Here is a 71,059-nt window from a genome sequence, read left to right on the forward strand (position 1 = left end):
TCCAGATACTGCAGTGCAAGCAGGGCAGCACCTCCCACCTTCCTGTGCCGTGTGCCCAGACCCACGGGGTCTGCCAGGTCCTGGGGGGAGGTGAGACCTTTGCCCCTGCATGGCTGATGGTTCAAGACTCCCTGGGCACAGAGGGAAGTGGGGGGACCCTTTGAGGCAGCAAGATGTCCTCAGGTGGAGGTGTTGTGAACGGGCTGATCCCAAGCAGGTAGATGGGATCTGTGATGAGAGCTGTGCTGTGCCTGGGAAGAGCCGGTGTTGGCCATGGCAGCCAGCAGCAGTCCAAAATAATCAAAGGAAGGTTTCATCATGGTTCAGAATGTACCAAGGCAGCCCTCAGAAAACATTTTTTAATCCAGTCTTATGAGTCTGGACTGTGGCTAGTCTGGACTTTTCTGAAGACCCTGCAACCTTTGCCTCCTTGTTCTGTGGAGACCTGGCTTGCTGAGGTGTTGGAACATGGAGAGGGAGAGCTGTGAGCCATGACTCATCTCCCAAGGCTTTGGGGTCTCCAGCATGGATGTGTCTGTGTGAACTGAGAGTTCTGGAGGTCCCTCTGTGGTGGTGGAGCTCTGAAAGGAGTGTCCATGACAGTCTGAGTCCCTCCTGAATCTATGGTGTTGTCCCTTGACCTCTGATGACTGGAAAGGGAGTCAGGGATGAAGCTAAGCTGTGGACATCCACCTTGAAGTGGTGGTGTTGGGGGGTTCACTGATTTTGTTGTTGGCAGGACTGAAAGCACTGCAATATGTGTCTGTGTACCTCACAGGTACCAACATCCTCTGCTGAGAACGGTTTAAGGCATTGTGGACCATGGCACCAGTTGGGAAGAGATCAGAGAATCATAGAATGGTTTGAGTTGGAAGGGATCTTAGAGATCATCCAGTTCTACCCCTGCCTGCACTATGAGCAGGGACAACTTCCACCAGACCAGGTTGCTCCAAGCCCTATCCAACCTGGCCCTGAGCACTTCCAGGGACGGGGCAGCCACAGCTTGTCTGGGCCGATCCCTGTGAGTGGCCAACTTAGCCTTTCCCAGAACCCCCCAATTTAATGAACTTTCACAGTACTCCTCCTAGGGAGGGCAGGGACTTGTGCACGGAGTGGCAGCAGCCTAACATGGAGAGTTGGGATCTGGCCTGCAAAGGGGTGCACGTTTTTGGGTGACGGAGAGCAAGGAGGAATGCAGCAGGTAGGAGACAGCATGTACAGACAGGAGTGCGGGTGGGTGTTTCTCCAGCACACACATCGTGTTCAGCAGTCCCCTGGCCCTCCTGCTTGAGAAGAGAGGCAGCAATTAGGCTGATTGAAGGCCCAGTTGCTTCTTGCACAAGGAGGAGGCAGTGCCCCTTGCAGCTGCGGTTCAAAGCCTGCAGGAGATAAGGATCTGCCGTGCCAAGCACTTGGGAAGTGCTGGGGGAATCCAAGGACACCTCTGGCCACGCCACCCTGCTTCACTTCTACCGTCTTCCCAGCTGGCATCTGGCTTAAAAGCCTTCCTGAGCCTACAGCAGCACAAAGGGAGTTTCCTCCCCACTCTTCCATGCAACCCCATGTAATTACTTGGGAGCTCACACAATTTTGTGTCAGCTTTCCTTGCTTACCAGCCTGTTTGTGCAAGCTCCACTTCCTCAGCCTCCATGAAGACTCTGGTCTTTGTCTCCCTTGGTCATGGGGAGCAGAGTTAAAAACCCAACTGATTTCATGAGATCCGGTGAGGTGTGTGTAGCGTGTTCTCTGGGTGTATTTCAGGGTGTCCAATCAAGGTTAGGCTTTATTGGATATAAAATCATGGAATGGTTTGGGTTGGAAGAGACCTTCCAGATCATAGAGTTCCAAATGCCCCACCATGGCCAGGGAAACCTTCCCCAAGATCAGGCTGTTCCAAGCCCCATCCAAGCTGGCCTTAAACACTTCCAGGGATGGGGCAGCCACAGCTTCTCTGGGCAACTTGTGCCAAGGCCTCATCACCCTCACAGGCAAGAATTTCTTCTTTGTACCTAATCTAAACCCACCCTCTTTCAGTCTGAAGCCATTCCCTGTTGTCCTGTCACTTCAAGGCCTTGCAAATTCTCTCTCCAGTTCTCTTGTAGCACTGGAAGGTGCTCTAAGCTCTTCCTGAAGCCCTCTCTTCTCTAGCCAGAACAAACTCCCCCATACACTTCCACCCTTGGCCAGAGTTCAGCTCTGCCTTTGCCTCCCACATCCTGATAATTCCCATTAGCAGCACCAGGCACACAGGGATGTACAAAACAGTGAACGCTTTTTATTTCGCTGCTGGAGTGTAACCACTGTAATTTCATAAAACTCAAAAAACAAAAAAAAAAAAGTGATTACCGAAGGCATACATTTTTTTTTCCTTTTTACACAAGACATTAAGTAAACAGACAAATTTCTTTTTAAAAAGGTTATAAAGTGTCAAGATCCTATACCTCATCTGCATATTCAAAGTGATGCCATCTGATACAAAAAGCATTGGGTACAATAATTTAGCTATGGCTCAGACCAAAAAAAAAAAAACAAAAACCAAAAATCCCCAAAACAAACAAAAAAAACCAAACAAAAAATAACCAAAAAAAAAAAAAAAGTCATCTGGGCTTAATCTACACACTACTATGGTTGCCCAGGGGGTTAAAAAGGAAAATATGCAGTTCTTTGTTGCACAGAAAGGAACAGCAGGGAAGTGGAGAGTTCATTGGGAGATCATAGTCTGAAGGGAAGCAGCGGAACGCCCCCTCCCCGGGAATGTCTGCAAGAGGCCGGCCCAGGACTCCCCCTCTGTGCCAAGAAACCAGCCACATTTGTCTCCCACCAGACAGAATCCCATCCAAACCCACCCGCCAAGCTGCACCTACCCAGCGTGCTGGCAGCAAATAAGATACAAGACCTTGGAAACTGCATGGAAGTCACGAATCTCCCTGTGCGCTTTCCCACTGGGACTAATAAAAACCAAACAAACCCAATGAAAAAAATAAAAAAGGAAACTACTCGTTCTATTGTGGGTAAAGCCAGACTCTGCTTTCTCGGGAAATCTGTTCTCCATAAACCTCTGAAGCTCCCAGCCCAAGCACCACAATGTCAGCCTTACTGCAAGACTCATAATAAAAATTTACAAATGCTATGTCTTTAAATGTGTGTCACCAGAACTTTCTTAAATTAAGAGCTGGACATTTGTGATGGCCACATTTCCTGCCTTCCCACCATCCCACCCCTCCATGTGCTCCGACTGGCAAACAAACAACAGAAGGGATATCTGAGGGCCTAGGTGTGCTGTGTGCTGCTGGTAAGAGGACACAGCTACAGGTTCCTGCTCAGATTTATTCCCTCACACGAGGCTCAGACGTGACTGACTCCTGGGTAAAGGTTACAGGCTCTTGGTTTGATGGGTGGGGCACCTCTGCTTTGCCACCCCTTGGGTCTCCAAAGTTCTTGCACCAATTTGGAGCCTTGTCCCTGCAAATTGTGGTGGCTTATCATGGAGGGTGAGGGGGTGGATAGGGGTGAGAAATTATTAAAACCCAGTTTGAGCCTTTGCTTTGGAAGAAAAGGGCAGGATGAGGTGCCTGGTTTGTAGCCAAAGCCATGGGGGTGTCTGTTCCCTGTGACATCTGCCAGGACTCACAGAAACAACTGGAGCAGTGATGGCATTGGCAAATACATCAGATTTTTAAGGCTCTCCTTTCAGCATCTTGGCATTTGTACAATTAGTGATTAGTGTACAAGGAGAGAACCCAAGACCAGCCCAAACCATGAGCCCTTGGCTGCTTAGGCCTCGCTCTGGTGTTGTCTACTGAGCTTCAACCTTCCCCCTTACCTGTCTCAAGACTTTTGAGCTCTTCTTTGAGATTTCTAAGCCAAATCCCCCTTGGAAGACCCCTCAATTTCCCCAGCCTCTTGCTTCTGTAACCTTCTCTAGGCTGAAACATCGAGGAGCTGGTACCTCAGAGGAAGGAGCTCAAGTCCATATAAAAAAAATCCCAAATATTTGGCAGTCCAACCCAGAGAAACTTTTGAATTCAGCCCTTCATGCAAAACAGCAGCTCTTGGGCTGCCAAGGTAGCCTTTCCATGGAAGCAGCACATTTTAGAGTTAATGGGGCGATATCCATGAAAGAAAAAAAAGAAAAAATATCTAGGACAATTAAATCAGCATTTTTGTTTTGTTTTTTTTTCAGTGACTCATAAACTGAGGATCAAGATGCCACTCTGCCAGCCAGATGCCCTCAGGATTTGGCCGCATGGCCTGATCAAGAACTGCTTTTATGCCAGAAGCTCCCTAATTTTAAGGTGATTGTGTTGATGCTACATAAAGCGAAGCCTGTCCCCTTCATGTTCCCCCCAAGCCAGCCCCACAAGCTGAGGCCTAAGTGAAGTCATGCTCAAGAGTGGCCAAAGGAGGCTGAAATCAAATCCCTCTGTCCCCAGCCTGAGTCTACTCAAAGGCATCGTGACTGAATCCCAGGACCTCTTGCCCTGGGCAATGTTCCAGGTGATGCTGCCATGAGCATGGGTGAGGAAAACTCATCCTGCCAGGACAGAAATGTCTCCAAGCCCATAAAGCAACAGTTCCCACAAGGAAGGGCATGGGATCAGGAGGTTTCCTGGCTAGCAGGGATTGGGGCTGTCATCACCATGATATCAAGCCACCTCCTACATCCCTGGGGAAGAAGCAGCACCTATTTTAGCAGCAGGACAGACCCAAGCAGGAAGGGGATGGTGACCCACCCAGCAAGGTGCTCTAATACAGGGTCAGGCCTTTTTATCAGCCCAGTCAACACAGACCCTTTGACCATTGCTGCCTTCTCCATAATTCATGGGAACCAACAGCCTGGGATAGAGCGGAAACTCAAGGGACTGAGGGCTGTCCCACAATGCTGGACAGGCTGCAAGTGTGTGGTATAACAACTCCAGGGCCACATGTGGAGGGTCCCCACCTCACTCAGCACCACAGCTTATCCCAAAGGATGACCTTCCCTGCCCTGCCGTGGGGTTGGCCCCTATCAGGTGGTGCTGGAAAGAGCTCCAAACACCTCCGCTGCTCACCCATGTGGTGGTACAAAGCAGGCCCCAGCCTTTTGCAGGTACTGAAGTTGTCTAACCAGCTTTCCTCACCACCTGTCCCAAGAGATGAATGCCCTGAAGCGAATGTCTCTGGATACCTACATTTTGGAAGGCACACAAACCTTTGGAGAGACCCAACTCAGGGCCAACGGGACACTGAGAGCATCTCAAGCTGCTCAGCCTAAATCCCAAGAGACTGATGATCAGCCCTCCTTATCCCAACAACTGTGATCCTCTGCAGCTGAGGTGTGAGCAGCAGTGAGCCCAAAGGACACCTGGAGCATCCCCTGGGCCAAATGTATGTCCTGATAGTGATAGTGGATGGCAGCCAGCTGAGACACAGTTCTGGGTACCAGTCTGGGGCACCATGGGTCACCTCCTGGGCTCTGCTGGGCAGTGACAGGAGAAAGAAAGGCCAGAGGATGTGCAGAAGACAAACAGGATATTTTTTAAGATTTTTTTTCCTTTAATTAGCAAATTTCTTGTTATCCTCATTAAAAGAAAAAAACCACCCCCACACCCCCTACGTGCCCACTGCTCCAGCTGCTGCAAGCGTTCAAAGGCAGAAAGTTGAGAGATGTTTAATGTCCCAGCTCAGGGGCAGCTCTGAGCCCACCCCACCTGGGTGTGTGCCAGGGGTGCCAGGCGCCTCGGTACAGACATGGAAAAGGCAGGTGCAAAATTAGGTGATGTGCTCTTGCCAGGAACACCCAAAATCCCCTAGGAGAGCTGCAGCCCAGCCCCTTGGCCAGCAACCACCAGTGGTGGTGGAGAACATGGATGCGCCTTGAGAGGCACACTGTGTCCCCAGGGCACTGCAGCCACAATTGGGGTTTGTGCCACAGCTCAGGGGTGGGGACAGGACAGCAGAGAACCCACCACCCTGGGCACTGAATTTGGAAGCTATAAATAAGAGCACCCCACACTTTGGGGGACCCAGTGCTGATCCAGCATCCCAGCAAAGCTGAGTGCCTCAAAGCCCTGCTGTGGCCCCTGAGGTTCCCAGTGGCTCTGCCTTCACTGGAGCAAGTCCCCAGCGAGCCCCATCTGCAGCATCCTGGCTGGCACTGAGGCAACAGGGAGGTGGTGAGGTGACAGAGGGACCAGGAGAAAGGGAATGGTGCTGGGGGTCTTAGCTCAGCCCTTCTTCCCCGGGTCACAAGGGTCACTGAGCTAAGAGCCCCTGTCACCTCTCCCTGCTATCACCACCTTCCCCCCCTCCCTGAGGCCACTGTGCCATCCCCACCTCCATCCCTCCTGCTGCAGCCCTTATTTATGGGGAAGAGGTGGGGAAAGGTTTTTCTGCTCTGGCCCTTCTGCACCCCATCCCTTCTCAGCTGGCAGAGCCCTGCCTGCATCACCCCAAACCAAGCACCCTTTGCCCACACCTCTCAGTGCAATGGGAGGGGAAAGGGGGGAGGAGGATGGTGATGAAGAACGGTCACACGAGCTCACTGCCTGCTAACACCAGGAGTCTAAGGCCAGTGCTGCCTTCCCTCCTCGGGGCTGCAGCTCGAGAGAGCAGCCTTTTTTGGGGATCCAGCAAGATGAGTGTGCTGTGAGTGCTGGAACACACTGGAGATGCTCCATGTCTCCAACCCTGGCAGAGGGGCGGCGCGTGGGGAGCACAGGGCTGGGCCAGAAGGTGAGGGAGTGGGATGTGTGCGAGTGCCCGGGGGTCTGTGCACGGATTTTGGCAAGAGGTCATTGAGGTTACATGATGCAGCATTTGTTCTTGTGGTTATGAGGGTCCTTAAATCGGAGTCTCTGCTTTGGTCGGTATTTTTCCAAGTATGTCAGCTGCTTGCTGTTGATGGCTCCTCTGCGCTTCCTGTGGGGACAGAGAAATGCCAGAACAGTCAGAGGTGTGGCACGAGATCCCCCCTACCCCAAACCACTCTTGTTGGGGTGCTGAGCCCCCCTGCCTGGAGCAGAAAGGCATTTTGGAGGCTGAAGCCAGGTGAACCCTCCAGGGACGGAGACAGGCACTGACCCCAGCAGCTTTCCTTGCTCATCCACCCTTTGAGTCCCAGGACATGGAGAGCTGGGGAGGAAACATGTGGGGCAGAGGTGGGGTGACTGCCAAAAGCCCCTCAGAGATGCTGCCAGCTGCTGCCCCAGCCTCCTGCAAAGGCACAGGCTGCTCCATACCAAGACCTTGTTTTCCCACTCCCCAAAGGAGAGAAAAGCAACCCCAGTGTCACCAAAAAAACCAAACCCTGGGACATGCCAGATCTCTCCATTCCCTCAGAGAGGGACTTTCTGCCCTAAAACCACAACACTGCTCCACTTACTGTCGGATGAACTGGATGGCATCTTCATACTTCATCCCACTCTCAATCAAGGCCAGCGCGACAAGGACGGGTGCGCTGAAAGGCAAAAGCAGTGGCTGTCACTCCCCAGTCACAGAGGCTGATATCCATCATTTGAAGTCCAAGGAGAAGCTCAGGTAGCAGATCCCCCCCATCAGCACCTACTCCCACTAAGGTTTCACAAAACCCTGCTCAAAGAGGGACTGGGAAAAGGAAGGAGAGTACTGGCATGGCTGTCCTTCTCCTGCCGTGGTGGGGAGGTGGCAGCTGCGACAAAACCCTGCTCAGAGGGGTGCTGGGCAAGAGAAAGAGGAGAGCTGGCATGGTTTTCTCTCTCCTGCATTCATGAGGAGTGGCAGCTGAGGTGCTGGGTTCGGACTCACCGCCCCAGGCCGGCCACGCAGTGCACGGCCACGCAGCAACCGGGGTCCTCGCAGAACTTGGTCTTCAGCAAATTGAGCCAATCTTCCACAATCTTGCTGGGAGGAGGTGCTCCATCATCAAATGGCCAATCCTGCAAGGTTGGGAAGAGAGAAACACTGTCAAGTTTCTGGGGAAAACCTTTCAGGGGTTGATTTTTACTTGGGGTGGTGGTGTCTGGGGCCTCAGCTGCAGGGAGGTAGAAGAGTGCCAGAACTGGGCTCACAGCATAGCTCTGTGGGGATACAGGCGATTTTGTGGCCTCATCCAGCATACAGGAATTCCCTGGCTGCTTTGGCTCAGGGTTTGAAGCCACACAAATCTAGGTCTGGAGTCCTTCTGCCTCCTATGGACAGGTTGAGCCTGCAGGAGCACCAGTAGGATCTGCAACATGGTCCCCATGACCTCCTGCTTCTGCAGACCAGGATGGCCACCCCATGCTCCATCCCCATCCAGATGACCTCACTGAGCTTTGGGGTGATGCAGTTCCTATCCTGCCCCCTGCCAGCTCCTAATTCAGAATTTGGGAGCACACTGTAGGGGATTTGAGCAAAGGTGGCTTGAAGATGGTTGAAATCTCAGAGCTAGATGTGGTGCTGAAATTCAACTTCCTGCAACACATGGAGGGGAAGACCAAAAGAATGGTCTGGGGACCCACTAACAAGGGAGGGAGATCACTCCAAATGGGGCCATTTAAATATTATCCTTTAGGAAAGGCTACTAAGGGATAAAACAAAAAAAATCCCATCTCCTTCTGAGCTTCATCCTCAAGTTGCAGGGGTTCAAAACTGGAGCATGGTGAGGAAGTTGGTCAAATGGATTCTGCATTTGATACCCCTCAGCCCTGGGCTCAGTTATGAGGAGTAAGTGTCCCAAAATGGAGATTTCTTTCCCAAAATAGATTTGTCAGGAGGAGCGTGGGCACTGGCTGTGCAGTACTGGAAGAGAGAGACAGGAAGGGCAGCATCACTTGGAGAGGATATGGCTTGGTGAGCCCCGAAGGGTGCGAGGCACCGGGCCCTAATCCTAGATTTTGAGGAGTGAGTCACTAAGCTGCTGTGCTGAAGTCACCCTTGGTGTGAGATGGCAAAATAAGTTGCTTCACTTCAGTGTTTGAACAGGTGGTGAGATTTCTGTTGGGATTTGATAGCAAAGGAGCACGCTGGGCTTCAGGGTATTTGCAGTGTTTGAGCCAGCCTCCCTGGCTGGCCTCTGCCTGTCCTGCAAGGCCATCTCCTCCTGCAAGGCCACGTCCTCCCTGCAGCCATGAGCGCAGGTCAGGGGCTCACACCAGGGATGACACAGCACCCTACAGAATCATCCTGTGATGGAATGGCTCGGGATGGAAGGCACCTTCAAATATCATCTAGTCCAACTCTCTGCCATGGCAGGGGCACCTTCCACTATCCCAGATTGCTGCAACTTGGCCATGAACACTTCCAGAGATGGGGCAGCCTCAAGTTCTCTGGGCAACCTGTGCCAGTGCCTCACCACTCTCATGATGATAATCTTTTTCCTTATGTCTCATCTAAATCTGCCCTCTGGCAGTTTCAAGACATTCCCCCTTGGTCTATCACTACATGCCTGTGTAAATAGTCCAGCTCTCATGCAGCCCTTTTAGAGACTGGAAGGGGCTTTAAGGTCTCCCCAGAGCCTTCACTTCTCCATATACAGACCTGTATATGGTCTATATATAGAAGCATAGAATTGTTTAGGTTGGAAAAGCCGTCTAAGATTGTCAAGTCCACCTGTTAACCCAGCACTGGCAAGGCCACCACTAAATCATCTCTCCAAGTGCCACATCTACAGCTCTTTTAAACCCGTCCAGGGATGGTGACTCCACCACTTCTCTGGGCAGGCTGTTTCAATGCTTGACAACCCTTTCAGTGAAGAAATTTTTCCTAATATCCAACCTAAATCTCCCATGGGGCAACTGAAGGTCATTCCCTCCTATCTTGTTGCTTGTTACCTGTGAGAAGAGACCAACCCTCACCTGGCTACAACTTTTTTTAAGGGAGTTGTAGAGAGGAAAAGATCTTCCCCAAGCCTTCTTTTCTCCAGGCTAAAAACCCTCAGCTGCTCCTCATCAGACTTGTGCACCAATATACATTTATATCCCAAATATATATATATGAGGATACAGATAAATATATGAGGATACAGATAAAAATATACCAAATTGTGTATATAAAATAAAAATATATACCATGATATCTCAAAAATATATAGATTTGATATAATTACAGAGATATTTCTGTATCTGCAGAGATACATCTATCTATAGAAAACCAGGTTTTAGATATCTCTTGATTTACATTATATAGTTTCTATATGGTTATAGAAATATTGATATAGAAACTATTTAGTTTCTATACAATGTCTTGTATAGTTTCTCTAACTCTCTATAAAAAACATATCCTAGATATGTATCTCTCCACATAAGAGAGATATAAGAGATGTAAAGAGGTATGTTTATAGATATAGAAACTCAGACTGAAGGTTCCAGATAGAAATAGGGTAAAATGCAGAATTTGGTGTGTGAGCAGATATGATCTCCAACATACAGATTCTGTATATGTAGGATACAGTGATCTTTCCAAGATATATCCAGTAGAGACACAGATTGCATCTATATCTAGAGACATCTGCATCTGGAGGATCTCTATCTACAGAGCCATGGGATTATCCACCTATATCCCTGAGGATCTAAGATAGAGCCTCCTCTCTCTAGGATATACATTATACAGAGCTATATAAAGAGGTCCTACACAGAGGACCACCCCAGGAGACACAAGGCATTTCCAAACCCTTCCCTAAATAATGAGCAGAGCCTCACCTCCCAGCTGGAGCTGAACTCCCTGGCAGGGCTATCACGTCTGACATCATCTCCAATTACCTATCAGCCAAGATACAGCCCATGCTGCATGCTCTGCCTTTCCCAGCTTGCTGCCTGCTCCCTTTCATCCCCCCCAGCTGCACCAGCCAGCTGCTGGAAGAGCAAGAAACCCTCACACCACCCCCCCAGATAAGATAACGCCGGGGGTAATGGGAACCACGCGCATCTTCCCCGTGGGATCAGGCGCTCTCATCCCTGGATGCTTCAGATCCTGAGCAACAGGCAGGGAAGGCAGCTGCCGACTCAGCCGGGTGAGTCACAGTTTCGGCTGCGTGGGCAGCACGTCTCTTTTTAAAGCACCAGCCTCAGCTCAGCTCAGCTGGGCTTCCAGCTCTGCTCCTGCCTCAGCGTGATGATGTGCTGGGCTACTGGGGTGTTTAACAGCCCCAAGGGATGAGATTTTTAAGGGTGGTGTTGGGGCAGCCCCCCAGTGCCCATCCTGCTGCCCACCTACCATGACAGTGATGCCGTCCTTCTCCAGGGGGGTCTTGTCATAGGTCACTTCACACACTCGCACGACTGTGGTGGCACCATATTTCTTCAGGTCCTGCGGAGGGAAGGAGAAGGAGGGGTCTGAACAGACCCTGCCAGATGCACCCCAGTTAACCCCAAAACATCCAAGCCCTGCTATGACCATGTAGAGCAGTATGGACCCTAAAACAGTGCTGTGCCCCTTCTCTGAACCCTTGACCCGTGGTCCATCCAGCCTGCCAGGCACAAGGAAACATGAAATCCGAGGACACCAAAGCCACGTGGCCTTGTAGGATTTTTAACCAGCATCTTCATAACTCCTCAGAGTCACGAGTACCAATGGGGCCATTTATTTTTAAGCCCTGACAGCCTCATCAGCAGGGATTTTATACCTCAGGCAAAGAAACATCCCTGACATGGGTGCCAGTCCTCTGAAGGAGAAATTATTTGTGCCTGGTCACGCTCCTGATGCAGAAATGCATGGAGGCAGCTGTGGGGGAGTCGTAGCATGCCCCACCAGCCGAGCTCAGCATCTCACAGATGGCTCAGGGGCTCCTTCTCCACCTCGCTGCCGTATCATCACTCCAACACGCTGCAGGCTCAGGCGTGGGACTTGGGATGCTTCCAGCATGGCTCATTGCCCGGTGTGAGGATTGCCCCCGGATTATGCGCCCGGTGTGCCGGCCTCGCCAGGCACCGTGAGATCATCCCCAGTGATCCACCTCCTTTGTTCCCCATGTGCGCTCACCAGACCGTCGTGAGCCCCACACGCTCAGCAGCCTGGCCAAAAGTGTAAGAGACTGGAGGAAAGGGGAATTTTTCTCCCTTCTCACTGGCGTGGTTCCCATCGCCCTCTGCAGCGTGCAGAGTATGGGGTCCCCAAATCACAGCCACCTTCCTGTCACCCTGAGGCATTGGCACTCACACAGCAGCTACCAGTGCTGGCTCTTCAACACCAAGCTTTCCAGCACTACCCAACACACTCTGGGCATTGGAAATACGCTGGGATATTTGGGATCAAAAGCCATTATTGAGGTGCTGGGAGGAACAGGGCAGGTTGTGTGCACCCATGTGCATCACTCCAAAACCCTGTGACATGATGTGCTAGTGGATCTGGCAGGGGATGCAAAGGGAATGGCGAAACTCTGCTCCATCTCTACCGTGCCCAAACATCACACTTGGGGTCCTGAAAAACATCCCATCCCAAAAAAGCTGGCAATGATCGGACCCACTGCCCACCAGGTGCTGTGGTATCAAAGGGGATGTCTTGCCCTCTCATCAACATCAGCTTTTAGCCCCTAAAGATGCAACTGGACGCTGGTCCCCACCTTCCAGTCTCCCCTCCTTACCTCCAAGAAGGTGCTGAGTGTGGCATTGGTGGGGTTGTGGGTGATGAGGAACCTCATGTTTTTGTAGCAGACCTCCACGGGTGCAGGGCGGTTCATCCGGGCCATGGTGGGGACAGTGGGAAGGTGAGGTGGTGCTGACAGTGGCAGGGGAAAAACCCAAGAAAAGTGTGGTGTGGAGGGGCAAAAAAAAAACCCAAAAACCCAAACAAAACCCCAACAACCCCTTTGCGGTTCAAAAATAAAAATAAAACAAGATCGAGAACTCAATATACAGACGTTGTGCAAATAATCCCAACTCCTGGGAGCGCACCGGCTTCCTTGACACACCACAAGCCTCCCAGGGGGAAAAAAAGCCAGATGGGGAAAAAAAATATAATATTAAAGAAATAATAATAATAATAATTAAAAAAAAATCCCTTTGCTGTAGTGTTGGCGTCCTCTGCGTGTGTGCGACGGCGAGCGGCTGCTGCCTCCGGTGCCGTGCGCTCCCGGGCGCTCTAGAAAGGCCTCTGCATATGGGGGGTGGTGGTGGCGGGAGGGTGGCCCCCGTCACGTTACCCCATCGGGGTATGTGGAGTACTTGGGGGTGGCACGGGGGGCCGGGAGCCTACGGGGCGGCGTCAGCGGCGTCCGGCAGCGGTGCCTCGCTGGGGCGATCCATGCACGGGAGCCTTGAATGGTTGAGTCGGAGGGTCGGGGTGCTGGGCAGGACGAGGAGAGGCGGCCGGGGGCTGCTTCACAGGGCGGGCTGCCGGGGGCTGCGGGGCTCACAGCTGCTCCTCAGCACCTCCATAAATCCCAGTGCAGAGCGAGGCTGCGGGGGAGAGAAAGGGAAACGCGGTGGTGAGAGTGTCCTCCTCCCCAAGGAAGCCCCTGCCTGGTGTGGGTGCCCCTGAAGGCACCATCACTTTCTACATCCCCTATGAGCATCCCTGACCATCCTCATCTTCACAGGAGACCATAAATTAGAAAGCGAGGTGGTATTTAAAGCTAAAGCTGAAATATCATCTGGAGAGCTGAAATGGCACTGGAAAGCCAGAAGGGATAACTCACATTTCACCCGCAGAACTGAAAGCACATGGCAGGGAAGGCCTTGCTCTCATATACCACCCAACATCTGCACCTGCTGCTGGATTTAAGCACCCAATTCATGCCAGCTGACCTCCCCCAACACCCATCCAGACCCCGCAGACCTCACCTTTGTGTCCCCAAAAAGCACGTTGAATATCTCCACCCTAAATGCACACTGTGCCCGAAACCAGCTGCTGCTGCCGCTAATCGGCCACATGCTCCTGGCGCTGGGCTCATGTCCACGAAATGCACCTCTAATGCTCTTAGGAGAATTAAGCCGCCTGCAAATGAGCTATCTTGGGGAAGGGGGGGGGCAAGGAGGGGGTTGCATGTGTGTGGTTTTGCCAGGGTTAGTGATAGATGTGTCTCCCTGCCTGCTCATCCACATTGCCACACTGCCGGCACATCGCTCCCAGTAATGCAGCCCGGCCCCTCCACCCATGGCATCTTTGCTTTCAAGGGTGGCAGTGGGAAGAATTAAAAAAGAAATCAATTCCCACTGTGGAAATACCCGAATCCATGAGATGATGGGCCCAGTGGGGAGGCAAGGGCTCTGCCAGCCCCACTCAGAGCCGAGAGAAACCCAGCCAGAGCCTCCCCAGGTTGCTCCCCACTGGACTCTTGTTTTGAAGCTGGTCCTTCCCCCAGGTCAGCGGCTGCTTAGTGCTGGGTGGCCAGAGCCTCAAAATAGACCATAAGCACATAAGTAACCCGAGCCAGCCCAGCAGGCACCCCCTTGCCTCTCCTCACAGCAGCCAGAAACTTTCCCCTCTGGATTGTTTCACCCTTATGCAATGAGACAAGGTGGGAGTAGGGAGATGAGCTGAGCCCTGACCAGCTCATAACAGCACCTGGGTACTGACAATGGGTTTGTCCAGGCCTGAGCATGATTTATAACATGTTTAATACCTCCTGCTTCTCCAGTGGCACCCAGGAATGAAAAAGTTAAATAGCAACAGGAAAAAAGCCAGGTGAGGTGCCAGAGGAAGCAGAGTTGCTCTGCTGAATGTGCCCAGTTTGGCTGCTAAAATCATGGACTCTTCCCAACAACCAACAATGCTCCATCACACTTGACTAATTTTTTTTTGCCCATAAAGAAGGGGATAATGCTATCCCAGAGTCCTGCAAGGATGTTCTGTGAAGTTCAAACCCTGCCTGGGCTGCAGGGTTTGAGTGGGACATTCAGGGGGGATGACTTTCCAGTCCCCATTGAGAAATCAGATTTTAGCAGCTGATGGAGGCTGGGAGCTTGGCTGAGGCATGGGAGTGAGGTGGGAGCTGCCTCTCTGCAGCATTTTAGGTGTGATTCAGAACAGCTCAGCCCACAGGTGATGCTGAACCCCCCAGGGTAGCTGATCCTCCCCACCTGGACCACAGCAGCTGGAATTTTTGCTCAAAGCTTGCAATGATCCTGCAAGATGGGCTGGGAAACCTGCTTCCCCCACAGTGTTCACCATACTTTTTCAATGATGATCCCACCTATCACTTTGTGGGATCTGCTTCTTCCCAAGACAATCTCACCATGGCTGGGTAAGAATCAATTTCTTATTTCAGGAGGGTAATTCTGGGCTGGTTTTGGCCGTGTGGCTCCTACATGTCCAGCTGCCAATCTGCTGGCCAGCACAACCACAAAAAGGGATGGGAGGTGAGAGAGATGGGCAGCCACAGTTGCCTGCTCAAAGGGAAGAGCTGATGCAAAGTAGGAATTGCCCCAAAGCATCACCTTGAAAGCCTAATTTCTCTGAAACAAAGGACTTGAGGATATTTTGCTTTTACTTTTCATGCCTTTGCTCTTCAGGCTTCCAGTGTGTTTAATGCCATTTGTCCTAATGCCATTTGATCTGATCCTGATGATCAATCTGATTTGACATACCAGCACCAGAGGTGCACAAGGGAAATTATCAAAAAATTACTTTTCTCCCTCCAAACAACCCCATACCTCGTTTTAACCAGCTGCCAGGGACATTAATATGAACTGTGCCCATGTTTACCCATGTCCTGGACTAAATCCCACCTGCTGAGCAATCCCGTGGGGCTGGGAGCTGCTGCCAGCACCAATGCCTGCGCTGCCCCCTGTCATCATCCGACACACAGTTCAGGCTCCATCGGTGCTCTGGATCCCGGACAATTTTTTATTGGCTTGGCCGTGCTCGCTGCCAGTAACGGAGGCTCAGTGGGAACCGCCTGCCTACGAGAACAGCGAGTGCTCCTTTCCCACAAGGTCTCCTCTCCAGTGGAAGCGTTTCAAGTATTTTGGCAATCACACATCCCAGCAATTCAGTCCCGAAGCCCATAAATCCCTGATGGGTATTCAATCACAAATCATCCCCGGCGTTTCAGGCTGCGATGCTGATCTCCATATTAAGCGTGGCAGAACAATGTGGAAAAGGGAATTTCAGCTAATATTAATAACCTGCCAAGTGGAATATAAATCCTTCTCATTTGAGCGCTCCGGGGGATGTAGAGGAAGCATGTGAGGACACAGTGAACAAGCCCTGGATGAGGATGCTCAGCAGTGCAGCGCTGGCCTGTCAGGCTCAAACCCATCTTGGGAAAGCCCGATGAAAGGAGGTTGTAGCCAGGTGGGGGTTGGTCTCTTCTTCCATGTAACAAAGCAACAGGACAAGATGAAACAGCCTCAAGTTGTGCAAGGGGAGGTTTGGATTGGGTATGAGAAAAATTTCTTCACTAAAAGGGTGCTCAGGCATTGGAGCAGACTGCCCAGGGAAGTGGTGGAATCGGTATCCCTGGAAGAGGCATGGATGTGGCACATGGTTTAGTGGTGGACCTGGCAGTGTTAACAACTGATCTCAGAGATCTTTTCCAACTTTAATGATTCTATGATTTTCTTTTCACCATGAGTGTGGAAATTTCTGCTTCTTACACAAGAATTTTGCAGCCAAGAGCCCACTGAGGATCCAGTATGAATACACACCAGTATGAATACACACCACTGTGGCAAGACAGCAGTGAAGGTTGCTGCTCTTGGGGATGGGGACCACTGAGCCATCATCTTCTTATCTTACACCCCCACAGCTGAGGGGATCACAGGGCTCTCAGAAATATTCCTTTGCCGTGTGGCAAGATCATTACGAATGTCTTGGCCTCATCCCAGATGTCCAGGGACTGAGCCTGCAACAGAAGGATGAGGCTGATCTTCCTCATGGCAACTTGATGGAAAATAAAGGTCAGATCTTCTTCTCCCAGTGAATGGAAGAGCTTGGTTGGAGAGGCAAGCAGATGCCTGACCCGACGCTGTGCTGCTGGTACCCGGCTAGTGGAACACAGATGGTGGAGTCAGGTTTTCCTAAACACAGCACATCCCCAAGAGAAGGAAAAGGAAGCTTTGCAGAGCCAAGGTGTCGCTCCACATGAGTTTTAGCAGCAGGACTCAGAACAAAGGCTCCCACCCAAACAATGTGTATCTCACCCATATATAAATATAGTGATCTCGGAGCGAGCACATCTCCTGTTCAAAGTTCATTTTCAGAGAAATCCAACAAAACACCCAGCTGTATCACACTTTCTCGACCTCTCTCCTGCTTTCAGCTCACATATCAAGACACTGACCAACCCTTTCTCCTTAAGGCTGATGAAGTCCTGCTCTTCCTGCTCCCAACAAGCACTTCCATCACCCTGAGAACTGAATCCAAGTTTCTGAGTATTTCCAGTTATCACCATGCAGAAGTTTCTGCACACATCTGTTGCCACTGACACGAGTGACCATGGGGAGCAGATATATGAGGCTCAGCTGCACACATAAGATCTGTACCAGCAGTACCACCACTATCACCATTGCCACCAGCTGAGCAGCACCACCAGCATCACCACTGCCACCATTCCCGCCAGTGTCACCACTGCCACCACCATCACTGCAACCAGAATAAGCAGCATCACCACTGTCACCACTGCCACCACAAGCACCACAATGACCACTGCCATGAGCACCACTACTGCCACCAGTGTCACCACTGCTATCAGTAGGAGGAGCACAACTGCCATCACTACACTGCCACCAGCATGAGCAGCACCACTGCCACCAATACCACCAGTGCCACCAGTATCAGCAGCACCAGCAGCAGCACCACCATTCCAAGCATTGCCACCAGTGTCACCACTGCCACCACTATGAGCAACACTACCACTGCCACCACTGGGTTCCACCAGCATGAGCAGCACTGCCACAAGCACCACCACTTCCACCAGCCCGAGCAGCATCACCACTGCCAGCATCGCCATCATTGACAGGGAGGACAGGTCCCAGGACACAGAGAGCCACAGTGCTGTCCCCAGCCTGTGACTGCAGCTGGGACACAGCCAATGTGCTGAGACTTCCTCCAGTTGCATCCGCACGGAAGGAAACAGGAAAGGTCCAGGAGGAGAGCGACGGAAACAAAACACCCAGCAGGAGACGGCATCTGTGGGGAGAGGTGTAAGCAGCCACCGGCATGTCCTGCTCCAGGGCTGGACAGAGCAGTTGGGATGTCCTGGAAAAGCCATCCTGGGTACTGTGGTGGCTGTGGGGTACCTGCTGCCAGGAGTGAAGCAGTGCCTGGCATCATCTGCCAGGGAAGCATCGTGGGGTTTTTCCTCCAAGGAGTTATTTTTTAGGTTGTTTCTCTTGCTGCATGTGATGTTTTCTGAGCAAAACACAACAAGGAGGATTCAAAATGCACAAGTGTAGAGGGAAAGAAATGGGGGACTCCTGGCAGCCCATGAAAACACACCTGTAAGATAAACCAGGTCATGTATCTTTCCCCATATCCTTTTTGGTGTGCAATAAATACTGGCTAACACAAAATTTTGCCAAAGAGAGCTGTGCAGCCCTTGATTTTACAGCTCCAGTTGGACTTAAGGAGTTTGGTAGCATTTAGAGAGCAGAAAAAGATGACAGCATGATGTTGGCATGGACATTTGCAAGCAGGAGGCACTCAGGACACCAGGAAAGAGGGAGGAATGGGGAAACTGAGGCAGTGAGCCAGCCAGCCAGATAAAAAGAAGAGCAAAGTCTTCCCAGCACTGTGCAAGCTGGGAATGCACCGGAGGCACTGGTAACATGATCAACCCTTTCTTATCTTGTATTTGCACCTTTTGTCTTTGAAGAGAGGCTGAGGCACAGTGTGGAAAGTGTCTACAAAGGTCCTTTGGGAGTTGTTTTTCCCTCTCACCCAGATTCACAACCCCTGGACACGGACCCTGTGCCCACACTGGAATTCCTGTGATGCCACCAGTGTCAGGGCTACCTCTCCTGTCCAGTGCTCACACGGCAATGCCCTGGAGGAAACATGATGCTTCAAGCACCCCTTCAACAGCCCTTTAGCTGGAATTTCAGCTTTTCCCTTCTCATGCAGCCCCCAAACAACTTGAGTTTGAGGTCTCCATGAACAGTTTTTTAACTTAATTCCTTCTTGTACCAGAAGATATTCAGCCATCAGAGGATCATAAAAACCACAAAAAGTCACTAAACCTTCCACACTGTGGGGAAAAGGAACACCCCCAGCTGAACACAGTCCCCCATCCATCCCTCCCACCCTGTCCCCAGCAGTGCACGACTCACAGGCAGCCACCGGTGGCCCTGCTCACAGCGAGATCCTGGTTTTATGATCTGGGATATCCCCTCCACTGCCTTCCCCCAGCAGCCACGAGGAGCTCGCAGTCGTGCTGCCGACGTCAGAGGTTTTTCCTGGCTTGGATTTGAAGGGAAAGGAGGAAAAAAAAAGAAAAAAGAGGGGGGAGGAAGAGAGGCCAACTCCATGGGGAAAAGTAATAACAGGCTTGGGGCTGGCTGCCTCCCAAATCTGCAGAGGGTGTGCCCCTAGAGGGTTTTTTTGGGGAGGGGTGAAAGGCTCAGTTGTTTGGGGATGGATGGTCCCCACGCTCCAGCACCCGATGCACAGGGAAGTCAGGAACCCCAAATACTGGGGGCCAGCTCCCTCCATTCTTCAGGGATTTCTTTTGGCCAGAAGAATCAGGGAAAAAAAGCAATTCTGTGTGTGATTGGGCACTTCCAGGCTTCAAGCCTTGTCCAACAGTATCTTTGGAAAGAAAATAATCCCAAAGCAGCATCTTCACCCCAAAACAGACACTGGGGACAAACTCACCCCGGTGGTCACCCCCAACAAGTGCCACTGTCACGTGTCTCTCTCACCCTGAAACTCTGGTGCAGCTGAACATCTGCCCAGCTTTTTTCTTGTGGTTTCTCACAGTATTTTGAGTGAATTTAACAGTTGTGGCAGGTGGCAAAGTTTGGGGGTGGGGGTGCAGAATGATGTGTTTTTGGGGGAAACACGAGAAACAGCAGCACTCTCCTGGGAAGAGCAGGGAGAAGCTGCCATGATCTCCCCTTTGAGGTACAGTTTGAGCCTGAACCTCTGTCCCACGAGACCTGAACTTTGCTATTTGCAAAATCCCCCCTCGATGGGGGGGATTCTGATGGGAAGTTGTCCCTACATTACCTGGTCAGGCCACCAGGAGCCCTGACCCAAGGCCACCAGAACCCTGTCTGCGTCACTGGTGCCTCTTGCACAATCCCCAACCCAGACAGGCTGCGGCGGCTTTGATGGAAGTTGGCTGATGATGAAGGGGGCTCCAGGGGACTCAAATCTACCCAAAACATGGATTTTGACCTGCAGACAATGTTGAAATAGTGTTCTCTGACATGCTGGGGATGCCACACAGGACAGAACATGCTCTGCCTGTGATGTGTCCCATGGAAAGATCTCTGGTGGCATCAAGCTATGGTCAGGATTGTCCACAGAAGCCAAGCTCTGGAGAAAGGCAACTCTTCCAACTCAATGGCACCAGGTTTAGATGGTGTTTGTGGGTCTCTGAGCTTCCTCCACCATCCAGGCCCTGTGCTGCCTGGGGTTGTCCTCCCAAACCATCTCGCTCTTACTCTGCATTATTTGGTTAACACATTTCACCCCATGGAGACAGGGTCACACAAATCCTAACAGGCTGCTGGGAGGTGGTAGCACCACCAGCCCTCTCCTGTGTGGGGGTCACCAAAGCCCTTCTGAAGGCAGCCACCAAGCTCATGGGGACATGCAGGGAAACCCTTTGGGTTGTCTCCTCCTCATCCTCTCCAGCCATGGCTATTGTCACTTTAACAGCAGAAACTGCCCCTTGAAATAGTCCCTCCAGGGATGTCCCTTTTCCAGCAGGATGGGACAGAGCTGCTGCATGTAGGTGAGAAGTGAACCCTCAGGAGTATCAACAACTCAGAGAGGTCCTGGGGGAAACACAACTGAGTGTCAGCCAGGATAATTAAAAGCCATGGAGCAAGTGAAGCGAGATGGGAAAGCAGGCTGCTCCTGGGTAGGATGTGGTGAGGTCTGGCAGTGTTATCAATATCCCCCAGCACATCACCCTCCTGGCTCCTCCCATTAAGCCCAAGTCCTGCAGAGATGGTTTTCCCTAAAATCTTCTTCCAGAAAACTCCTTAGCTCCAGCAAAAAGTCACAACAAAGCTCCGTGGTTGCCACAGGAGAAGCGCTCTGCAAAAGCAACATATCGACAAAGCTCCAGGGACAAAGGTGGGTACTTCCAAGCTGCCAGTTTTGGATGCACGGCTACAGTATGGCCTGATCCTGCACTCTCTCCTGTTCCCCTGCACCCTCTCCTACCCTCCTGGGCCCAGACATCCTCAGCAACAGGGACAAAATCCTATGGGGTCCTGCACCCTTGTGCAAAACCCCAAAGCTGTGCCAAGAGTTGTCCCCCACCCGTGCAAGCTCACAGAGCAAATGAAGGTGGTTTTCTTTCAAATAAAAGATCAAAGGGCATGAAATGCTGAAAGTTACAGCTGCTCTTGCTGAAGGGACAGCAATGTCTTCACTCACTCTGCAGAGCCTGCCTGGTGAGTAAAGCATTGCCTCATGAACTCAGCCCAATTTGCACCTTGTCCACATGGAAGATGGAGGACTAAACTGGAAGGAGGAGGAGGGAAGATCAAGCATCACTTTGGAGGAAGGAGATTAAGGCAGTGCAGAGCTAAATTGCTCAGGGTCTGCAAACCAGAATAATATAATTGTAGACAGAACTGTAAAATCATTCAGGTTGGAAAGGATCTCCAAGCTCATCAAGTCCATCCTTCAACCAAGTACCATCTTGCCCACCAAACCACATTCCTGAGCACCGTATCTACCCATTTTTTAACACCTTAGGGATGTTTTCCACCACTTCCCTGAGCAGTTCATTCCAATGCTAAGTCACTCCTTCAGTGAAGTAACTCTTCCTGATATCCAACCTGAACCTCCCCTGGTGCAACTTGAGGCCTCTTCCCAACTACAAAACTTCTGAAACTCAAGGGCCTTGGAAATGCACCTTGCAGCTGGGCTGGGAACTGGTGGTCAGGGAGACCTCATTGCAGGCTTTCAATGTATTAAAGAGAGGTTGAAAGAAAGAGATTGAAAAAGACTTTTACATGGACCTGTAGTTATAGTACAAAAAGCAACAGCTTTAAATTAAAAGAGGGCAGGTTCATATTGAACATAAGGAGGACATTTGTTATGATGGGAGTGGTGACACACTGAAACAGGTTGCCCCCAGAAGCTGTGGCTGCCCCATCCTTGGAAGTGTTGAAGGCCAGGCTGGATGAGGCCTTGAGCAACCTGGTTGCAATGGAAGGTGTCCCTGTCCATGGCAGCATGATTGAAATTAGATAATCTTTAAAGCTCCTTTCCATCCCAAACCAATGCGTGATGCTCTGAGTGCCTGATGGCCAGGGTTGGTTGAATGTCACCATGACCCTTCCCCTGGGTTCTCCACATCAGCTCCCACTCAGCTTCCCATCTGCAACTTCATCAAGTGGGGTTCAAACTGGATTCAAGTTTAACCAAGGTATTAAAAAAACCTTGCTGGAACAGTACACTCTGAGAATTAGGAAAATGGGATGAAAAATCCTTTGGGCTGGACCCTACAATGCTGCAGCTTGGGAATCGGTGGTTTTGGATTGCAAAAATGGGCTCCCCAATTACCATCAAGCCTGTCCCTTTCTGGGCTGCATACCAGAAGCAGGGAGCAGCTGCTGCAGCCCCAGATGAGCAGATTTTAAATCACATCCTCACTTGTCACACAGAGATGCTCTGGCATGCCAAGGCTGCTCCCAGCCACTGTTGGAGGCGAAACCAGCTAAAAAAAGATGGCAAACTATACAGATCCTGGCGCTTCTTGAACTTGAATGAACTGTCTTTCGATACAGAAGATGAACAGTCATCCAATCCTGTTCCTGTCATTCACAGGAAGGATTTCCAGCAGTGGCTTTGTAAAAGCCAGCAAATGCCCTGGTATTTCAGGAAGGGAAATTGCAATGATTTGCATGAGCAAAAAGCTCATGTCAGAGCCACTGTGGGATGATGATACTTGGTGCTCTTCCCATCCTGTCAGGGAAAGCAAGGAAAAGGTCATGAAGCACAGCCAGCTGGCTTTGATGGACTGCGCCCAGGTGATTTTGGAGATCACTGAAGAAGAAGGACCACATCCTCAGGGGAATGGCAGGATGAGGAGGAAATCCATCCTGTCTAGAGAGGAAACACCACCTGAACACCCTAACAAGAGGGAATGGTGCACCCAGGAAAAGCAAATCCAGCAGCGGGATGTCACAATTTCAAAGCACCTTTCCAGTTTGATACCACTCTTGGGACGACATGGAGGTGAAGTGGTCATCACCAAGTGTTTTTGGGGCTGGAGGAACCTGCAGCCAGCATCACTTCTCCCCAGAATGCCAAAAGGTTGGAAGGAGAGGGTCTGACTGTTCAGGAAGTACCCAGGAAAGCTTACTCACAAGCGTGCTTTGCCTTTTGACTCTCTTTCATCTAGATTTTTGCATAAATCCGGTGCTGCCTTTAGGGAAATGCAAATTCCCTGGAGAAAGGGGAGCGTTTGAAGGTGCTGGCTGCTCTGACGCGCCAGGCAAGGAAGCGACGCTTTTATCACCTGAAAATTAAATAAAGGCTGAGATGTGAAGCCTCCCCACCCTGCTAAGCAGGAAAACTTCCTCAGCTCCTACAGCCGGATCCAGCAGGGATGGGACAGGCAGGATGCAGCGTTTCATCCGTGCTCTGCACATCCTCCCCAGCCCCAGGGGTGAGCTTTAATGGCCTGGAGACACGCAAGCTGCTCCAGCTCCACTTGGTTTCCCGGCTCTGCTTGGCTCCCTGGCTCCCGGATGGTTTCTGAGGCATTTTGACACCCCAGCGTGGGTGGCATTTCCTAGCCACCCTTGCTGCGCTGGAGCAGGCTCTAATCAAGCTGAAAGCAAATGAGCTTCCCTGGGTAAAGGAAGCTGCAAGCCCAGATTCATCATTTATGATGAAGCTGACTGATGATAGTAAATGTTTCTGGGGACGCACACGCACATGCTCTGCCTCTCAGCAGGGAAAAATGGAAAGGAGGTGAATGAAAAAGCAACACCAGTAACAAGCTGTCTGGGTTAAATACTGGCTTTGAAATCTGTCCAGAATGGTCCCTGTCCCTCTGCTCCCAGGGGCATATAAGGGGGTTTCATCCTGGGAAGGAGGCAGACAGACATTCCCTATTCTGTTGGCCATGGGTGTATCCTGGGAGGGTTTTTCTCCATCTCTTTTTCATGCTGCTTCCTAAAGAGCCAGGCTGCTGCAAACAGAAAACAAAATATTGAGGAATACCTATGGAGGCTTTGCAGAACACCCAGTGCTGACTTAAGGCTCAGTTAATTCCCCCATTGTAAGCTCCTTTGGTACAGAGAAAAAGCAAAATTAGGGCATTCCTATTAATATACCTGGCTCCATGCTGAAATCCATACTACTTCAACTATCCTAGAAGAAAAACCCTACAGACACAGATGTGTACACAGTACTTCGGCAGCCAATGCAAAGGATGTTTTGCTACTTCACAAATAATTTAAATTTAGCATTGCACATGAAAACCAAGAGCAAAACCAGCCTGGTGTGGGCTGGACCACAGTGGGACAGAAGGAGCAGAGACAAGGGACACTGAAGATGTCCCCTCCGGCCACAGGACATGGGGCTCATCTGCTCCACTGAAAAATCAGCAGGTACTGGTTTGGCTCGGCTCTACCAGCACGAGGCTGTCTTGGCAAAGGCACGATGGAGTCGATCTTGCCTTGGGGGAGTTAAAAAAGAAATAAAAAAATTATTTTTATCCGTTCCCAGCCCATCTCTCTAAAAACAGGCAGCTGGACTGGCAGGGCACTGTGTAGGGCAGCACGGGACAGGCAGCCAAGGGCTGCTAAATGAGCACTGTAATTCAATGCTGAAGCATGGGGTGAAACTCTGCCGTGTGTTCCCATAGGGGAATTTCTCTGGCATTTTCTTTTATCAGCTGGTCAATAAAACATCCCCATCCTGTTTCCAGATCTCCCCTAAGTGTCATTCGTCACGCAGATGGAGCACATCCTCTGCTGTCATTAGCACGTCCTGGGCTGGCATTCACTAGAAACACAGCAGAGGGACTTCCCTCAAGCTCCACCAGATAGTGGCACCTGGAAGAGTGTGGGGACCTCAGCAAGAGACTTCCCCACAAGGTTTGGAAATTCCAAACAACCTCTCCCACGTGGCTGGACCCACAGCCTCCCTGTGCCTTGCCAGCCGGCAGGACTCTGGTGATCTGCATCTGGGTGGGTGCACCCGTGGAGCCATCAACTAACTCAGGCACAGAGGAATTCCTGCCTCAAATCTGCTCCCAGGACACTGGCACAGTGTAGGAATAGGAGGTTTTAGTTAACACTAAGGATCAACTCTGAGCCCACTTCTCCAGCACAACTGCAGGCAGGAGCATCACTGTGGCATTGCTGCCTCCAAAGCTGGTGACAACACCACCAACTCCTCACCAGGAGCACATCCCAGCCACCCCTCCAGCTTGCAGCCACAGTGCCAAGGATGAGGAAGATTCACAGCATGCAGGACCAGTAGTGCACCTCTCTGATGCCAGGGCATCAATAAAACCCTGGTCTTCAACCTGTCCACTTCAATAAAACAAACAAGGGCTCCATGAAATTCTCCCCTAACTTTATCGGATACCAATTTTAGCCCAGCTGCCTGCATGACGCCTCTGCTGCATTTTTATGCCTAGCTTCAGGCAATATTCTGATTTTTGTAATGCCTGAAGACAGTTGTGGGGAATACACAGACATCTTTAGAGCAATGGCAAAAATAAATCAGTGTTTTAAAGGGAAACATGGGGGGGGTGGGGCGGAAATAGCCTTCTTCTGAAAAAAAACAAAACCTACTAAGACTTACTGACAAAAACCACCAACACGTGAGACACTCCTATTCTGACCACCATCTCTGAGCCATGAAATCACAAAGCTGGACCGTGGGCTGCCCCACTTGTCCACAGTTCACCACCACTCTGTGCTTGTTATCTTGGGGGAATGGAGTAAGGTTACAGGGCTGTCCTGTGCAAAAGCTTTTTACACATTTGTTGTCATTCAGATGGGTTTAAAATCTGTTTTTTTCAACTTTCCTTTTTGGAAGTGATTTATCATGCCTCTGCATTTTAGCAGAGAGCACTAAATGCATGGAGGACGCTCAGGAGCAGCTCTGGGATATATAGAAGGTATCTCCATGTCACATTAACCCAGCCTTGTACAATATGAGAATTTGATATAAACTTTGTCTCCAAATCACGCCCTTCTCAATGAGTTCATTTTCAGGAAGCTGTCCCATCCACTAACCTCAAAAAATGTCTCTGGCTCACATCCATTAAACCAGATAAATGAGAGTTTGTAAGTTCATAACTTGAACTGAAGTCAGAAAGTTTTGTCTTTCGTTTTCTAGAGCTGATTCACAGCCAGCCTGACCTGAAATGTGGGCTTGCTTCAAGTTTTTTGTCACTTCAGGGTTCATTTGCAGTTTAAAGTGATGTTCTGCTCTTCTTTAAGTCTCCCCTGCTCTCATCCCAGCTCAGTGCTGGCACAGCTTCTCTCTGGACTCCCCAAAGCCCATGTGGACAAACTTTTCAAACTTGATCAAGTGAGATGCCCCTGGATTCGCTTCTTAGTCAGAAATTCAGAGGGACATCAAGCAAGGATTTTGATCCTGGGCTGCCTGAGCAATCATCCCTGATGCTGAGCACAGGCAGAGAGCACCACCTTGGACTTATTTTTACCTTTAGAAAGACATTTGAGCTTTTCCAAATTGAGCTTTTCCCCTCTCTGCTACACCAATACAAGAATTGTGAGCTTCTTTATTTCACTGAACCCAGCTGTATTTCTGGTTTGCAGAGTCAACAAGAGGAGCAGCCAGCTTTTTGGCTCCCTTGGAAACTCTGCAGTCCAAGAAAATCAGACGAAACATTTGAATGTGCTCAAGCTTGTTCGTCAACAGTCTGATTTCTGAGGGACCTGACCCTGCGTCCAGGCCGGCCGACGCTGCACCGACAGCAATATTTTTGGGTCCTGTGTGGAATACTCCTGCAACAGCCCTGCTGCCAAGTCTTGCAAAAGTTCCCAGGCTGAGGAGCTGGACTTGAGGAGCATCCACTGCAGGGCTCATGTGAGTTGCTGAAACATCTCAGCTCACCGGGGAAGGGTCAGAAGTGGGGAAGGATGTGCATCATGTTGACTACAACTCAAAAAAAGCAACAAAATACCTACAGAGGACTGTCTGACATCTCACATTGACTGTCACAGGAGGGCTGAGGTTGGAAGGGACCACCTCCAACCTCCCCATGGGGTGAAGCATCGCTATGGGCATCTCACCACTGATGCCTTGGCACCCTCATGGACATCCTGCAGATCAGATGGTCACTGCAGTCACACATTACCACCATGCCTGGATTGATGGATGAGCTTTCTGGTCCTGGCTACTTGAACTGTGCTGCTCTCAGGAGATGGAGCATCTAAAGCACACTTCTAGAGTTAAAGGATGTAATTTCTTCCCTTTGCCCTGCCCAAGATCACTGAAGGACATGGACCTGCATGGAGACAGAGATCTCCCTTCCCAAATGCCCTCTCTCAGCTCCAAAGAGCACCAAACTCTTTCACTAGGGTCCTTCAGAGACAGGAAATGCACCCTCAACCCCAAAATGCGGTGATCACTCTGGATCCTCCAAAGAGTCTCATTGACAAGGCCCATCTAGGTGCAGTGACTGGTCATGGCTCAGGATGAGGCATCTGGCTGAGCCTGCAAGGTGGAAAGTTCAAGTGGCTGTTGTTTATTTGGCTTTGCAGAGAGCAGTCGCCCAGGCTGAACGTGGGCCAAGCACCTTCCCATGGCAGGAAACGCTGCTGGAGTCTTTAAATAACCACCAGTGGTCAGGGCTCTGTTTTACAGCTTCTCTGGATGGAAAACCATCCCTCACTCTGTGTCTGCTCCAGCTCCCTCCTGCGTGTAAATGTCAACACTTCTCTCATTACCTCCTAGGTCTTCATGTCCATATCCACCAGCCCCATGTGGAAGCTTGACAGAAGCAGGAAAAGTTCTCCAAGCACAGGCATAAAAACATGAGGGCTTTTCATCCGTTGTGAAAGATGAATTTTATGTCCTTCAGTCAAAGCTTCCCTTTGCTTTCGTGTAAATTTGTAGCTCCCTGGGGCTCTCCTCACCCTCCCCATCCTGCTTGAAGGTCCACACACATCTCCTCACACTCCAACACTGAACTGCACCACTGTAAGTGCTCCTCACCTTCCTGCAGCTGGACCAGTGTGTTACCAGTTCAGACGATTAAAATCAAGAATAAAATCGTTTCTCCAGGGCAAATAGAAAATGTCAAGATCTCTCCACAAAGGCTTTTCTCAAGTATTTCCCTGGGATACTTGAAATCAGAAATCTTGCCAAGAACCTGGATAGAATGGGTCACCCAGTAAATCCTACTTTACTGATGGAAAGTTCCCAAAAGCTGTTTCACTGGGAAGCCTGGCTACTTGGGGATTTTGGCTTGCCAAGACTCTGGGGAATATAAATGATTTTTTTTTTTTTTTTTTACATATAGCTGTTCTAAAATGATGGCTGGTGAGAGGAAGCTCTGTAAATAAGCAAAATAACATTTTACAGTTGGAAAACAAGACCTTGTCCTGACCTCCTCTTTTGGGCAGATTCACTGGCGCACAGCAAACCAGTATTTTATTTTAAACTGTGCTTGTAAAAAGTTAAAAAAAGCTGCTTCCTTGACACTTAAGTCAGGTAAGGACACAGCAGGCCAATCTGCCATATAAATAAGCCTGCTCTTGTATACACATGTGTTTTAAAATAAGCTTATGAAATGTAAACACATGGGCTTTAACAAAAAATTATTCAGCCTCACTGAAACCATTTAAGTGGGACTGAGCCAGGCTTCAGAGATCTGCTAACTTTGACCCAAAAACTCCTTAGAGACAAATAAAACACTTTCATTAACATACAAAAAGGAGCAAAATTCAGTATTTTTCTGAAGGATCATCCCTAGAGCTGCATTTCTGTCTTGGTTATAGGAAGAGGAGATTGAGGGGGGAAGAGTTTCTCCCAATCCATGTGAGCACATTCCACACTGCTCACCTTCTTCGTACCAGAGATGGGCAATTTTTCTGTTTGTCTCTGGCCTGTATACCCCAGGAGAGGAGCCGACCACCTGGGCTTTAAAAATAAAACACAGCCTCAGCTTCAGAGGGGCAGGTGCAAGGGGAAAAACTACTTTTAACCCTCATTCTGCAAGAGGGGAATGCTGGGACTCCTCTGAGTGCTGCTTGTCTGAGTTTAGAAGATTTATTTGGAGTCGATGGAGATGTCTGACTGGTGGTTAATCCTGGTGCTGGGCACTGGGGCTGGGGAACTGGACATCAAAGCATTCCTGCATCTGCTGGGGAAATGGGAGAGGCGGCAGACAGAGCTCTGCCTCCTCCCTGCGTGGCTGCTGGGGCTACAGGCAGCACAGACCTAAGCTTGGGGCTCTCCAGGACCCAGAAAAGCTGTCCAGATGTCTGAGCATCTAGATGTCTAGCATCCCTGAGGATGGATCTTCCCACTTGATTTGCTGGGTTTCCATCCTGCTGCAAACACAAACATGAGGAGATGCTCCAGCCCTCTGACCATTTTTGTGGTGTCCTCTGGACCCGTTCTGACAGGTCCATGTCTTTCTTGTGCTGAGGACCCCAGACCTGGACACAGTTCTCCAGGTGGGGTCTCACAAGGGCACATTCTATGATTCTCTGAAGATGAGCTCCCAGCAAGCTCACGAGATCAGTGACTGGTGTCCCTAGAACCATCCATCCTGGGATCCATGGTGGAAGCTTTTCCTACCACTGACAGAGGATGGTTCAAACCTCTCATGAGCTGGTTCGGCAGCAACCCAAGAGTTAGCATCTGGCTGGAGATGAAGAGCACATTAAGGATTTAGCAGGACCTGACAGCTCATAAAGGGCAGCTACGGTAACTTTGTCAAAGGCTGGCATTCAGGACTTCTCCATCCAAGGAGCCAAACAGCCTGAGGCAAGCTGTCTCGAGGGAGTTCTGGGTACACTGCATAAATCTCCAACCTTATTAAAGCTCCAAAGACCACAGAATCCAGCTCCTGACCTTCCCCAGAGCAGAAAACGACAAAACGTTTCCTGTTATTTATAGCAGCTGGAGAGCCTGATGGGAAAACCCCACTTGTGAAACGTGGGCTGCTTGCCACGGCTGCTCTCAGGGAATGGTCAAGCTGCTCTGAACTCCAGCCTGGATGGACCATTTCATCCCTGGGACCACTTCAGCCTGGGCAAGACCACATCCAGAGGCTGCACAAGAGGAAAAGGCAAATGGATCTTGCTCCCATTGGCTCTTCCAGGTCACGTTTGCATGGCCCAGCTTGAATTAGACAAGGCTGAGCATCCCAGAGAGGTGGCTTCATCTGTGGGCTACAGGCACGTGGCCTCCTTTGAGGAGCACAGTTAACCTATATGAGGCTCTACCTGGATGTGGCTGACCTCACCTAGGAGGCAACTGTCAGCTTTTTAGGGAAACTGAGGAGGTGGGCCCCTTTGCCCACCTCCACTAGGTGCCACCCCCCTCCTCAAAGCACAGCAGGACAGGCACAGGCAGGTTTATCTGCTGGCAGTTGGATTTCCACCACTCTGGCACGCAGGGAAGGTGCTTTCCAGCACGTTCAGTCACACAGGTACAGGAAACTTTGCAGCCCAAGGCAAGCTCTTCCTGCACTGGGATGGGCTTTGCTACTGGGAGCCTCCCAGCACCGGCCCTGCCAGAGAGGAGCATTTGCTGTCATGCTGTCAAGGAGGATTCCCAAAGCTTCTGTCTTGGGCCGGTGCCAGCGTGGGTGTTCTGCTCGCTCCCAGGCCGAGGGAAGCAAGCTGTTCCTCATGCAGGGCCGTGAGATGTGAAGGAACTCGCCAGCCATGAGACTAGCAGTCGTCTTGGAGCTGCCATGACGGTGGCTGAAAGGCTATGATGGCACCCAGGGACATGCACTAACCACTGCCCTGCCGCAGTCAGAAATAAGCCAACAGGCTGAGGGTAAGGTGACAGTGAGTGTCATCGGTGTCAATGCAGCAGTGAACAGCTGCTGGGATTTAGGAGCACACTGGGAACAGCACAGGTCACACTCTGGAACTTCACCTACATCATGAAGCTTCTGCTCCTGTTCAGGCAATGATGCTTTGTATAGGATTCAGCTTGAGAACAGAAATCTGAATTTAGGGTCCCAGGGGCCTCGTTAGAGTAATCACAAAAATCACAGAATGGTTTGGGTTGGAAAGGAACTTCAAATGTTGTCTAGCCCACTGTTGTCTAGCAGTACTTACTCCTGCAATGAGCAAGGAGACCTTCCAGTACATCAGGAGACCATTTCAGTCACCTGGTCCCAGGCTTCTTGACAGGCTCCTCCTGTCCTTCTCTGCTACGGCTCCGCTGTTGGTGAATCTGTGTGGCCCCATGGCCAGTGTGGGAGACTGAGATCCTGACACATCTTATCCTCAACAACAAAACCCCAAACCAGAGCCATGGCCAAGGCCTAGGCACACCTCCACAGAGCCCAGACAGATCTTCTCCCAGGGAGATCTCGGCCCTTGTGATGGACAAGTTCCTTCTAAACATCCCCAGGCAGTTTGCCTGCAAGTCCAATTAATAACTGTATTTTGTCAACAAAGTCAGGTCAGCAGCAATTCATAGACTTCACGCTGGTTAACCTTTTCCCACCAAACAAGCCCAGGGATATTTTGACTCTCTGCCCTAGAGAAGTTTATTTGTGTAGGATCCATCCAGTTACCAGCTTCCGGCAATGAAAAGACACACAAGGAGCGTAACTGCTTTCTAATAGTTGGGGAAAGACTTGACGGCTGTGGCCAGGGCTCCCTGGCACTGGCACTAGAAAAGCAGAGCACTTGCCAAAGCCACCTGAGAGAGTCCAGGAGGCTTGTAATTAGCCTGGGAGAGAAATCAGAATGAGCGCAACAGCCCGACCATCCCCCAAGTACAACAGTATCTTCTGCAGAGAACCTGGAGGTGTTTTACTTGCTGGAGGCAAAATGCGTGGACTGGCATTGTGGAATATTGAAAGAAGACTCAACAGAGAAGAAACATCAGAGAAAGCCATCCCCGCTTTCAGCCTTGTCCATGTGCCATCACCCAGGAGGAGATGACTCAACACCAAACCAGTTCAAGATTCCCCAGTGCTTTTCACTGCCCAGGACCACATCTCATCATCTGATGCTCACAGGATTTTGAAGCAAAAGCAGATGAGTGGGATCAAGGAAAAGGGTTACCTTAGCCTTGGACTGGTGAGGATTTTATGCCTCTTAGAAGAAGGACAAAGGAGAAAGATTTCTCACCTTCCTCATGAGATGTATGGGATGCATCTCTCAGCCCAGGATCCCAAGCTGCTGCAGCTCACAGGTTATTTCAGCTCCAGGTAGCCCAGAAACCTTTACTGTGATTCAAAAGAATGGGCCAAAAGGGATTCAACTTGAGACACCCTCACTGCTTGGACTCTCCTGGCAAATGATTAACAGATGCTGCACTGGCTGACGAGCTCTTCACCCAGACAGAACAGCATCTGGCAGGCCCATTACTGCCTTGTGTGGCGGGTGTGCCCTACAGAGTCTGGAGATTTATTGCCCAGATATAAAGTGACTGAGCTGTGTCCCAGGAGCACTTTGAAGGAAAAGCAGAATTTCTTCATAAAAGAGCCTGCTTATCACAATTTCAATTATTTGCACATGAAGGGGAGGCCAGGAGGGCAAAGACACCCCAGGGTGATATGGGGAGGTGACACAGTGCTGGCTCCAGTGGGTGCTGCCAGCTGGAGGAGTGTGTCTGGTTCAGTAAAGGAATGGCCATCCCAGAAAGGGGTAGGGAAAGCTGTGCCTTTTAACAGCAGTTGGGATATTTTCTTCAGCACATTCCTCTCCCTCCAGTAATCTTGTGGGAGCTTGGAAAGACGGGTTGTGAAATGCAATTTCTCCCTGCTGGCAGCTCTGTGGAGATGCCAGGAGCCAGAGCAGCCTTGCATGGAGGCAGGACCAGTGTCCATCACACTGCAAACATGAGACACCAATAATTAAACTGGGAGGTGAGGAGAAAGCCTTTCCCACCATATACCTCCTCCCTGGCCTGACTTGCCCCTGCATCAGGATGGACTAAAGAGTGTCTCAGACTGGGTCAAAGGATACAGGGCATGCTCATTGTGATGCAATATTTACCTCTTGAGATCTGGGTGAGGTCACACATTTGCATCACTTTGGGCTGTCTTTGCTTATGGATAGAGAGTAAATCCCAGTTTGGAGCAGTAACTGGGAGAAGAGCACAGTGTGGGATGCACTGGCTCCTTGGGTGGCTCCTCCAGGCCACATGGGTCCTTATGTGGGCCTGAAATCTCAGTCCATCCCATGGATGGGCAGAACATGGGGCTGTATCTGGCAGCAGTTTGAGAGGACGCTGGTCACAGCCACGTGCTGGACTGAGCTGTGCATGCTGTGATGTGTCTGTGTGACGTGCCTTCACCCACCTCTGCTTTCAATTAAAGCCACTAATGATTTTAGCAAGAAAAGACTGAACCAAGTGCATCCCTGGCAAGCTCGCTAATGCTGGCCAGATGTGCTGCTCCTGGCAGGTGCCACAGTGGTTGCAAGTGTGCAGGTGGCTTTGCAGGGGGAAAGTAAGAAAAAAAAAAAAGTTATGGGTCATTGCCATCAAACCAAATCTTCCAGACTCAGAAAAACTGAATGGAGCCGGTCCTGGATGCTTTGCGGTCTGGGCTTGGGTGAGGCCCCAGGGCTGTAATGGTTTTATTTAGGGCATGCAATAACCTTTGGCTCCTATTGTACTTGGGTTTGCCAGAAAGGCAGTTGGTCTGGCTGGATTAAAGCTGGCGGTAATTACATGCCAATGAATCCTCTGTAGCGAGGAAGGGCGAAACCTAAAAATAAAACCACGTGTGCATCCCCCTGTTCGCAACTTCATGTGGGGACACCCCTTAACCTCCCACGAGCAGAAATCCAGCTCGTACTCAGCACTAACGCTTTGGAAAGTTATGGACAATGCAGTCCAAAAAGGAGGAGAGATGTGGGAATGCTCCTGGTGTCAAAATGCATTTCGTAAGTGACCAGACTCATCCCCTGAAGGACATCCTCTGCCTCACCCTGCCACCAACCCACCCAGCAGCCTTCCAGCCTTCCCTGCTTCCCCCAGTGAACACACCAAATACAAACCAGATGCTCCAAAATGCCTGCTTGAAGACATTCCCTTTCATCTGATAATTGCTGCTTCCAAGGAAAAAGATCTTAAGTGATCCTCAAACCCTCCTGAATGACCCAGACACCTATTTTTGTCCCTTTTGGGCTTCTGAGTTATCTTTGGCTTTGGCATCTGAGCCACCCTGCTGCTCCTCATCCCCTCTTCCCAGCAGCTGATGGCTAGTCCCAGCCTCCTTGGCAGCATCTGCACCCTTAGGATTGGCTTATTGCAACCCACTTTCCATCAGCCACGTGCAATCTAATCCCACTGCATGGGGTGCCACGACGCCACTGAGATGGGCACTGCTGCTCCCCCAGCATCAGATGGGCATGGGTGCAGGAAAGTCAGGCTGTGGGGTGAAAAAATGAGGCGCAGAAGGCAAAATTAAAATGCTATTTGCAGTAATGGCACTGATAACAGCTCCATCTAAAACTGCAGCAGGAGGAAATCCATGCGCCCCCCCAAATCTGACCTCCAGAAGCCTAAACTTAAATGAGGTAGATCTGCATGGATGATTTTCTCTTGTCCTCTTCAGTCACTGTATTTCTAGCTTTGACAAATAAACAGCCAGTCCTCAAATCTCAGGCTCTTTATTGCTTGTGGTTCCTTCCCCTTTGTTCCTAAGAAATTAATAACAGGAGGAGAAGGTTGCAAAACACACGCTGACCTCTCCTTTAAATACAGTGAGAAATCAAATAAATAGGCAGAGAGGAACAAGGAAGATCCACTGCAGGCAGAAAATGCCCAGCTGTACCCACTCTGAGTGCTGGAGGCTGTGGATGCTGATTTAGGCAGTGAGAAAACGCAAGGCACAAAGCAAACCCAGCGATGAGCCCAGGATGTGATGCACTCCTGTGCTGGAGCTGCAGCTGTGAAGGAGCCCACGGGCTGCTCAGAAAAGATTCAGGAGGGGAAGTTAATGCCCAACATGGTGTGCTAAACAACCATGGCCTGGAGGAGAGGAGCTGGGGGTCAAAAATCACTTAATGTGGAAAGATGCGATGGGGTCTGCTGGTTTCCTCCTGGTATCTGCTGTTGATGCTCAGTGCCCCATCGGCATCGCTCTCCCTGACAGTGGAGATGAGCGTTAGTGGGAATTGTGTTACACCAGCCCAGCAGCTTCACTGGAAATGGGAGATGAGAATAATCCTGCTAATAACCGCAGAGACCAGCTCCTCCTCGATGATGCCAATTTATGCGTGGTTTAACGAGGACACAGAATGATGGAAGGACACTGCAGGGGAATGCGAAATCCTGCCTCAAATGGACACATGCTGGTGCAGTTTAGATTGGACAGAAGGAAAAAAGAAAAAAAAAGCTTCTTAACTAAAGGGAAACTTGGAGGAAATAAGGAGTTGGTGACTGATGGCACCTGGAGCATCCTTCCTTCCAAAGTTACCAGTCAAGTTCTACCTGCCAAGGTGAAGGCAGAGGTCTAAATTGGGATGGGTAAGCCAGCTTCTCAGCACCACCAGGAATAAGCACAGAGATCCCAAAGAAAGCACATAAAAAGCAAAGAAAACCCATGGAAAAAATGCAGCAGTGAAAAGTATGGTGAAAAATTATCATCCTGGGCAGAAAGCAAACACCTTGCAGCTCTTCCCATACCATCCTGGATAGTTCTACACCTCCAAAAGGGGACCATTGGTAAGGAGCCACGTGTGTATTTTGACCTGATGAACTTTCACATTTTAAATTCGCTTCAGCCTTTGAGCAAAGCACCTGGCAAAGCTGCGCATGTGAAATGTCTGCTCCACAACACCAGGGCTGAGATTAGCAAGGGCAGAAACACGACCCCTGGCACTACCAGAAAGGAGAGGGAAAGGTGCTACTGAAGGCTGCACCAGGAAAAAAAAAAAGCTAATCTTTGGCCAAAAGAAGATGCATTTGCATTGCAAAAGAGAAGTGTGCTAATGAAATTAGATAATGGTTTCAAATCAGAGAGCCTTTGTCAGCAGAGAGGATGGTTGGGGTTGTCCTTCTGCAGTCTGGGACCATCCCCAGTGAGGATGTCAAGAGGCAGCATGATGGATTTTGAGCCTTTTCAGTGGGTGAGCTGCAAATCAAGTTACTGGGGCTGTCTCCACTGCAGGAATGAGGAAGCCTAGATGCCCTTACACCCCTTCCAGCCATGCTCCACCAGGAGCTCTGGGGTTATTTAGGTTGGCAGACCCACAGCACTTGGTAGAGCCTGCCAGAGGATAAATACCAGAGCAGGGAAAGGAGCCATCCAAGCTAAAAGCCAGTGTGGGTACAAGAAGCACAAGGCCAAATGGGTACGAGTCATCCACAAATAAATTTAAGCTGGAAATGAGAGCAGTTTGTATCTGTGCGAGCAGCAAGGCTCTGGCAACAGCTTTCCCAGAGGACTTGCCAGGGTCAAACAGCTCATTAGTTTTAAGAAGGAAGCTGGCAGGGGGTTTGTGTCATGGCTGCTTGTAACAGCAGGGGGGGACCAGCCAAAAATTGGTGATGGCCCTGGGGCTGCCTTCAGCAGGACATGGGTCTGCAGCCACAGCCCACATCCCACCTGTGCTGGCAGGATACGGAGGGATGCAACCGCATCCATGTGCTCTTGGAGAGAACGGGAAGCTGCACGGGGAGGAAAATAAAAATGCACAGCTTCGTTTTTCCAGCTGACAGGAGCTTAAACACCGGCTGAGAATTGGGCTCAGGGCCCTGTGTGAAATTCAGCTTGGCTCATCTTGAGACAGCAGCTTTACTCCCCAAGCACCCTACGAGCATTTCGGTAATAGCAGGGGGAATCAGACCTACTTGTCAAGCGTGTTGCTATTTGTGCAAATGCTCTGTACCAGAGGGAAGCTTGAAGAACAAGTCCCCTTTTTATAGTGCGTTGGATGCTGGCAGTGAGCCTGCAAATTAGAAGGAATTCAGAGAGGAGCAACAACAACAACAACAAAAAAGCCTAAGGGGCTGGAGGGATTAGTTTGGGAGGAGGAAAAAAAAAAAAAAAAAAAAGAGCTAAGTGTGTGGTCCAGTGGATGCGACTTTGGGTTGGGTACAACCCAGTGCTGTCCCATCCACAGCAAATCTCCCTGTGCCACGTGCAGGTTTCCCTACCTGTCCTTAAGAGGCAAGATGTGTTTTCTGCCACCTCAGGAGACAGCTCTGTCATGTCCACACAGAAAAAAAAAATATTTTAAAATTACATATATGATAGAAAGTTCAGTAAGAAGCTGCCAGAGTAAAGGTCAGCCCATGCACAAAATCTGTTTCAGCTGAGAATAACTCAGGTATGGCAATGAAGGGCATGTATGGAAGAACCCCCTGCTGCAATGGTTTTTTTAGGGTGGTTTTACCCCAGATTAGCTCAGCTTATCCCCAAACCTGCTGAACCGCTCAGAGAAGCGCAACATCCCCAACTGGACGTAGTCTTGCTATCAGCATCCTTAGTTTTTGGGGCACTGAGAAGGGCAGGAGTGACCTGGATCATGGGTTTAATCATCAGACTTCAGCCTGGCTGCACTTGCACTGGTGCCAGGGCCCTGGAGAGGGGACTTGGGCAAGAGCCCAGAACTGTCTCTGCAGGGAAAAGCTTGGCTGTCCCCAGCTTGGGGTACTCAGCCTCACAGGGACATTCCCGTGACCAAAAAATTGCACCAGTCAGGATGCAGCAACACATCACCCTAGGGAGCACCAGCACAGGGACATCCAGAGCCTTTCAGGGATGAGACCAACTTTCCAGTTTGTTGACCAAACTTCCCCCTTTTAGTGCCTGTCACACAAGCACGGATGAAGCTGTAATTTGCCATGACGGGATGTAGGAGAGGAGGGGACACAGAGGATGAGACAAGCCTTCCCTTAAATGCCCCCTAACGCCACCTTAAAAAATAATGAACCGGGGGCAGTGGAGGTTACTGGTTTGGTATGAGAATTTTCATGAGCATGAGAAAAAGAAAGACCACATTGCTCCAAAGTATTTTTTTTTTAAACAAGCTTTTGGGGCTCTGGGAGAGCAAAGCTTGCTGCAAAGTTTGTTTTCTGTTGTGCCCACGTTACCAAGCAGAGCCAGCCGTGGAATGTGCGGCCAGGGGCACCCAGCTGTGCTGCACCCCTGGGTAAGGCTGGTGGCCAGGTAGGATGGCACAGTGAGGGTCTCTGAGCCTTGGGCATTGCCTCCAGCCCAGGACATTGCCCAGCCACCCATCTTCCCAGTTTAGCACAACCTTGCTTCCAGCAGTGCCCCATTTCCAAGAGTTGTGTTGCACATGCAGCTAATAAACAAACATCATATAGACATCAAAAAAGTGGTTTTTAGATGTTGGGATAATTAGGGCAATTGCCCTGGCGCCTTTCCCTGGCGTGCCAGGGTGCAGCACGGTAGTCGGCAGCTCCCAAACCCTTCTCCGGAAAAGTTCAAACCCTCAAATACTTGGAATTGCTCTTTGAGGGAATTTATTTTAAAGCCGCTTTAACGGCAGCTGGGAATTACCAGGGAGGCACTTTGCTCTGCTATTTCCCAGCTGCTGACCCCGTTCGCATGAAGGGGGCCCCGGGCAGCCGCCCAGCTGGGACGCTTGGGGACATGTGCCGAGCCCGCACTGCCTGGAGTTGCACCCAAAATTCCCCTTGTCCCAGCTCGCAGCAAAAGCACAGAGAGGGGCTGTTGTGCATGGCAGGAGTGAGAAAAATTAACTCCCACATCCAGCAGTGAGGGTGATGTGAGGGTTATCTTTTAAGACCCTGCTCCCATGAGGGTTTAAAATTGCACCCAACCATGTTGCTTCCTCCCCAGAGCAAAAGCAGAACTGGGGAGAGGCTGTGAGCCTCCCAAACACTAAACCAACATCCCAATGTATTGGTGGCATGTTGTTTTTTAAGCAGCATTTTAGTCTTAAAAAGAAAAGGGTTACTGAGCAAAATCAGTGACAGCAAGTCAGCAGCTAAATGTCATCAGGATTGTGAGCGACAGGTCCTGATGGAAGGTTGGAAAATGCCACCACCAGAACTGTGGTTGTTCTTCCTGCAAACCTTCCATGTCCCTATTTGCCTGAGAGGGTTACAGAGCCCTTCTCCCCTGCACACCTACATAGGGACACCACAGCCACCCCGCCTGTCTCAAGCCCCGGGGATGAGCTGGGAGCCTTGGAATAGGTGCAGGTGGCTGGGTTGAGGTCTAGTGGCAGACAGAAGCAACTCCAAGCCCAACAGCTGCCAGATGTGAAACCACCTGCAGCCTGAAGTGAAGGGGCCCCCAAAGCCACAGGCAAGGGTTGGCCTGATAGGCATCAGCCCCCTGCGTGGCTTTCTTCTCCCTGCTGTCACGCTTGAAAACATTTGTGGAAAAACACAGCAGAACAAAGAGGGTTTGAGTGTCAAGTTGGAGAAGGAGCTGGGGGAAGAAAACAACTTGGCAAGGAAGGAGGAGCTGAAGGACACAAGTGTTCCCATTTTGGTTCACAACTCCCTAGGGTGCTGCTTGGAGCGTTTATTGACCAACTCGCCTGCCCTCAATGAGCTGGCCTCGCAAACTGTGGCAGGAGGGAGGCTATTCCTGGTCAAGGCATGTACAACAGCAACACTTTCTTAACTCTATAATCAACCGGTGACACAAAACACACAGTCAAGGACTTTCCTGGAGAGGGCTCTGACTCTGCAGTTACTGCACCTGCAGCATCACCACAAAAAGTCATCAGGTGCTCTCATGAAATGCTTCAGTGGCCCCCAAAAAAGAGGTAAAAAAGAACTAAGTCCAGCCAGGCAGACACAATCTGCTTAAAAAAATCAAGGTGCATCCTTGACTCCAGCAATGCAGCAGATAGAGAGGACTGAGTTGCCTCTCTCAGTATTAGAAGGAAAATAACCATTGTCATAATAAAAAAAAAAAAAAAAAAAAAAAGAGATGCGGCCAGGTCAGGTTCATTAAGGGTGAAAGGCAATGCTTTGACTCCAAACCCAGCTGTTCTCCCCAGCATTGATACAATCTTCCTAGCACAAGTCTGCGCAGGAACTCGCCATCCCCCCCTGTTCCTTGCAACACGATAGCACAGCACATCGCCCCCAGCTCCCAAGTTAAACGTCTTATTAACTGCAGTGATGTAAAGGAGGAAATCTCCGAGAACTATCACAGAGATGAGAGGGAACACATTTACCATCAACAGGCAATGATACCGCTGCAGAGAGATCTGCACATAAAGCAGCACCCAGCCCCTCCTTCCCCTCCCTCCATGTCATGGGAAACTAAACCTAACAACCAAACAGCCTCGATACGAGACACTCGCTGTAAAAATATTTTTTAAGATTGAAAAACAACAAAAAAAAACTTGCCTTCCAGGAAACCATTTGGATACAAACCCTGTGCAGCTGCAGCCACCCTCGGTGTCGTATTCATCCCTCCTGCTTCGGCTTAGAAAACAGGCGGGGTGGGGAAGGGGAAAGGAAATAAAAAAAACAGGGAAAAGAAGAAGCGATATTGCAGCTGATGAGCTGCGAGAGGCTGTTGGCAAAGTGGTCCAGCAATCATCTGAAATTCAGACGTCACGTGTGGGCTCTGTCTGCAGCTCCCGCGCAGCCCAGGCTCAGCACTTCGCCCAAGTGCACACGCAGCAATTCCCCGTGCCGAGCTCTCCCGCCCCACTCCCACACGCTTCCCAGCCTGTGCCCCATCCCAACCATACCCAGCAGGTTTTGGCACTGCAAGGTGACCCAGCTGCTCTGGCCACAAAGGTGGATTTCTGCCATGCAAGCACAGGGCACACTGAAAAGCATCACTAAGCTGCAAAACCACCCTCCCTTGCAGCCTCTCCACCTAAATCCCAGCCCTGCAGGCAGTGCTGTCTTCACTACCAGGATGTGCCAGTGGCCATCACCCCACTACAGCATCTGGGGCTGGTGGGGGGGTCCCATTGGCCTGGAGGAGTGCCCAGAACATGCTGTACCTGCTCCCGAGGCCAGCCTGTCCCTGGGCAACCCTGGGCATGTCCAAAAGCAGCCCTTGAGCTCCCTGAGCTGCTGTGCTTGCATCAGAGACCAGTGGGTGAGCCCAGACACCTCTGGGGTGAGGTGGCAACCAGCTTCTTTCTTTTTCTTCCCTTTAATTTTCATCTGGGACATTTGCTTTAGGGCCAAGGGATGCTTCAGGCTCCATCCTGTACTACCCCAGCTGTGCAGCAGCTCCTGGGAACTCACCAGGACCAAGCAATTACCAAAGGTCCCTCTGCAAAAGGCCACGATGTGGATGCAGAGATCCGGCCCCAACGTCCCATCCCCAAAAATCTTCAGGACAAATAAAACAATTTTTTTTTTTTTTTCCTCTGCTTGCACCCATTCTTCACACAAATTAGCAAGAGGAATCAAGAGACTGAATGTTCCACACCGCCTCGGCTTCATGGCCCGGCTGGAGATGCATCGCATGGCACTAAAGTCAGGCAGATACAGTGGGACTATAAAAAGAGCATGGTTGCTTTTTTTTTTCTTTTAAAGCTGGATTGCCTTTCACGGTGACTATATTTATAGGTAGAGCTGTTGAAATTTTAAGGGCTCCTTGCCACAGGAATCTGGTCGTGTCTCGTGTTCGCAAAGTGGCGTAACTTGGCAAAAATGAACATTTAATAGGCCAATCGGTGCTGCTTCTCTTCCTTAATTTTGGGTTAAATCAGAAAGGGAAAAGGACAAGATGTAAAATTAGCCACGCACGCTGCTGCCATGTGCCACAGTCTGTATTTTCCAGATTAGGAGCGTAACAAACACGAGACTTCACACCCTCCCCTAGACCGGCACTTTCCTTTTCTGTCAATGACCAAAAAAACCCAGCTTTCGCGGGTGTTTATTTTTGCTTTTGGTTTGGTTATCCGTGGCACACACAAAGCCTCCTCTGCACTTCATTTTATGGTTGAAAAGCTCTGTCAGGGTTCAGCTGCAGAGTGGTCAAACTCGCTCTCCCCGTCCAAAGCTGCCCGGGAACATCACCCGCCAACACGCCACAGCACACGATGCCCAGAAACCACGCAGTCTCAGCCCAAAAGTTGGCAGTTTTCTTACACAACAGCATGCTATGCTACTAAACCCCTTTTTTATTTTAATTTATGCTATAAAAGCGTGTTACACCCTGTCCAAAGACGCTACCACCCCACTGAGCACGTCTGGATGCTAAACTTTGATTCCCTATGACAATATGTGTCTATTTAAGACAAAACCCAAACCATAATTAAAGTTATTGATAGGAGACGATGTTTACCGTTTGCTATTTTAACATCAAGTGCTGTTGGATTTCAAGCCACTGATTTCCATGGCTCGTAGGGGATGATGAAGCTGGAAACACACCCTAATGTTGGGGTTTTTGATGTCTCTCTGGGCACTTCTGCTGTCAAATCAAAGAAATTCACTTAACAGGCAAATCCCAGTGGATGCTTCTCACCCAGGATCGCCTTGACTGGAAGCTGAGTGATTTTTGAGCTATCAAGGCATACATAAAAATAAAATAGCTGTAACAAAAGCTTTTTGCTGCTGCAAGCAGTCATCTCCTGAAGCAGAGCCAACAGGGTGATGGCTCATGGCATACACCTTGGACACAAGTTAACCAAAGTAAAAGTTTTAATATTCCCAAGAGGAACTAATTTCAGGTTGGAGCACTTACGAAAGACTAAAAGTCATTTCACTTGCCCAACTGGCAAATTTAGTGGCAGCTGAGATCCCCAGAAAGTGGCTGTGTCAGGGACCACGGTGCATCAGCCCCTGCCAGCCAACATCTGGGCAGTTAACTCTGAAGCCAAGTGACAACGCACTGTTAAGTCCCTGGATGTGTATAAATGTTAGTGCAGAACACTGGTGATCCCACAAGGCCCTCAGCTTTAAATCCACCTGCAGCATTTTTAACGTACGCTATCAGCAATGATGTGACTTAAAAAAAAAAAAAAATCAGTGATCCTGGTAACAGTGGAATTTAAATCCAGCTCACAACCTGGTAGGGAGATTCATGACATTTTGTACACAAACAACCCCATTTATCGCCCTTACCCTTTTTCCACTGCTGCTAATAAATATACAACTTCATTAAGGCTCAGTTTTCTTGCTGATCCTCCTTTGACCAGAAGGATGCACATAAACCCAACCCAGCAGCACCAGACACTCGGTTGCCCTGCTTACATTTCAGTTCATTTGAGCAGAAAGATGAAACTGTAACCAAATGAACTGGAGAAATTGGCAGCAGCACAAACTTGACAGATTCCAGCTAATTGCTTGGATTAGTAATTCCAGTCGCATGCAAAAATCCACTTTACCTACGGCAGAGAACAGCATGGCATGGGGTGTCCTCCTGCTATGTGACCTGCCTGCCCAAGGAATGGGAAGTACTGGCATTCCCAAGCCCCCATGGCATAGCAAGGACAGGAATGGCTTGTTAGCCTAAAGAGACATGCTCAAATACGGAATCACTGAATCATCCAGGTTGGAAAAGACCTCCAAGATCACCAAGTGCAACCATCAGTGCACCACCACCACCATTTTCACCACTGAACCAGGTCACCAAGCCACATGTTTTCTGAACACCTCCGGGGATGGTGATTCCACCACTTCCCTCGGCAGCCTGCTCTAAACACGACCCAGGAGAGGCCATCCCTGCCGCAGCTACCGCTGCAGAGCAGCCCCACTCGTTTGACGAAGATCCTTAGGGATGGCGAGACCGGACAGCCTGGAACACGACGCTTCCCCCCTTGGGCCCCTTGTGGCAGCGATCGCTGCGTCCGGCCCCGGACGGGGGTGGAGAGGCCCCGCGGAGCCCTGAAGGTGCCCACGCTGCATCCCACCCACGGAGCGCGGCGGGATGGGCTCCGCCGGGATGCTCCGTGTCCGCACACGGGGTGGGGGACTGCGGCACCGCGCGTGGGCTCCCAGCGGGGCTGCGGCGGGGAGGAAGCAGCGTGCGTGACCCCCGCACACCGGGGCTGCAGCTCCCTTCCCTTAATTTTGGGTTCAAACTGAAGGCGCTGTAGCCCCGCTGGGGGCCGGGGGGGCACGCACGCTGCTGCCCCCCCACCAGAGCCCCAGGATGGCTGCAGCGGAGCCATCACCCCGCTCCGGGGGTGCATGGCACGGCGCAGCCTCCTCCGCACGCCGCGTTGGCCCCGCAGCCGGCGGCGCACGGACCCCTCCCGCCCGCATTGTTGAGCGGGCGGACCCACGTGCGGCCACCGCCGCCGCTTCCCCTCGCCCGCCCGCCTTCGCGCCCGCGCACTGACCTGCCCGCCGGCTCCGCTCGGCTCCTCTGGGCTGCGCTCGCCCCGCGCCCGGCTCCGCTCGCCGCCCGGCCGGCCCCGCTCGCCGCCCCCCGCCCGCACATGCAGCCGCCGCCGCCGCCGCCCCGAGCGCACCCGCGCACCCGGCCCCGCCCCCGCGCGCGCCGCCGCCGCGTCACGTGGCGCCCGCAGGAACCAATGGGAAGGGACCAGACGGCGGAGGGGGCGTGGTCTATTGTGGCTATGGGCGGGGCTGGAGAGGGGCGTGGCTTGTGGGAGTGGGCGGGGTTAAGGGGTGAGGGGAGCGTGAGGGAAGGGGGAAAAGGAAAAGGAAAGAAATGGAAGAAGAGGCGCTGGAGCAGCTCTGCTGTGGAAACAGGCTGCGAGAGCTGGGGTTGTTCAGCCTGGAGAAGAGAAGGCTCCAGAGAGAACTTAGAGCCCCTTACGTTGCCTAAAGGGTCTCCAAGAGAGCTGGAGAGGAACTTTGGACAAAGGGCTGGAGTGACAGGAGAAGCAAGAATTGCTTTAAGCTGCAGAGGGCAGGTTTAGATGGGATATTAGGAAAAAAACTCTTCCCTGTGAGAGTGGTGAGGCTCTAGCACAGGTTGCCCAAAGAAGCTGTGGTTGCCTCACCCCTGGAAGTGTCCAAGCCCAGGCTGGATGGGGCTTGGAACAACCTGGGACAGTGGAAGTTGTCCCTGTCCATGGGAGGGTGTTGGAACTGGATGACCTTTGAGGTTGCTTCCAACCCAAAATATTCTGTGATTCTATGATTCTAATAAGAAGAAAATGAAGATGATGAGGAGGAAGAGGAGGGGGAAGAAGAGGAAGAAGAAAGAAAATGGTGATGACAAGGAGGAAGAGGAGGAAGAAGAAGAGGAAGGAAGAAGATAAATATAAAAAAAAGTTGTGAGAAAGAGGAAAAGGAGAAAGAATAAGAGGAGAAAGAAGAGGAAGAAGGAGGAGGGAGAAGAAAGAGGAAGAAGGAGAAAACAAAGAGGACAAAGAGGAAGCTGAGGAAGACAAAGATGAGTCTGGGGGCAGAGTCAAGGGGAGACAGCACAGGCCTGGGCTTAGTGCAGCAGTGTCCCCTGTCCTCTGGGGTGAGATGCCCTTAGTCCCCCTGACCGATGAAGGGTGGAGGCTGCCCATTCCTGAGGCTATACAGGATATATTTAACATCTCCCATGAGTGGTTTTGAGTAGGTGTGAGGCACAGGGATCACCCAGTGTGTCACGGACTCAAGCTGGCACAATTCAGGAGTTGTTGTCACTTTACAGCCACGGCCCTCACCTCAGGTTGTCAACCTTTGTATCTACAACCCATGTCTAGATCTGTGGTGTAAAGAACCACCATAAATTCAAAGGAACAGGAGCAGAGCACCTGACGCCAGGACAAGTTTTCATTTATTTCTGACTTGTTGAGGACTCCCTTCTCTCTGCAGAAGTCACTGCAGAGGCAGCCAAGGGCTTCAAAAAATGAAAAGAATAATAGGGGGCTTGGGGTCACAGGCAGAGAGGGATGTGACACAAATACATAGAGAAGAATATCAGGAGATCCTCAGATGTTACTGCATTTTAAGGATATTTTTACCTCTTCCCTGAAAGGCACTAAGTTGGTGTCCTCTAAACCAGAATGGTTTGAGAGTGCTTTATGTTTCTGAGAAAATTGTTCAAGGTATGCAGTCCTCCTCTCTGGTTAAGGAATGACCTGGAAGCACAGATCATAGAATATCCTCAGTTGGAAGTGACCCACAAGGATCATCGAGTTCACTTCCTGGCCCTGCAGAGGACAACCCCAAAAATCACACCTGAGAGGGTTGTCCAAATGCTTCTTGAACTGTCAGGCTTGGTGTTGTGACCATTTCCTTGGGGATCCCATTCCAATGCTCAGCCATACTCTGGGTGAAGAACCTTTCCCTAATATCCAACCTAAACCTCCCCTGACACAGCTTCAAGCTGTTACACAACACAGCCTTGACATCCCAACCTGTTAGGACCTACAGCAAGTCCTCCAGCAGGACTTGGGAAGAGCTGATTTGGCATATGACTGTTTGAAAAGAGTAAAGGAAATAAGTGAAATTTACCAAAATTTCTTAACACTTATGAATCTTATGTAACTACAGTGTTATATGTGTAAATGTATAAAATGGATCCTTGGATAAAGACTTTGGAATCTGTTGATTAATTTCAAAGGATTTTCAAGACATTTGGTGTCTGCAAGTTTGAAATGCACTGCTGGATGAAAGGGATTTTCATTCTCTCCTTCCCCTTCCCCTTTCAACGCAGAGCATAAGTTTAACCTTGGTTAGGCATCAGCAAATTCACACCTTGCACAGAAGTCTGCTGAGAACAGAAAAAAACCTGTGACTTCCCTTGCTATTGACATTTAGGTTCTGCTGTCTGACTCCCTGCTACTTTTTCGAAGTGAGAAAATTATCTGGTTTTCACATCAACATTTTTTTTTAATGAAAACTCAGAGTGTGACTTTTGGTGGTGCTAAAGTCAGTCTGGCAAAGCCCAGGGAAAGCTCTGGAGGGCAGAGGTCCCTCTGCTAACACTGGTGATGGTGGGACCCACGCAAAAGTCTGCCTGTGACTGCTTTCTTTAAAACCCCAAAAAATCTGAGAACTGAAACAAACAAACAAAAAATACAAAGAGAAATGTTGCAACTGCTTCATTTGGTTGGGTATTTTTGGTCAAATCTTTTCTTGTTAGAACAGCATTTCCCTTCCACGGGGATTCCCAGGCATGATGGGGAACTGTGCTTGGCTCTGAGGGAATATGTTTGTTTTTCTGCATCCTTTATTGTTTGTAAAAACGACAGACCCGCCTTTCTCTCAGACACAGCAAATGTCAGGAATCTGGTTTTTATTTAGCGAAGAACCTGAGAGCGGTGGTTGGCAAAGCTGTTCTTTTGCTTCCCATCTGAAATGCCACATGGCAAATTGTAGTGCTCGAGCACAACCTCAGCTTGACAGCTCTGGCAGAAGAAAAAGGGCCAACAGCATGAGGCTCCACCACATTCCCTCAGAAGTGCTGTCAAACCCAGCTTGATCCCTCTTGCATGGGTGAGGCTGAAGGGTTGCTGTGCCTGGGAGTGTTGCTTCTTGGCCAGGGGTGTAAATTCATACCAGTTTGGCTGATGCTCTTGGACACCACAGAATCAGAGAATATCCTGACTAGGGGAGCTTTTGTCCATTGTGAGCTGGAGGGGAAATGGAGGCATTAAAAATTGATGGGCAATGCAACTGGGGAACACCTTCAGGTCTCCTGGCAAGCCTGAATCCATCTTCAGTCAAGCCTCTGCCTTGCTTCTTTGTATTTTAGAAAAACAAGCAAAGAGAAATGTTTCCACAATCAGGTCACAGACTTAAGAGGATCAAGTAGGCTTCATGTTAGCTGTAATTTCTGAATTTGAATGGATTTTCAGCACAAATATCAACAATCTCCTGTGCACGTGAGCATCCTTGAGCATGTTTTTCAGCCTAATGCACTGAAAAGCAATGTGGAAGGATTGTAACCTCTGCAGAGATGCTAATCCCAGTGGGCTGTGTTTGCCTTAGTGTTAGTAGAAAGCCTGGCTATGTTTTAATGTGTGCTTGTCAAAGTGCTTGTATTACAGCTGGGACACTTTCCTGGATCTAGCCCATGCAGCCTCCGTGTTTGCAGAAAGGATAGACATGCAATCCATACACCTGCTTTGTCTAAATTTCTGTAATCTTTTTTTCCTGCCCCTTCTGTCATTTCCATTTCAGCCAAACTCAACTTTCTTCAAGCCAGGACACCATTAACAGTGAACTGATGGAAAAAAACAACTCTGTTTTTTGCCACCTGCAGACAGCACTTCTCACAGCCGCTGTGTTAGAGGGGGAAGCAGCAGAAATGTGATAATTCTGGGTTGGAAAGGTTGCAGGAGGAACCACTCCTCCAGGGTAGGAAGTGAAACATGAATTCTTGAGATGTCAGTGTTCATGTTCCAGCACTCATACCTCCTTTCCATCCACTAGATATTCAAATGGAGCAAATCCTCCACTGAATTTCTCAGCCACTGGAGCTTGTGTCTTGACCCTCTACACCGGGTACTCCTGGTCCTTTGGTGATGCAATTATCACATCATATTCCTCTGGGGCTGCAACATCTCAGTGAGATTTCCTGACTCAGACATCACATTCATGTGCATGACAAGCAACCTGGATTTCTCCAGCCAGCAACTGCTGTGTGTTGACTACTGGTTACTTTTTCTTTCTGGGAGAGATAAAAAAGTTGAAAAATGCAAAAAAAACACCCCAAAACAACACACCAAAAAACCCAACCTCAAAGCCTTTGCAAAAGTTCTGATTCAAATATTATTTTTTAAATTTAGTTTTCCTCCAGTAGAGGCTAAAAATGGAGCACTTATCTTTTCAAGAAGAGTCATTTAATACCTAGACCAGCACTTGGAATTCACATGAAGGTACTGACTAATTCAGCACATGAGTGAAACTGAAGTTCACTCATACGTGGTAACGCCTTTCTTTTTCCCACACTCATCAAAACCTTGTTTGCCTACTTCACAGATTCCCCAGGTATTAATAGCCAGTGAAGGCTTCAGAACAGAAAGAGCAAGGTCCAGAGATTCCAAGGCTGCACTTGCATGTGAAACAGATGGGGTAGGCTATGAAGGGAACTCTACCACTGCTGCAGATATCCTGGTTTCTTACAGCCGCCCTCCTACATAGCTGAAGCTCAGTCCTTCTTTCTCAGTCACAGGGCATAGTCCAGGGCTCTTGTCTGGGCTGAGATCATTAAATCCTTTCAGGCACCACAATCTGGAATGGCATTTTAACCACATCAGGGAAGGCGAGATGGGTCTCCCAGGGCAGTGCTGCTTCACATGCGGTCCCTGCACTACTGGTGGTCCCCAGCGTGCCTGAAGGTGGTCTGCAGGATGATTGCAATTAAGAAAATGAAACCATACACGTTGCATTCCCATGCAGGCGAGCCAGCAATCAGAAAGGAGGATGAAGTAACAGTAGCAGATAAAGATTTTGAGTTTTAGGTCCTGGTGATTGTTCCTTCATTGATGTTGTCCTCAAATTTTGTGCTTTTTTTTTTTTTTTTGTGAAAGAAGCTGAATTGATAATTTCGTTTAGGGAGGTTGGTGTGGGGCAGCTGGTTGCCCCACTTCATCTGGCACTGGAAACCAGGGCTGGTCCATGCTGCAAGAGCCCTGCTGCTGCCAGAAGTTACCTGCAGCCAACCCCACATACCTGTTCAAAGCACCTTCCTTATCCTCATTACAGGACATTCTTGCATAATCTCCCTTGTATGATAAGGAACAGTGCCTACTTTCTGTCTCACGCCCAGGCCTCCAGACTTAGCCAGGCTTAAGGAAAGGACTATTCTGTGTAACCAGCTCCACCTGGGAGTGTAGACACATCCTAAGGACATGATACTATCTGGATGGGGGGAGAGGGTGCTGCCTCAGGCATCCAGCACTGGGACTCACAGGCTGGTGTGGAGACAGCAATTTGAAAAGGGTGAGAAACACAGCACTCAGAAATTTCTCTGTGCTTCAGAGGAATTTCCTCTTTGGTCCTGTTAGAGAAAAGAAAACCCACAGTGCTTCATTTTTTTTGTTTGGGGTGACTTTGCTGTTTACTCTGGGGAGGATTTTTGAATGGTGCTGCTGAAAATTGACTGAGGGAAGGGGGCTTGACCACCTTCACCTCAATAACGAAGTGTCTGGATTACCAACTGAACCTCAAATAAATTGACCTGACACCATTCAAACCAGTAGAGTCCCGAGGCTGTACATGGGGTAGACCTCTGGTCCTAGCCGTTTGTTCTCCTATGAGGTCCATAGGATCCCACTTGGCTGGTCCTGCATTCACCCCTCTGTAGATGATCTCAGTATTGATAGAAGCATCTTTAATGGGGGTTAGCTCAGACTACTTAGATGAAACTTAAAACTTTGGTAAAAAACCAAGCACCTGGAGCAGAATCTGGCCTTTCCCAGGAGGTTTGGTTGCATTCAGTAATGAATGTGAAAGAAACTCATGGTTCCTGGGATTGCCAAGGTAGGGGATGAATGAATCAACTTGCACTTGGGAGCATGGTGGGGGGGAACAGGGCTGTTTTTTCCTTGCAGAAGTGCTTCAGGTGATCCAACACAGATCTGCACTGTTCAGGAGAAAATAGCAACTTGTCTTTAAGCTTAAATTGGAAATAATTCTACTTTCAGTCCTCATGGGCCATGGTTTAATACTGGTGGTGGCAGCAGAGTGAGCAAAGCCTTCTGATGATTTCCTCTCCATTTCATGGAAGGTGGAGGCAGGCAAATATGAAGTGACTTTCCCAAGGTCATGTAGGAAATCAGTAGGGCAGGAGCCAGGTCATTAGAGCATCCTTTCTCCAGAATTTAACAAGAAGTGGGCCAGAGGTGCAGAGAACCAATGGGACTTGCCCAAGGTTGTGAGACCATCCCATCTCCTAAGGCCCTGACAGCAAGATTATCACTCACCTCCCATATTTGCACTGCAAAAGGTGAATGGGAAGGGGTGTGTGGGGGAAACAAGCCGAATGCTATTAATTCAGTTGAGCTTGACTGGACATGCACAAGCAATCTGGAAAAGGAAATAGCTCTAGTTCTGTCTGGTTCAGCAGAAACTCCGCCCACTGAAGCTTTCCGGCAGGAAATCAAGTTACAAACATTAAATGATCGGAGCAAATTCTCATACAATGATCCTACCCTGGGGACAGGACACTTTTTTGAGCTGCTTATTGAGGCTGTAGTTTGAGATACCTTAACCCTTTCTGCAGTGGCACTTTGAGGGCATCACAGTTTCTTGTGCTGGCCAGGGAGGAGAGATCACAAGCAAGAAAAAAAAAATGGATTTACAACTGTTGGGGGTCATTCTTCATCAATAAAGAAGCCCTGAAAGCAGTCTCTATGTGGAGAAAGGAAGAGGAAAGCTGGGGAGTCATTCTTCTACTTGCTTTTCCTACTGAAAAATTGAGATCTGTTGACAATATGTTTCCTGGAACACCCTAAAGATGACCAAAAAACGTGTGGTTTCTGGCACTAGCCTGACTGTGCAAGTGAAACCTCTCAATGGAGAAAGGAACCAAATTGTACTTGGACTGTTTCAGACCCTTTGTTTTTCATTAGGAGAAATGCCTGAGAAACAATGAGTTGTCATCATAAAAATCCACCTACTGCTTCAGCTAAGGGTTAAAATAAGTTGTAATCTGCATTTAAATTGATATGATGAACCTTAAGGAAATAAACCTTGATGCTTGGTAATAGCTCCAAGATTTAAAATGAAAAAGCACAGAGAGGAGGGGAGCTTTTGTTTTCACGGAATGGGAAGCAAAAAGAAGCACAGTTCATATTTTTCTCTTTATCCAATTACTGGTAATGTAGATGAATGTCTGACACTGAGGAGAGAGGGGAGGTGGAAACTGCCTGCCGAGACAGCGAGGCTGTTTTTCACATGCTGGCTGGTTTGGGGGGCTTGCAGCCCCTGAGTGCATCACTGGAGAGTGGGAGAGTGGGGATGGCCCCTGCAAACAGTGCTTCCCTCCGAGCCAACCGTGTCTCAGGTTTCCTTTCTTTTTGCTCGAAGAAGCAGAGCATCTCCTGATGAAGGTCACAGCTTTGATCCCCACGGCTCGCTCTCGTGTTTATGGATGGCCATTATTAGTAACACGGGGTAGTGCATGCACTGCTCTGTGCCTGCCCTTGTCTGACTGCAAGGAAGCAGGGGCAGGATAACAAAAGAAAGTATAAATAGAGCCTTTTAAAAAGCCTGTTAAATGGGAAGAGACTTTTAGGGAGGAGAGAGAAAGAATGAGGCGTGTTACCATAGGAACTGCCAATAGTTTATTTAAGAAGGGCAAAGAAACAAACACCACAAAAAGATGAAGCCAAGAGGACTTGGGGATTACCGAAGGAATATGTCAGGATACAGACAGGAAGGGCCAGGTAAGAGCTGTGAGCTTCTACAAAACTGTGCTGAAAAAATTTGTCTCACTTTACCTCTTGCAAAGTGGTCTGGAAAATGTTACTATGAAATGTGTGTTTCCAGTCAGGGAAAATGCATTTCCAGGTTTTTTGAGGGAGGTGGAGGCTGGAGAAAGGCATGAGAACAAATGTCATGTTAGTGAAATCATCAGGAGCAAAGGGCCATGTTACCTCTGACTAATCTGAACCCACTTAGTGCAAAGTCATGCTTTTGGTCACCCTGATGTTCAAGGAATAGCAGAGGATATTCTGATGTATTAATGATGAGCAATATTTTTGATGATGATGATGATGGTGATGGTGATGATGATATGGTTGCCCCATCCCTCGAAGTGTTCAAGGCCAAGTTGCAGTGGACCCTGAACAATCTGGTCAAGTGGAAGGTGTTCCTGTCTTTGGCAGGAGTTGGAATGAGATGGTCCCTTCCAACCCAAACCATTCTATAACTCTATGATTCCCTGTTATTTACTGTTCCTTTTCCCCCACAGGAAAGCTCTCACTGGGTCAGGAGCAAATATTGAAGAGTGAGGGTGCTTCCAGCTCTGATGGACAATGATGCTGTCTGTCTTCCTTATCCCAGGTGCTGTCTTCACTTCTCATCACTTCTCAAATGTTTACTCTGGGTTTATGTATTTTGTAGGTAAAACAGCTGATTGTAACAATTCACCTTCATCTTTCCCGTGCCCAGAAGACGCATTCTGCCTGAAGACCACCTTGTGCTAAATGCTGCATATTCATAGGACAGAAAGATACTTTCTGATCTGAAGAGAACATCAGGAAAGAAACAGCAGATAGAAGAGCAGGTGTGATGGTACTCAGAAAAAATGCAACAGGACTGCCCCACTCTTGGTTTCAGAAGCTCGAAGACCAGAAGCAACTCAAAAATCCCTGCAGTTGAGGTCTCTCTTGCTGTTTTGCTTTTAATCTTTTAGTTTCTAAATCAGTGTAAGGATTTTCTAGTTCCTGACTTGTAATTTTGAAAACTTCAGGTCTGGTACTACTGGAAAAGTTCAAATGATGGAGAAGCCACAAAGAGAGAACAAGTGTCTCTGGAAGGAGAGCTAAGAATTGTAAAAGTTGTTATTTCTTTTAAGAGCTGCAGCAACAACTTTATCAAAGAGAGAGAAACAGTTGTAAAAGCCTCCTGCCTCTCTGCAGTGGAGGAAGGACACTGGAACTCCTATCCTTTTTGGCTCCATGATACCATGTAAAGAAAATTCTGTATTTGCACAACACAGCAGGAGAATTTCTGTTGGGTTTCTATCAAGAGGCCCCTTCCTCTTGCTGAAAAGGAGGCAGATTTTTTTTAAAGCTGTGGAGTATGAGCTGAAAGCCCTATTTCTCCTTGGTGTGATCATAGAAGCATAGAATGATTTGAGCTGGAAGGGTCCCTAAAGATTATCTTGTTCAAGCCCCTCTGCCAGGGGCAGGGACACCTTCCACTAGACCAGGTTACTCAAAGCCCCATCCAACCTGGTCTTGAACGTTTCCAAATCTGAAAGTTTGTTCTCAATTTATTTCTCCAACACCTCTCTGCTCACTGAGTGCATTGCAGCAGCAGCACCACAGCAGCACCACCACATTACTGATCCTCTGGATGAAGTCTGAGACACAGCTTGAAGGGCTGATGCTTCTGTGAGCCCATTAACACTGACATGTTTGGCAGGGGATGGAAACGAATTAATCCAAAAAATGCCTTAGGTTACCTAACTCAGGCCAGTTTTTGTGCAAAGCCAAACCTATGGGTGGCATATTTATTTTTAGGTTTTGAGCTAAATTCTCTTCATTTTCTCCCTCAAAGCAAGAGGCGAATCAGAACCCGACTGCTCCACTTTCTACATTTCCCTGACCCTATGGAGAGTTATCCCATATGCCCACCCATGCATGAGAAATTCAGGGTGAGCATTTTCGGAAGGTTTCACACAGCCTTTGATGTCTCCCAGCCTGGGAAATTTGTCCTCCTCCTGCTTCCCAGCTTGGAAGGTCTCACTGTGGTATCTGCAAGAGATAACGTTCCCTTTCGCAGTCTGCACTCCGGGTCAGTCTGACTGTTTGCTGTGGGACTGCAAAAGGGATATTTCCCTCCAGATATTGCTGAAGGGCCCTCTTGGAGAGGCTGGCCAGCCTGCAGAGCTGGGCAGTCCACGCCACTCCTCCCTTTTCACAGAGGCTGAATTATGCCAGGCTTTGACCTAAGTGAAACTGCTGACGGTCACAGGGATTTGACTAATCTCCTTAGGTCGCTGTGAAATTTGTGATTCCTTTTAGGGAATAGAACTTTTTTTATGATTTTCTTTTTTTCCCTTTGGGCTAACTTGCAATGTAAAAATAAACTGGAGCCCACGGTGGGAGATTAATTTCCTCCCGAACTCAGGAAGGGCAGTCAGTCAATGCAAGATCCTCCTGGCCCATCCCAGGAGGATGCTGCTCCTGGATTCATTTCTGGAGACAGCTGCTGTCCGACCTTGCCATAAGACTTCCTTCCCCCATGCTCTCCTCCTGGCCCTGCCATAGCCCTCTGGGGTCTGAGTGCAGCCCCTGGGCACAGCCCAAGACATTTCCTTCCCTCCTGGCTCTGCTCTGTCTCAGAGCCCTCAACTAGCAATACTTCTGTGGCTGGGGAGCTGAAATTATAAAATCCTAATTTCTAACCATATTCGACCTATTTCCTAGTGAAGGGAGAGTCCACATCTCCACAGGTATCCAACATCCAGGGGCTTGTGAGTGATTTTGTCTCCATTTTCATGGCTCAGAGAGCTTCTTTGCAGTCTCCTCCCAGGGTAGTTGTGTCCCTTCTGTGCAGAAACCCCCATTCCTGTGGTTTTCCCATCAGGCCTGTTCCCAGCATGCTCCTGCACTTTCCAGAACTTGGGAGGGTTTGCCTCATGCCCATGATATATCTCCTACCTGATCAGCGTTAGCCCCTTTCCTGGTGCTCTGATCCTTCCTGACCCAAATTACATTTAAGATCAATTTTTTTATAAATTCCTCTTCTTCCCGAGAAGAGTTGCAGTTTGGCATTGTGCTCTTGTACCCAAACCTCTGCAGAAACCCTAGACCCTTGTGGAGGTTTGTACATGGGTGACAGAGAAACCTCCACAAACTGCTTAATGCATATGGGGGTTGCTGCACAAAGCTTGTATTAGTCAAATAATTAAGAGCTGGTTGCTCACAGAAATGCCAGAGCCTGGCTCATTTTTTTGCTGTGCTCCAGGGGTTCCTGTTTCTGGACATTCCCATGAATTAAACTGAGTGAGCTGGCAGGGAAGAAACAGTCTCTGAATCTTGGCATGAAAAGCCCCACCACAAATTCAGCTGTCATTGTCCTTCTGCTTTGAAAGTTTTAAGCCCTTAAATTAAGGAGAAATGACAATACTCGGAGTGGGATTCCTTTGCTCTTATTTTGGCATATAGAGTTGAGATGTCTGGCTTTGGATGAACTAGTCACTGTTGGCTCCCTTCGTTGCCAATGCAGAAAAATAGGAAGAACCAGAGTGTGATTCAATCTACAATAGTGTCTGAGAGAGGTCAGATGAATCACAGACTGTGAAGGAAGCTGAATCTGTGTGGCTAGACGTAAGATTCTACATTTTAGAGGTCTAAATTTAAGTGGAATGAATTCTACTCCTGTGACTCAGGTGCTGCAATGACAAACTGACCATGCTGAGTAATGCAGCTCTGATTTCGTGACTTACCTTCACCTCTGCCTCTTTTCCTTGCCTGTGTAAAGGTGTAGCACTGTGCTGTTGATTCATTTCTTGGCCCTCAGTGGCAGGACTATGCCAGATAGCATCTAGCTGGGCACAGGGCATGTGCTTGTCTTCTGGGGCTGCAACCATGTGGCCTTACCTCGTGCCTCCAGGTTACTACATATTCTGTCCTCTAAGACAAGGCATCTCTGAATTAATAAAAGTGCTGAAGCATAAAGTCACAGTCAAGGTCTGAAGAGCTCAAGACTGCCACGTGGAGAGGTCAAGAACAGGCTGAGGGCTCATGGTGTCTGGGGAAGCTGGGGAGAGGGCCTGGGATAAGGGCAAGGAGGCAAATGTGGTAGGGGTGAACATGTGAATATGAGTAATTAAAGGCACAAGATAACAAGAGGAAATATTGGACTCATGAAAAGTGGGGTTGAAAGGCAGGCTTGGGACCACCATGTAATCTACCATAACACAGGGGGTCACATCTGGGTTCCTAAAACCAAATAATGAAAGAGGTGATTTGGCTGGAGACTTTGCTGCTTGTTTCCTGATCCTTGGATCTGTATCCAGTGGTTCACATGGTTTATTGTGCAACCAGCAGCGTTAGCCTCCCTGTGAGCTGCAGCGATGGGGATTTTGTTCTCACAGTGCATTGCTAGAAGTTCTTTTAACATTTTCCCTAGAATTCCCTGGCTAGGTTATCCCTAGAAATCACCAGCTGGGAAGCAGGATTAACAAGCAGTTGTGTCCTCCTTCTCTGAACCTCAAGGGCATGTCATTGACGCCACTCTGCTCCAGGGCCATGCTTCCCTGGTGGGAATCTGTTTCTTGTTCTCTGTGATATGTGGCAATCCTCCGCATTTGAAATAGATGTGCCAGACTGTGACAGGGAAAAGTGCCTTGGGCAGGGCAGATTGGAGAGAGCTGGCAGGGACCAGAGTCACAGGGTGTCTCTTGGGTGCATTTCTGCCTCTCTTGCTTCTTCTGACAGGGAGAGGAGGACACGGCTGAGGGCTGTGCTTCTCTGTCTGAGCCAAGGACATGGAGAATCTGTGCTTGTGCCTCTGGGGATGTGTTCAGAGCAGGAACATGATGCAGACAACAGAACAGCAGAACCTGTCTAGATGCTGCTACCAGATAGCACCGGCCAGGAAGGGAAGGTGCTTTTGCAACAGGTATTAAGGGGCTCAAATTCAGATGTAACCTGTTCACTGAGGAGCCTCTGGTGGGATGGAGGGGACACTTTCCCCTATTCCAGATTGCTCCAAGCCCCATCCAACCCAGCCTTGGAACACTTCCAGGGATGGGGCATCCACAACTGCTCTGGGCAACCTGTGCCAGGGCCTCGCCACCCTTACTGTAAAGAATTCTTTCCTACTGTCTAGTCTAAACCTATTCTGGTTCAAATTAAAGCCACTTAAATGGCTTCTCTAGTCACTGAGTCCTCTCCTGGCTTGTGCCAGTGCTGTCTGCAGGTCCTTGAGACCTGGAACTTCTTTGCCCATGGTCTGGTCCAGTCATGCCTAGAAGCTGTAGAGTTAATTAAGTCCAGTTGTTTTCCCCAGATGCTCAGAGATAGGGCCAGCTGGGCCAGGAGGATGTTCCACTATCTCCTGTCGTGAGGTTCTTAAAAAAACCACAAGGTTTTCTTCTTCCACATAGCCTAAGAGACCCTGAATATTTTAATTCATGCTAGCTATTAGTACAGTGATAATTAAATAATGATGAATGCTCCAAAGGGAAGTGCTCAGTAGATACATGACCTTGCTGCTAGAAATCGTCCCTTCCTTTTTGCTCATAATGCTGGTGTAGCTCCAATTAACCTTTGAACTGCTAAAAAGATCCACATAATCCCAACGAGATTTCCATGCCAATCTGGTGGAGACTTATGTGAAAGAGCAATGCCTTAAATTGCAAGCTGCTTGGTATGGGAACAACTCCTTCCCATTTCCTCATTCTTTGTAGCTTTGAGTTACTGATTGTTTGGTGTAAACACATGTTGGGTGGTGCATTAGGCTGTGGTGAAGCTGGAATTTTATCCTGAAGTATGTATGTGGTGATAGGATCATTATTCATCCCTACATACCATACCTGCTCCTGTGGGCACAACTTGTTTTGTCAGTGGATGCTGAAGGTGTGGGGTAGTGAAGTTTGGATCCTGGAAGAATGGGTCAGCCTCCCATGAAAGTAGTTTGTGGTACTCCACACCTGAAATGGACTCTGTTTTCAGCGTGCTGAGATGATGAGTGCATCAGGAAGTCAAACCCTTTTACCACAGAAGGACAAAGGTTTAAAGGTCTGGGCTCTGTGTCCAAGTGCTCTGCTGTGTGTTGGGTGATGTGTCTTTAAAAAGCACCAAGATCCTGGTCCAAATGTTCTTGTCTCAGAGCAGTAAAAGTTGAGTTATTCCTGGGAGCGCTTTGCTGCCTAAGGGAGAGAAGGATCTGAACCACAGATAACCACCTCCACCTGAAAGTGTCAGCCTGTGCAGAGGAGTTCAGCTGTCAGGAGAACCCTTGATGGAGGCAGGGAGTTGAATGCAGGGATTTGGAGCCATTCATCCTGCGCTCCCATGTGTTTGTGTCTCCCCTTGGTTCCCACGCCTCTGCACTTCCTTGTTTAGCCCAGGCCCGGAAGCAAAACTGCTGAAATGCAAGGAGGAAAGTTATTCTCATGGTGTTTCCAGTCCAAACAGAACCAGGAGGGAGAGAGGAAATCTCATGAGAAAGCTTGACAGATTCTCAGCCCGGTCCCACTCAGAGCTGTGGAGCTTCTGGTGTTTCATCTGAGCCTCTGGGTCCAGAGCTCTCACCACATTTCCATGTGCCTGGAAGTCCCGCAGCACCAGAACGGGATGACAGCAGTGCTGATGTCCAGGGTCCTCCTGCAATCCCATGGATCTCAGCTTTCCCCTGATCCAGCCCAGATTCAGTGAGAAGCAGTGTGTTTGCTGCTTGTTCCCACTATGGACAAGGATGGTGAGGCTGTGGGTGACCTCTGCAAGTGGGAGATTTTTCTGCTGGAAATGAAGCTTCTCCTTTCCTCACACTCAGGCAGGATATCCAAGATGGAACCAGAGACTTCGATCTGGAAAGCAAGCCCAGTGCTCTGCAATAGCACCAGACTTCTGGGTATCTGCTCTCCTCAGATATCACCACATTTCCCCATGTGAGATGTGTGGTCCAGCAAAGCAAGAGGTGGGATGGAAGGGCTGTCCTGGAGCATCTCTTTTGAATGCAGAGTCCTAGAAATTGGCACCAGTGCAGTCTCCTGACAGTGTGGGAGAGGATATCAAGGAATAAGTTGGATGTTGCATCCAGGCACTGTCAGACATCATGGTAGGATGTGGGAAGAGCAAGAAGCACTGTTCATCCTTGGTGCCTCCTGAAGCCAGGATGGTCAGCTCTGGGCATTGCTGCTTTACCCAGTGCCACCCTAATCCCTGTCCTTGCTCACATCCTTTGGATGCCTGGTCTTGTTTGCCTTGATTCCCTTCCCACCAGTGGTCTATGCTGGCTAATTGCAGACTGTGCTGAATCAAAAAGTGTTTCCTGTGTATTTGGCTGTAAATTTGTCACCCCTTGCTGAATGATGGTGGCAATCAGGAGCTTGCTGCATCCCCAGGTTTTGTTTTGCAGTGCAGCCAATGCAGCAGCAATTAATCCCCCAGCAAACACAGCAGAGGTGAATTCAGCACTGCTGGGGACAGAGATAATCTTGGGATAATTTATAATTGTAAAGCCATGCTCAGGGCAGGAGAGACCTCTGGGACTTGCTGTACTTTTCATTTCAGAGGGAAGGCTGACTGACTGACGGAGATCTGGGGTTAGCTGGAGTATTTGTCCTATTTGCATTGGACCTCTTCTGTCTTCTGGCAAGGAGGGACTGGCTTTGTGATGAATTTTATCTAACACAGGAGAGATGAACAGTCTGCAGATGGTTTCAGCTGAGCAGTGAGAGAAATGCAAGCTCTGATTCTTCCCTGTTGTAACTGTGAGCAACTTGCCCCAAAATGGTAGAGAATCCCTATCCCCAATAGCATGGGTTCATGCTTGTTACCTTGAGGATCCCTAAAGACCCCCAGGAGTGATGTTATGCCATTTCCTTGGTTGTATAAGGACCCCAGGGAGCAGCTTTTAGTGGAAGTGCTTCAGTCAAATGTGTTTTAATGTCCCCTGAGGCCACCTTAGCACAGGTCTCAGTCGCATCATCAGGTATGAACAAGCTCCTACACAAAAAACCTCTGGGATGCTGCTGGGGGAGAAAATTCTTCATTGAATGTGGATTTTCTCCTTGCTTCTCAGCCCAGCCTTCATGGGAATGTTCTACCCAGGTGGACAGGGGTATGGGCTTGGCTGGGAAGCACTGAAGAAATCCTGGGTTCTCATTTCTCCAACGAGGTGAACACAAGTTGTTTCAATGTGTGAATCCATTTCACAGGTGTTCCTTGGAACAGATAAACATCATCAGCATTTTTTTTAACCCATGGATGGAGACATTTAGTCTCCACACTGTTATGAACCAGAGCCAAAACTCTGCAGACCTGTGGTGAGGCTGGTGATGTGTTGTGTACTTAAAGTGTTATTCTAGAGTCAAATGGACTAATATTAGGAATGGCACCCAAACATTCACTGAAGGCACTGGGAATGTTTAGCAGATATGTTTTGGAGGGGCTTTTCTCCCCTTAGTGACCTGTAACAGGGCTGTTTCATGCTGAGGATCAGGGATGATGAGGCAGAGTAAGACTGGGTGTTCAGTACCTGTACAGTAAAGTGGGAGAGTCAACATAGTAGGAAACACACAGTCTTACAAAAAAACAAGCAAAGGACAGGTAATTAAATGACCATTTTACAAACACATGACAGGTAATGAAGGAAATGAATAACAGCCCTTAGGGACTGGTCAAGAGAAAATTTTTGGATCAATCAAATTCTGCTTGCAGGAGTTGTTCTGGAGAGATACAGTAGCTGCCTTGGCTGCAGCAGGGCTTTCATCAGTAATCTTCTAAAACAGCTGAAGCACAACTCAGATGCTTTTTAACAGGACTTCTGAGAGGGATGGTGATAGTGAACATGGGTCTGCAGGGTGGGTGGATGAATCCAGAGGAGGATTATTCAATCTGCTGGACATGCAGAGTCAGGAAGAACTGAGAAGAACTCTGGAGGATAAGATTGGGAAGGAGGGGGACCCACAGTTTGTGGAATAATGGCCTTTCTAAAATAGGGTGAGATTCAGTCAGGAGGCGTATGGGGTGGAATAAGGCAGGAGGAACATTCAGCTGCAGAAAGACAGAATGGGGAGCAACCGGTTTGGGCAATGGGTTAGAGGCACTGTGAGTCAGGAAATCCACCCTCTGGAGAGAGTAAAGGGTGTAATGGGAAGTGTAAACAAGCATATCACCTAGTAGTAAACTCAGAGTTTACTTCTTAGAAGTGGGGCAAAGCATTTCTGGATCTAAGTCTAGAATAGGGTGGTAGAAAGATCTCAGAAATTGGTCTTATGAGGAAAGGTTAAAGAACTGGGGTTTTTAGCTGAACAGGAGAAGCACAATCTCCCTGGGTCATTGTGATGGTTTTTGTGAGGTAAAAAGGCTGCTGTAAACCAAAAAGAAATGTCAATACTGTCTGTTGAATTTCTATTAAAAATTAATGCTGAATTCTTCTGAGTTTAAATATAGCTCAGCTAACAGAAAAGGACATTCTTCTGGGATCGCATACACTTAATTAATGATAATGAACACTGCACAAAGATTTTGACTGCAAGGTATTTCAGCAACACTTACTCCAGTCTGGACATCTGTAATTTGATAAAGTGATTGCCAAACAGGGGTGGAGGGAAGGACTAATTATACAGACTACAATAACTTATCTTCCTGACTATGTTCAATATGATATTCACTGTCAGATGAAACCTCTTGGAAACTCTGCTCTTTTCTTTTATTAAATCTGTCTCTTTAGTGGCTTTTAAACAAGAACTATATTATTCATTTTGAAATAGCATGTCCAATAAATGAACTTGTATTTTTCTTTAGGTCTTAAATTCAGTCTGTTGTGAATTAATTTGCAGTTCTGACTGGCTTGAGCAATGTGAGGCAGTGTTTTGGTAGGTAGTTTGTTTTTCTGCCTGTCTGTACCCCTGCAGATGTTGATAGATAAATCAGGGTGTGGAGTGTCTGTCCTCATCAAACAAGTGAAATGGTGAGGACAGGGCTGTGCTGAGTACTTTGGGGAATGGTGGGTAAAGCTTCTCTGTAGATACCTGTCATAGAATCCCAGAATAGCTTGGGTCAGAAGGTTCCTTAAAAATCATCTCATTCCAACCCCCTCCCATGGGCATCTTCCACTAGACCAGATTGCTCCAAGCCCCATCCATTCTTGCCTTGAACACTTCCCGGGATAGGGCAGCCACAGCTTCTCTGGGCAAACCGGTTCCAGTGTTTCACCATCCTCACAGTAAAGAATTCCTTCCTAATATCTAATCTAAACCTACCCGCCTTCAGGTTAAAGCCATTATGAGTGCAAGGTCTTCACCAAGGATGCAGCCAAAGCCACCAGGAGTGTGAGATTGTGTGAGATAAAGAAACATCCTTGATTGCTGTAAGGTTGTTGTCCCAAATGAAATGAAAAGGAATGTGAAACATGTACTGAATTGTGGTCCTGCTGCCCAAATCCTGCTCAGCTGGTGTCAGCAGAGGAGGTGGTACCCAGTCTCAAGAGCTCATTGCCATTCTAGGATGTATTTGTAGGGGCATCCAACACCTTCTGATCAAGGAGGAGCATCTTCAAGCTGTTACCCAAACCTTTGATAGCCTCACCGGACAAATGGCATGTCATAGCTGTGAGTGGTGGCAGAGGCAGCAGATTCATAAAATCATAGAATGGTTTGGGCTGGAAGGGACCATTCAAGATCATGTAGTTCAAGTTCTTGTGCCATGGGAAGGAATACCTTCCTCTAGATTCCTTGTATGCTTGGACAACTCTGCTGCCAGCCCTTCAGGGAGAAGCCAGGAGAACTCCAAAAGGTGGCATTCCTTGGGTGGGTAAACAGGGTGCAGCAGATGAATGCTGTTTAGAAATCATAAAAAAATATATTTTAATACAACTGAGTGTCAGCTTTCTGCACAGTGAGCTGTTGGATCCCATTTCTGAGTCTGTTCTTTGTTGCCACAGCCAGAAGCACAGTGAGGTGTGCTTAACCCTAGATGTGTGCAGAAAAGTTACATATCTCTCACGTGCTTTTCTCCCCCTTTGCTGGAGGACTTCACTTGCTGAGCTGCTCTGAGATAAAACAGCAAAGGGAGAAGACTCCAGGCCCTCCTGCATCCCACATGGCCAGGCACAACAGCGCTGCTGTGCTCTGGCTTTTGTTTGCCAGTGGCAGTGGAGAGGAGTTGACAGAGCCTTGGCCACATCTGCCTCCTCCTCCGCCCATTCTTCATCTCCAGGAGCTGGGACTTCCTGTGGTTTGGCAGGAGTTCTGTAAACATGTTCCCCAAAGTGCCTCCCCCTGCCTGCCACCGCCTCACTCTCTTGCAAGAGAGGAAACACCGCAGCCGGGAATGTGGAAGGGGATTTCCATGGCTTTAATGAGGTCGGCCTCCTTCTCCAATCCATGGGATTCCTCCTGCCGGCCCCTGTCAGCCCTCAGGGAGATCCTGCCCCCTTGGTGTAGGGCTGGGACAGTGATCAAATGGCATCAGGGGTGGTTCCCAGCGTGGGGCTGCTCAGCTGGCTCCCTCCCAGCTTTCCAGCCCGGTGGCCACCTTCCCAGGCTTTTGGTTTCCCTCCTTTAGCAAGGGAACAGGAGGGCGAAGCAGTCCTTGGAGGAGAGGGCGTGTGAAGGAGACCTTGAGCCAGGGGAACAGAGGGTGCAGAGCATCCTGGCTGCCTTTTACAGCATGGGGCTGTTCCCTGTACCTCTGTGCCATCTCTGGCTCCACTCTCCTCTGGGGACCCATTTCCTGGCCGTGGGCGTGTGTGTGGCACAGAACATCTAAATTCCACACAGCTGTACTCTCTTCTTGCTAAATTAGGGGTGCATCCCAGAGGGGACATGTCTCCAAATCCTTCAGCCCCCCCAAGGCTGCCCAGACATGGGCAGTGCTGGCTGGCACGGGTCAGGGACAGTACAGAGTTAAACATTTGCATCTTGGACCTTCTCCTGAGTCCAAAAACCCACCCCTGTCCTGCAAGGCAATGGGGGCTGGATACTGCCCCTATCCCACCACTTCCAGGCTGAGGTATCCGGTCCAGGCTCTGGGCATTTCTCCTGGCACTCCAGGAGCCTCCCCGGTGTGATACCCTGAGATCCCCCCAGCTTGAATCACCAGTCCTGGGGTGAGGGGGGGAATGGGCTGTTACTTTCCCGTGTGGGGACCAGGAGGGGGGGGACAGGCAGTGAATGCAGTGCATGGGTGACATCTAATGTCATATTGGGGTAACACACGCTGGATTTTTCAAATTATCCTACTAAGTGTAGAGTTTTTAGAGTGAACAGGATGATGAGGCCCATCTGGCTCTAAAGGGGCACCTTCTTTCTCAGGGTTTTTAAGTTTGAAACCTTCCATCTTAAAAGCATTTTGGGAAGTTTAAAAGGAACTTCAAAGGCTTTATACTTAAAATGTTAATCTATAAATGACTCTGTACTTGGAAAGCTGAGGTTGTACTTTGAAATAAAACATTTTAGAGTCTTGGAAGGAAAATTTCAAGATTGAAGATCGTTTACTTAATTAGATCCACTTTTCAGACAGTAAGATTTGACTTTTTGCCTTTCTTTGTGAGGGTATGTACATGAATGCATATATACATATATAAATATTTAACTTGAGGAACTGTTGCCAGAGAGGAAAGAACTGTGAAAGAAGATTCCTTCACACTGTCTCTTCCTGTGGGAATAGCTCCTTGTCTTTATTGCTACCACCTTGGAATATGTCCAGACCTAGGACTCTTCCCATCTTCCTGCTTTGTTAGGTCTCCACAGATAGACAGCAGTCAGCAAATCTATTTCACTTCAATTGTCTAACTGGGGAGTGCAATTAAATATGAGCTCAGGTTCCCAGCCTGCACTTGGCCTGAGCTTGGCTATTCCTCTTTCAAACCTGAAGAAAGCCTTTTCTCAGTCTGCAGGCTCTGGTGGTGCTGTGGCCATGGGGGATGCTCACCCCTGCAGCATCCTTTGGGAAAGTCCCTGCAGTGAGTTGATCTCTGCAGATTGCAAACAACAGCGTGTTCTGGACCCTGCTGTAATTTCATAGAATCATGGAAGAGTTTGGGCTGGAAGGGACCTTAAAGATCATTTAGTTACAACCCCCCTGCAATGGGATCAACGATTTCTAGTTGATATTGACCCAGCAGCCTTTCCTGATGTGAAAACTGAGGATGACAGAGAAGCTGTTGCTCTCCCAGGCAGAGAAATGTTTATTTGGACACATCATAGCTTGGGTCCTCTATTTTGTAAAACCTTCATGCTCATGAAAGGCCTGTGTGCACCAGAAGTTCCTGTTCCGTAGATGAATTTGGTAATGTCCTTATCTCTGATTCTTCTACAAACCATTCCCAGTTTTTGGCCAGATTTCTGACCGGAAGGTACAGGGAAAGCCTTGACTCTTCCTCCTTAGCCTAAGTTCTTCCTTCTCTTTCCCTGCTTTGAAAACCAGTTACTTTCCCCCATCCTTCCTGCACCAGCCTGGCCCCATTCCCAATTTCCTGCTCCCAGGGCACGGCTCCAGGTGCTGCACCAGAGCCACCACGGTGCTGGTGTGAGCATGTTGGATTTGGAGGGCAAATCAAAGGGTGAATGGGGATGTACAGCTCAGCCCAGGCACTTTATCAGCCTGGAATAGCAGGAGTAACTTTTCTTTCCCTTTTCCCCAGAGTGCCGCATTGTGAGGGAGGCTGGAGCCTTCACTTTCCCGGAGGCTGTTGGAGAGCTAAAGTAATTTGTTAATGTTTATATTTTCAGAACCTGCTGCAGTGCCTTGAGGAGTCACTTACAGCCCCATCAGTGGCTCATTGATGCTGTGGCTCATCGAGTCCAGGAAAACAAGCACCGCTAGGACCAAAGCAAACCCCACTGCTCCTCTCCTGCATAATGATAGTAATTAGTGCTGGCTGGCACTTTGCTAGCATTAGTTAATTACTCAGAGCTTCCTCCGGGAGGAGAGTTGCTATTTTTAGCGTGTTTTACACCGAGAGAAACTGAGGCAGCAGACTGAAGGTTTTTGAAGAAGGGAGGGAGAAGGGGACAGAGGCCAGCACTGTGACTACAGCCCTGAACATGCCCAAAGCTGCTCCCTTTGCCCCTGAGTCCACTGAGACACGTTTGTCTTGCACAATCCAATCACATAATTCCTAATGCCAGAAGGTTTGTTTGCATTGGAAACAGCAATTTTTATTTCAAAATGGGCCATTTGCCTTAACCCACCAAACAAAACTTCTTCTTTTTTATTTTTTTCCCCTCCAAACTGGCCATTTTTGGAAAATGAAAATCAAGGGTATTTTTGGCTTTCACATTGCTGCTGTCTTATTCCGACTTTTCAATGCAAAACTGAATAAATTGAGAGAAGGACACAACTAAAAATGTCAAATGCACATACACAAAAAGGGGTCTGTAAATGTTTCATGTGCAGGTCATTGGGATGCAAACCCCTGTTCTCCCAAAGCCCACAGACTGAAATCAGCTATAAAGTTACCTAATTCTTCCCTGATGGTTTTTACAGCTCCAGTATTTTGAAAGACAAGTATGTTCTTTTTTTTTTTTTTTTTTTTTTTTTTTTTTTTTTTTTTTTTTTCCCAAGCCAATAATTTATTGCTTCTTATCTGGGTTTATTCATTCAGTTTTTACTGCCCCATAAAGTCCCTTAGATGCTGAAGAGGAAAGATGTCTGGTAGATTTGTCTAGGTAAGTGCAGAAAATAGAAATATTCCTGCTTTGTAAAGATCCCAAGCACAATGCTCTTGTGTAATTTTACTGTTTGTTTTGCAATAGATGAGGGTTTCTTCTGATACATTCAACTCCTAGGACCTTCTAACCCATTATATTCTCAGGCTTCATGATCAAAAATAAGTTCTAGCTGAGGAATACAAACTGGAAATACAGCAGAAAGCCAAGGGTGAGATACCAAGGTTGTTGCTGCTGCTGTTTTTGTTATTATTATTAATAGATGTCAAATTCTCTTGTGGTTTTCAAGCGGGGCATGTGGGTTTTAAGGACTGACTCAGGATTTTTCAGTGTCTAGGGCTGACTGGAATGCCAGTCACCACAGTGGGAGCAGTCAGCATAACCAAACACAGATTTTAGCTTCCATCAGTTAATTTCTTTCTTGGCCCATAGGTTGATAAATTTGACATTACTGATCATTAATAAAATATGTAAATCCTAGGGTTCATATAAATCTGAAAATTTTCCACTGACATGGGTTTGTTTATGAACAGGCAGCCTTAAATAGGGGCTGCAACTTATTTCCAAAAGTATGAAAGATTTTCTATAAAATTAGTTTAAATTCTTCTATAAAATTAGTTAATTTCCAGGCATTTTGCTGAAATTCTTGTATGTGCTACACCCCCATGAGGCAAACATACTTGGGATTCAGTGTACATCTGTCTTTCTGCTCTCTCCTTTCTGTGGCCTTCATGTCTCAGGTGCACAAATGTCTTCTGAAATCCTGGAATCAAACATCTGCCTCCCTGAGGAAATCCAAGGCTAAGTAGGGAGACATTTGTTTCATTTTCCTTGTAAAAGACCCATCTCTTTCCAGACTTGAACATCTGCATGGTACAGCCCCAAATCATGGCTTTAGTCCTGAATCCTCTGAGTTGACATCGTGGGGGGTTTGGAAGGTCCTGTTTGTGCTGGTAAAACCCAGGAAAAACAAGGAAGATGCAGAGCTATCCCACTGGAGAGCAGGCATACCCCTGGCTCCTCAAGAGATGGAGTTTCCCCAGCCTTGAAAACATCCCATCTCTTTTGCTCCTTCTCCTCCCTCTCCCATTCAAGCTTCTTGCTGGAGTTGAGGTAATTTTCCCAGTTTATCCCAAGTGCTTTGGTATTTGCCTGTTCAGGGCTTGGCTGGGAAGAGGTCACAGCTCATGGCTGTGATGTGATGAATCCTGTCTGCCATCATCCTCAGTCAACACTACCACTGTACCTCTCTGGAGTGCCAGCACTCCTCCCTCGACACGCCTCCCTCTGTGCCTTCAAGATTTCCAAGACCTTTTCTCCTTGCTGATGCCAGTTTTTAGGAGCACGGTCCTGATGGGGACAGCCACCGCTCATCTGCTGAGCAGGTGGGTTCAGACCAGGAGGGCTGGAAGGAGCTGCTGCTGCTGGGATGCTCTGCAGTGCATGAGCACCTGGGAAGACCTGGTCTCTGAATCTTTTCCTACTCCTAGGGCTGAGCTGCAGGGCTGCTGGGGGGAAGAGATCACTTTTCTGCCTTAAATCTTTTCTTGTGCATGAACAGAGGTTGCAGGTTTCCAAGGTTGTCTATGCAGACAAGTGTATTTACATGGGCAGTTAGTGATAGAACAAGGGGGAATGGTTTTAAACTGAAAGAGGAGAGATTTAGATTGAATGTTAGGAAGAAATTCTTTCCTGTGAGGGTCATGAGGCCCTGGCACAGGTTGCCCAGAGAAGCTGTGGCTGCACCATCCCTGGAAGAGTTCAAGGCCAAGTTGGACAGGACTTGGAACAACCTGGGATGGTGGAAGGTGTCCCTGTCCAAGGGAGCAGGTTGGCATGAGATGGTGTTGGAAGGTCCCTTCCAACCCAAACCATTCTTTGATTCTATGACTTTCAATAAGTAGTTTAGCCATTTGAGTGCTGTTGTTCAGGTCTTCTGCACTGGGATGTCTTTGCCCCTGCCCTCTCCACTAGAAAGCTCCCCAGACTAGGCTGATCTTCCCAAGGACAAATTATGGCCCAATAAAATTCATTTATCTCAGAAAATCTCCCTCAGAAATTGTTTAATCTTGCAGAAGGTGCTTGCAGCTCTGTAAAGGAGATGATCTGGGACTAAACACCTCACTGAGAAGAGGGTTTGGCCTGTCAGCCAAGGGATGGCAGCTGCAATGCAAAAAGGTCTCATTAAAGGGCCTGTGCTTGAGGGAGGAATGAATTGGCATAATGCAGTTATCAGCTGATCAGGTTTCTTTAAACTCATTTCCTTCCAGCCCCTAAGCAGAGGCAGAGAGAGGCTAAACCACTTTTTTTTTTTTTTAGTGTTATTTTGCAAAGTTATTCTGCAATTCAGTATTTATTTATTTTTCTCCTCCACTGTCCCAGGGACAGTAACCTGGTCTAGTGGAAGGTGTCCCTGCCCATGGCAGAAGAGTTGGAATGAGATGACCTTTAAGGTCCCTTCCAACACAAACCTCTTGGATTCTGTAAATAATAACTTAAGTAATGGCTTTTTTTGCTGCAAAAGAAGCCTGCTTCTATCTCTGTGCAGACAGAATGGCTTTTCTTGCTTTTATTTATTTTTTACACATACATTTGGGTGTAGAGATAATCCTCAGACACAATCTGTTCAATTCTTCCTTGAATATTTTTATCAATAGGTTTCTCACAAGCTGCTGAATGTAAATCAGTATTCCCTGGAGCACGTTTTTTTTTTTTTTATCTCCAAGAAATGAGAAATAATCCCTTGATAGTGAAATCCAGGTATCTTGTTAGAGATAAGGACATCTCTCAAATAAATAATTTCCTTATTTATTTTAGGTGAAAAATGAGAGTAACAGAAGAGAAAAACAAAGATAAAAACCCAACTCTGTCAGACAGACAGGGTTTGGGCTATAAAATGAGGATGCCAGTACTTAAAATTAAGTTTCATTTATGGATTGCCCTAGTGACTCTGCAGGGTGGTTTTTTTGTCTCCACAGCCCTGTTTCAGAGGTGTAGTGAGGGTTTGCAGGTTATTGCTGGAGCACTGTGCATCAGGCAAACTGAGGCTCTGCTCATGTGTAGATGAAACCACAGCCCGGGGCTGTTCCCGGAGCAGGTTCAGGGATTCAGCAATTCCAGCTGATGTGTTTTGGAAGGGGGACAGACTTTGGCAGGCAGGCCTTGGCCCTGTGCCCGGGACTGGGGCTGGGTGGACGTCAGCAGCTTTGGTTCAGGGAGGAAGGTCGTGTGAAACTGCTCTGCCCACCCTTGCTGCCGTCTGCGGCCGAACCCAAGGACCTGGAGCCAAGGGCAGAGCCTCACCCGTGCCGTGCCTGGGATTTACATCCTCCCCTGGGAGCCTGCTCCGGGCAGGGAGAGCTGCTGATGCCTGGGGTGTGGGAGCTGTCACCCCACAGAGCATGGGCAGAGCTGTTTTAGGGGGCATCCTTTGCTTGAGCACCTCTCTGGGGCATGGGGACTCTCAGGTGGTCCTGCACAGCCTCCGCCTTCCCCAGGAGGATACTTCCCCCTCCAGTTTCACAGCGCTGTGTGGATGCCTGTTGAAACCCTGGATGCTGAGAATTTTAGTGCTGTCAGGCACTGACCCCCAAGAGAACACTACATTTGACCTGAGGCCGTGGAGAAGGCTTCCAGAATTGAATGATTGAACTGGGATTATGGGTGTGTAGTTTGAATAGAAGTGTGCAATATCACAGGGTGGAAAACTTAGAGTTTAAGGTTTTAGAATATAGTAATATTATATAAAGCAAGATGGAGGTTTTGGGGAGGAGGCTGGTCCTTCTTCTTTAGCTTCTTCTTCATCTTCTTCATGAGTTTGGGTGGTATTGTGTAATTGGACAGAAAAGTCCGCATTGTGGGGCATGGGTGATTGGTTATTGGGTTAAAAGTAAAAATAATTTAGGTGTCATTTCTTAGTTGGACAGTTTATCCTTAAAAGACCTTGTAGAGAGAGATATGTTGCCATTTTTTACCTTGTTAAAGTACTGTAGAACTCACAGCTTGTGAGACTGTGCCATGGATGGGAGC

The 71,059-nt window shown here is 48.9% G+C and overlaps 1 protein-coding gene across 2 annotated transcripts; it reads right to left on the reverse strand.

Annotated features, from left to right (window-relative positions):
• Positions 1–2,255: 2,255 nt before the first annotated feature.
• PTP4A3 (protein tyrosine phosphatase 4A3) lies at positions 2,256–44,532 on the reverse strand. Of its 2 annotated transcripts, none has more exons than XM_053986193.1 (6): positions 44,430–44,532; positions 12,518–13,331; positions 11,152–11,244; positions 7,765–7,895; positions 7,364–7,438; positions 2,256–6,900 (listed from the first exon to the last, which is right to left on the reverse strand). In XM_053986193.1, the coding sequence occupies exons 2-6, from the start codon at positions 12,620–12,622 to the stop codon at positions 6,783–6,785; spliced, it is 522 nt and encodes a 173-aa protein (XP_053842168.1). In that variant the 5' UTR covers positions 12,623–13,331; positions 44,430–44,532; the 3' UTR covers positions 2,256–6,782. The 2 variants fall into 2 exon arrangements, with proteins under 2 accessions (XP_053842168.1, XP_053842176.1); XM_053986201.1 differs by lacking the exon at positions 44,430–44,532 and adding an exon at positions 19,146–19,212.
• Between the last annotated feature and the right edge of the window lie 26,527 nt (positions 44,533–71,059).

The sequence above is a fragment of the Vidua macroura genome, chromosome 1 (assembly GCF_024509145.1).
Source record: "Vidua macroura isolate BioBank_ID:100142 chromosome 1, ASM2450914v1, whole genome shotgun sequence".
In the NCBI taxonomy this organism is placed as follows: domain Eukaryota; kingdom Metazoa; phylum Chordata; class Aves; order Passeriformes; family Viduidae; genus Vidua; species Vidua macroura.

What these genes read in the sequence shown, in the direction of transcription:
- PTP4A3 (XM_053986193.1), bottom strand. Translation starts at nt 12,622, where the DNA reads ATGGCCCGGATGAACCGCCCTGCACCCGTGGAGGTCTGCTACAAAAAC. An exon ending in AGGACGGCATCACTGTCATG is followed by an intron (nt 7,896 to 11,151) that starts GTAGGTGGGCAG and finishes CCAACCTTGCAG; the next exon opens with GATTGGCCATTTGATGATGG. An exon ending in TGCGTGGCCGGCCTGGGGCG is followed by an intron (nt 7,439 to 7,764) that starts GTGAGTCCGAAC and finishes TTTGCCTTTCAG; the next exon opens with CGCACCCGTCCTTGTCGCGC.